Source organism: Selaginella moellendorffii, unplaced genomic scaffold (genome assembly GCF_000143415.4).
Source record: "Selaginella moellendorffii unplaced genomic scaffold, v1.0 SELMOscaffold_17, whole genome shotgun sequence".
NCBI lineage: Eukaryota > Viridiplantae > Streptophyta > Lycopodiopsida > Selaginellales > Selaginellaceae > Selaginella > Selaginella moellendorffii.
This window is the reverse complement of record NW_003314278.1, coordinates 1,782,515-1,849,332: the sequence shown is the minus strand read 5'-3', so window position 1 is coordinate 1,849,332 and position 66,818 is coordinate 1,782,515. Positions and strand designations below refer to the sequence as shown.

At 45.3% G+C, this 66,818-nt stretch overlaps 11 protein-coding genes and 1 non-coding gene across 17 annotated transcripts; 6 read left to right on the top strand and 6 right to left on the bottom strand.

Moving 5' to 3' along the window:
• Positions 1–14,711: 14,711 nt before the first annotated feature.
• On the bottom strand, positions 14,712–17,427 carry LOC9640004 (putative methylesterase 14, chloroplastic). Its single transcript, XM_002971500.2, has 4 exons — positions 17,188–17,427; positions 16,998–17,138; positions 16,799–16,924; positions 14,712–16,746 (listed from the first exon to the last, which is right to left on the bottom strand). Exons 1-4 carry the CDS (start codon positions 17,398–17,400, stop codon positions 16,471–16,473), a joined length of 756 nt encoding a protein of 251 aa, XP_002971546.2. The 5' UTR covers positions 17,401–17,427; the 3' UTR covers positions 14,712–16,470.
• Positions 17,402–19,175, bottom strand: LOC9640280 (putative methylesterase 13, chloroplastic). 3 transcript variants are annotated; one of them, XM_024676520.1, is made up of 4 exons: positions 18,948–19,175; positions 18,766–18,906; positions 18,446–18,708; positions 17,402–18,377 (listed from the first exon to the last, which is right to left on the bottom strand). In XM_024676520.1, exons 1-4 carry the CDS (start codon positions 19,158–19,160, stop codon positions 18,350–18,352), a joined length of 645 nt encoding a protein of 214 aa, XP_024532288.1. In that variant the 5' UTR covers positions 19,161–19,175; the 3' UTR covers positions 17,402–18,349. The 3 variants fall into 3 exon arrangements, with proteins under 3 accessions (XP_024532288.1, XP_002971545.2, XP_024532287.1); XM_002971499.2 differs by having other exon boundaries at positions 17,402–18,528; positions 18,583–18,708; XM_024676519.1 differs by having other exon boundaries at positions 17,402–18,708.
• A 234-nt stretch (positions 19,176–19,409) lies between these two features.
• Positions 19,410–20,455, top strand: LOC9640003. The gene is made up of 4 exons (XM_002971707.2): positions 19,410–19,571; positions 19,641–19,768; positions 19,830–20,034; positions 20,099–20,455. Exons 1-4 carry the CDS (start codon positions 19,499–19,501, stop codon positions 20,281–20,283), a joined length of 591 nt encoding a protein of 196 aa, XP_002971753.1. The 5' UTR covers positions 19,410–19,498; the 3' UTR covers positions 20,284–20,455.
• Positions 20,456–20,505: 50 nt separating this feature from the next.
• LOC9640279 lies at positions 20,506–21,517 on the bottom strand. Its single transcript, XM_002971498.2, has 4 exons — positions 21,400–21,517; positions 21,216–21,337; positions 20,958–21,162; positions 20,506–20,904 (listed from the first exon to the last, which is right to left on the bottom strand). The coding sequence occupies exons 1-4, from the start codon at positions 21,458–21,460 to the stop codon at positions 20,690–20,692; spliced, it is 603 nt and encodes a 200-aa protein (XP_002971544.1). The 5' UTR covers positions 21,461–21,517; the 3' UTR covers positions 20,506–20,689.
• An 11,663-nt stretch (positions 21,518–33,180) lies between these two features.
• LOC9640277 (leucine-rich repeat receptor-like serine/threonine-protein kinase BAM2) lies at positions 33,181–37,042 on the top strand. Its single transcript, XM_024676535.1, has 2 exons — positions 33,181–36,090; positions 36,164–37,042. Exons 1-2 carry the CDS (start codon positions 33,411–33,413, stop codon positions 36,568–36,570), a joined length of 3,087 nt encoding a protein of 1,028 aa, XP_024532303.1. The 5' UTR covers positions 33,181–33,410; the 3' UTR covers positions 36,571–37,042.
• Positions 37,043–37,798: 756 nt separating this feature from the next.
• LOC9640002 (UDP-N-acetylglucosamine transferase subunit ALG14 homolog) lies at positions 37,799–38,818 on the top strand. Its single transcript, XM_024676553.1, has 5 exons — positions 37,799–37,940; positions 37,993–38,141; positions 38,196–38,339; positions 38,397–38,456; positions 38,516–38,818. Exons 1-5 carry the CDS (start codon positions 37,802–37,804, stop codon positions 38,690–38,692), a joined length of 669 nt encoding a protein of 222 aa, XP_024532321.1. The 5' UTR covers positions 37,799–37,801; the 3' UTR covers positions 38,693–38,818.
• Positions 38,819–43,638: 4,820 nt separating this feature from the next.
• Positions 43,639–45,510, top strand: LOC9640000. The gene is made up of 5 exons (XM_002971702.2): positions 43,639–43,680; positions 43,771–43,908; positions 43,979–44,737; positions 44,809–45,183; positions 45,251–45,510. Exons 1-5 carry the CDS (start codon positions 43,639–43,641, stop codon positions 45,317–45,319), a joined length of 1,383 nt encoding a protein of 460 aa, XP_002971748.2. The 3' UTR covers positions 45,320–45,510.
• LOC9639999 (cleavage and polyadenylation specificity factor subunit 2) lies at positions 45,202–48,474 on the bottom strand. Of its 4 annotated transcripts, none has more exons than XM_024676536.1 (18): positions 48,295–48,474; positions 48,082–48,250; positions 47,914–48,010; positions 47,729–47,855; positions 47,553–47,668; positions 47,401–47,495; positions 47,201–47,352; positions 47,092–47,149; positions 46,936–47,043; positions 46,649–46,883; positions 46,267–46,592; positions 46,107–46,205; positions 45,924–46,055; positions 45,823–45,867; positions 45,608–45,775; positions 45,503–45,556; positions 45,353–45,452; positions 45,202–45,301 (listed from the first exon to the last, which is right to left on the bottom strand). In XM_024676536.1, exons 1-17 carry the CDS (start codon positions 48,441–48,443, stop codon positions 45,360–45,362), a joined length of 2,223 nt encoding a protein of 740 aa, XP_024532304.1. In that variant the 5' UTR covers positions 48,444–48,474; the 3' UTR covers positions 45,202–45,301; positions 45,353–45,359. The 4 variants fall into 4 exon arrangements, 3 of the variants coding, with proteins under 3 accessions (XP_024532304.1, XP_024532305.1, XP_024532306.1); XM_024676537.1 differs by having other exon boundaries at positions 45,358–45,452; XM_024676538.1 differs by lacking the exons at positions 45,202–45,301; positions 45,353–45,452; positions 45,503–45,556 and having other exon boundaries at positions 45,644–45,867; positions 46,267–46,347; positions 46,405–46,592.
• A 795-nt stretch (positions 48,475–49,269) lies between these two features.
• On the top strand, positions 49,270–49,341 carry TRNAT-CGU. The gene has a single exon. It is a non-coding gene; the product is annotated as a tRNA-Thr (tRNA).
• A 409-nt stretch (positions 49,342–49,750) lies between these two features.
• On the bottom strand, positions 49,751–56,123 carry LOC9639998 (pentatricopeptide repeat-containing protein At4g02750). Its single transcript, XM_002971494.2, has 2 exons — positions 54,528–56,123; positions 49,751–49,921 (listed from the first exon to the last, which is right to left on the bottom strand). The coding sequence occupies exons 1-2, from the start codon at positions 56,121–56,123 to the stop codon at positions 49,751–49,753; spliced, it is 1,767 nt and encodes a 588-aa protein (XP_002971540.2).
• A 17-nt stretch (positions 56,124–56,140) lies between these two features.
• Positions 56,141–62,747, bottom strand: LOC9640273 (peptidyl-prolyl cis-trans isomerase FKBP20-2, chloroplastic). The gene is made up of 5 exons (XM_024676340.1): positions 62,654–62,747; positions 62,436–62,487; positions 61,816–61,912; positions 60,963–60,981; positions 56,141–56,825 (listed from the first exon to the last, which is right to left on the bottom strand). Exons 1-5 carry the CDS (start codon positions 62,745–62,747, stop codon positions 56,167–56,169), a joined length of 921 nt encoding a protein of 306 aa, XP_024532108.1. The 3' UTR covers positions 56,141–56,166.
• On the top strand, positions 56,949–59,988 carry LOC112346812 (F-box/kelch-repeat protein At1g67480-like). Its single transcript, XM_024676549.1, has one exon. The coding sequence runs from the start codon at positions 57,008–57,010 to the stop codon at positions 58,082–58,084; it is 1,077 nt and encodes a 358-aa protein (XP_024532317.1). The 5' UTR covers positions 56,949–57,007; the 3' UTR covers positions 58,085–59,988.
• Positions 62,748–66,818: the final 4,071 nt, after the last annotated feature.

Here is a 66,818-nt window from a genome sequence, read left to right as displayed (position 1 = left end):
AACCTACTCAGCTTATCCCTTAAATGCAAAGTAGTATTTAGGGGTATATAAGTTGCTCTAATCTTTGCTTTCATCACTTTCATATAGCTATTAGACCTTTATTGGCCTTTGCAGTTCTTACCAAGACTCAATATTATTTGTTAAGTATGGTTTTGCATATAATACCTTTTTTAAGTTTACTACAATGCTCAAATGTAATTTACTATATTATATAACTAATCCTTCACTCCCTTAAAGATTGGTGGAGGCTTTAGTTTATACTTGGGAATTACTTGCGGGATAAACTCCACCTTAATTTGCTCAACCTTTTAAGATTCTACCTTAGTACCTATCTTTGAGTGCATCTCTTAATGTAGCGCACGTGGTTTTGACCTTTTGTCCTATGGTGATTTACCATAGGATAACACCATGAAGTGGAACCTAAACCCTCTTTGTGCCACGTGATGGATGCCACGTGTCACATACCACGTGTCCAAAGGAACATGGTGTGGAACCCGAGGTTCAAGGCCTTGGGCCACTAAACGAAGGAACGGTGCCAAACTCCCAAGCATGGAGCCAAGGAGTGATGGAACCAAACCACGGAGCAACTCTCGAGCATACAGCACAAGGAGCAAAGGGACAGGAGCCTAGAGTGACTTGGAACAGTCCTAGAGTAACCAGCATCCCAATGCTAGGACTAGCACGTAAAACGGAGCCAAACAGAGTTTGGCGCTATTTCAGCATACTGATGGCCTAATGCAAGGATATGGGTACTCCACCAACTAGCATGGTGTAGAGCTTGGGCTTAGACCCAAGCCAGACGCAGAACAAAGACAGGCACGCAAGTGGGAGCTAAACTATGCCTCAGGTTGGTCGGTTATGCCCGACCTACCCACTATCCCTACTATACATTTGGAACCCCCCCCCCTTGAGGAACACACGCTTTGGGCTTTCACCCCAAGCCTCCCTTAGTATCAGGAGTTAGTCTCTGGGACAAGTTCGAAACTTACTAAATATGGAATGGCGCTAGGTTGCGAATTTGGAAACAAGACGAACACCATTGTGTTTAGGACAATCTCTACATTCTGTAGATATGCCAAATGAGAAAATCTAGACACTTTCCATAAATAGCATTTGGGACCGAAATGAGACTAACACAAAAGGCATGATAGCGAGGGTGTTTGGCAAACACGGTAAGCTATCATGTAGCCATATTGAGGGACTAATCTCAATACACAAGAGTTCTTGTCAAGCTAATGCAAGATAGAGAAAAAGAGAACTAACAAGCCGGGCCAAGTATGCTCAGCTAAATAGACACTTAAGAATTCCTTCCTTATGCTCATCTGGCCAAGTACAGATGCAAAGTCCAGTTTACTAACACTTGAACAAGAGGGGCTAATAAAGGGAACTAGCAATACTAACCTCCTGCAAGATCAACGTCCTCGTCGATACACACTCGAGTCTAGAATACCGCCACGGAAACAACTCTAGAAAAAGTTCACGGTATTCACACTATGTGAGAAATGCACCAACTTAAATGAGTTAGGTGTGAGACACAAATCCCTAAGCCCCAAAGTAGAGCCGAAAGGGTGCCACGTGGTAGTGGCCAAAGCAAAAGCCAAACCAGCGTAACACGTTTGGACTAAAAGGCTCCGACTTGAAAGGTCGAGAGCAAGAGTGGAACTCCCAATGGAGTGCTCAAAGAACGAGCATGAAGCGAGGAATAAGCAAAGCTCCAAAAAGGGACCCAAAAGGACCAACACATGACATGTGGAAGTGTCCGAGATGGACCCAAGATGGAGTCTGAGATGGACCCGAGTTGGGGTCCAAGATGGAGTCTGAGAAAGACCCGAGATGGAGTCCAAGATGGACCCGAGATGGAGTCCGAGATGGACCCGAGATGGAGTCCGAGATGGACTCGAGATGGAGTCCGAGATGGACCAAGACGGAGTCCGAGATGGACCAAGACGGAGTCCGAGATTGAGTCCGAGATGGACCTGAGATGGAATCCGAGATGGAGTCCGAGAAGGACCCGAGATGGAGTTTGAGGTCAAGACCGAGACCAAAACTGAGACTGAGACCGGGACCGAGACCGAGACCAAGACCGAGACCGGGATTGAGACCGGGACTAAGGCCGAGGCCGAGACTGAGCCCGAGTTCGAGCCCGAGCTCGAGTCCGAGTCCGAGTTCGAGCCCGAGCCCGAGCCCAAGTCCAAGTCCGAGTTCGAGTCTGAGAGGGTGATGAACGTTCGTCTCCCAAACCCTGGGGGGTTTGGTGAGCTCTAAAAGTATAGTAGAGGGAGGACTACAATGGAGCCAGTTTGGCCAGGAAAGGCTAATTTGGCCCAAGAAGGCCAGACCCAGTGTTGGGTGATGAACTGACCACTGGGAAGTCCAAGACTAGAGTGAATATAGACCGACAAGCGGGGTAGCTTGGTGAAGTGTTCAAGAGCCGGCTCTAGTTCCCCCGGGAGATTGACTGACTGATGCTCCCAGTCCAAGTGTGGGTGGCACTACCTACTTAGATACCTGGTGTAGCTCAACGGAACCTTGCTCTAAGCCCATGGCTAGAGCACCTAAAGGTGGAAGGTAGGGAGAGTACCCATGGGGCTCACGTAGGGCCACAGTGTTCCGAAATGTTGTCTCGAAGTCCCAAGTGGGGGAAAGGAGGAGGAGCAATCCTCTAGTGTAGTGATTACAGATACGGTCACATGGTGAGGAAGTCCCAGAGGACAATGGGACTTAGTGGCCGGGCCTGCGGGCCTTGATCTAGTGGCAGTGTTGGTGAACATGGCTATGGATGAAAAAGAGACTTGGCAGGAACTGACAAAGGGGTTTTGGGGAAGGTTATTCCCCATGTCTGTGGGCACCCTAAGGATGCTAAAGAGTGGATCTGGGATGACCACTCATGGACAGACGGCCTAGTTTTGGAGAGACGGGATTGTGATGCAAGTGGTATTGGGCCACCAGTGCGGCAAAGGTGAACAGGCATGGCCTTAGCGTAACAGGCTGCTATGTCTGTGGTACCTTTGGGTGTCGCTCTTGGGACTGGACACGTGGAGCAGTTGGACCAAGTGCAAGGGTTGAGTGGCATGGATGCCATTCTCGGGACTAGCAAGTCCCAAGTCTTGAATTGGACTTAAGGAGGTTGTGAATGAGACTCCTCCAAGTGGTTAGAGGTGTGGTTAAGTGACTAAAGTAGAATGGAAAATTTAGTCGCTTACATTAGGAGGTAACCTCTTTGTCTAACGCGGATGCGCTACCAACTCAAACACCTTCCGGCCGTCACCGACAAGGAAATGACTAACAGAGTCAGCCACCCTTGCTGCTCTGGGTGTCACCCAGCTACAAAAGTGTGATACGCCCTTGTCCATAGGGACATAGAGAGAGAAGCTAAAGGCCCCAACCCTCCTGAGCAAAGAAACCAAACCTGTCGGTAAGGTTTAGATAAACTACTGTAAACAGGCAGTTAGAGTTGTTTACATGGTCACGCCCTTTCAACGGAATAAGGAACATCGATAGAGAGGCGGGTTATGTGACCAATTGACAGTAACTACCCGACTAGAGATTTCACTATGCACACGAAGTGCCGAAGCCAATCTGCCTATACTGGCCCAAACTCAAAGATTAATATATTGTACAATATCAAAGTCATAGACAATGATATCTTAGAGACGTAAGTATCAGTGAATATATCTTAGATTAGAACACAAAAGTATTCCAAGTAAGTTATCATCCAATAAACCAGTATTTGAGTATAAGAACCACCAAGATCATCATAATTGGTACACATAAGAATCACCATCCAACAAAATTCAATAGCAAATAGATCATCAAGGAAACTCAATAATGAAACTTAACTACCAAAAATGGCAGATGCCAAATAACTCACAAAACACAACTCAAAGAATACAAAGTATCATTGACTAACAAGCACAATGCTTGCGAATGTATCACCCGAAGGAAATAACATCATAATCTATGAGAACTAACTCGAGCAATAATCAATAGAACAAAATGAATGTTGCAAAGCAAACAAACGCTTGTTCATATCAACCATTGCACTAACTAATTTGAATAGATCCCGGTCAACAATACCAAGGAACCAGAGTTGCTTAAAGCAAGTGTCAGCAACATCTCACTGATGTCTCAAACCCATGAGACCAATCCAGAGCAAACCACAAAGAACATGTGATATTGCGAAAAGCCAAAAGCCATCAAAGAGAAAAACTAACTATCATGAAAGATCATCATTCATCCCAATGCAGTGATGCATAATCATCGTTGAAGAAAGAATCCACCATCCCGAAGAATGACAAATCATTCTATATCAACAATAATCAAACAAAACCTTTGACAAGGATAATTAATTATCCCAGATGATAGTCAATCATCACCAATGATTGTTAGATGCAAATACTAACTTCAACATTGAAACTAGGAGCCAAAATGCCTTCCCCAACAACTTCTAACAAATGGAATAATGAGCACAAAACTCAAGGAACCAAAAGCTTGAAAAAGCTTATAGCTAAGTCTTGCCTAACAATGATCACAAGTCTCGCATGAACTAACTTCAATACTAAAGAAGAAATCATGGTGCAACCCACAATGTCTTCCTCAACACATCTATAAGCCAAACTTCATAATGCCAAAGCTAATGAAGAGCATTTTTGCATCGATCCAAAACCTAAGCATAACGGAGCTATGATTGATATATCCCGAACTCAAATCCAATAAAGACTCAAATAGTTTAATATTGAGCACTAATTCTTCCTCTCGTAAAGTTAGCATAGTTCACAATTAAATCACTTTTCAAGGATAAGCTCTACTAAACAATCTCGTCTAGAACACAACTTACTCAACTTGCCACTCAGTTCATTTGAACGTCAATATAATTGCTAACTAACAAATACACAAATGCGAATAATATAAAGTTATAACCAAATCATCAACGCTATTTGCATCGAGACTAATGAAACTTAATATCAATTCAACAGAGAGACATCTCATTTCACTTGAATCCCAATACCAATAATATCAATGATAGAGCATCACTTCAATGCCATCAACATCAGAACAAAGCCAGAAGAAAGCAAGAGTGAATCACCACCCAAAGCGCTCCAGCAACCAAGCTAACCAAAGTCGAAAATACTTTAGTCAATATCCAAGACTAATCCTTCAACAATACTCAGTTTCAGATAACACATCATTAAGGAGTGATTCACCACATCCACAACTCAATGAAATCCACCACTACAAACTAAATGTAACCAAATGATATTGAAAGAGGTAGAGTCGACATGCCAACATGAAAAAAACTCATGTAAGTCTAACAACACAATCCTCCGCAACACCATCCGGTAAAGCAAGCCCATCATTGCTAAATCATCATTGAGCAAAACAAGTGTCAATAGTCCTTGACGAAGTCTATAAGGAATCACTAGTCGCAAAGCAACTAACAATCACTCCTTAACTTGCCTTCACAAGACCCAAACACCAACTCTTGTCATCAAGTTATATATTTGTCCAACATGAACGTGATACCCTAGGTACGAGATAAAAGTTCATAGACAAGCACAAACTCAATGACCACTTGAATCCAACTCAACCGCAATAAGCTCACTAAAACATTTAGCCACTAGCTCTGAACATGTCTTGAAGAGGCTAGCTATACAATCAACACTTAGTCGAAACTAAAGTGAAGACCATAAGATGGACTCATATCGGTACACAACCTCCTCTTAGACAAAGCTATAGTACAGGTACCAACATCTCAACCTTGAACAACTAAGTTGGACATCACCATCCTCAGCCAAGGCACAAAGCCACCAAGACCAAGTCAAGATCAGTGAGAGCTCACTACTTTCATAAAGTCTTCACAAAATGCAAGGTGCAACTTGCCACCGAGCACAATGCTACAAAAGAAAGGTACAAGGGTCACCCTTCTTAGAAAAGTGCAACAGCCACTTTTTTATACCAACTTCATACTTTATCCAACTTAATTGTTTTAACCCCAATAGTTAGCATCCCTTTCGGGTTGCATCATACAAACTACCTACTAAGATCTAAGCCAACCGAGGTCAACTCCAACCCTTTCACTAGTTTGTACTGGCTTATGAAAATGGAATGGTTTTTGGACAAAATGATCAATAGATCAGCCATTGGAAAAGTCTAAGAAAATTTGTGAAAAATTTTCCATCCTAGAGAAAGAATGACTCTCAATTTAGGAATACAAACTTTCAAAACTCAATCAACTTCCTCCTACCTACTACTTCACATAAGTTCACCTCAACACAAATTCTCATGACCCAATAGTATGTTTAAGCATCAAACATCTTTGCCCATATAACCGATATCTAACACCGACATCCGCAAAGTGCAAAATGAACATCCAAGGCTTGATCACGAAGACTACATCTTCAGATATCCATATTGCACTAACACTCTTCTTCAATCACCTTCAAGATCCAATGTAAAGCCAAAACACTAACAAGAAAAATGACATGGAAAATCAAGATCCAAGGAAAATTCCTCATCACTTGAAATAACAATGCCACTTCCACTAACACAAGTGCTAGTAATGTCAATGCCCCAACTACACATCTTTTCCATCCAACAATCTACTCCAAGTGCTAACGAATCAACCGACGAGCTATAGCAAATGAATGTTACAACCCTTTTCAACACCTTATAGGCAAACTCTCAAGGAACAAGGAACCAACTTAAGCTTAGCATAATGGACCACCACTGAGAATCCAGTCAAAGCTACTACAATGCTACTATGTGTAAGTAAACTAACTTCACTATCAACCACTTTGGGGTTGATCATCGTTTAACCAAGCACTTCATAAATACATTGCTCATTATCACATGGATATGATATAAGTATCACAATGACTTGATCATCAATTGAGCAACACCATAAGCAATGCACATTGCACTACTACAAAGGTTTATGTGAGTATCAAGTGTCAACTCGACTCGACAAAATGCAACATAAATGCCACACTCCACCAATAGAGACTTACAACACTTAACACCACTAATTTTTGTTCACAACACGGACAAGCTCATGCCACTCTCTATCTGACCAAACTCAACACTAATCCAACAACAAGCTACTCAAAGAGCAATAGTAAGGTTCCTCGGAAAAGAATTGAGCATTGCAACCCAAGTCTTTAATAGTGAGCCTACACAAAATAGTTTAGCGTTTCACCACTATCCATCCCATAACTCACTATTTGTAAGACCTCACTTCCAACATGCATCAAGGTAGGGACTCTTGATTGCATAATGTGAACATGAGTAAAGAGTTAACACTTCGTTGTAAATCATTTCTTCAAGAAGAGAAAATGATTTACATATTTGATCCTTCGTCCCTGATAACTCTCTTTTTGGTCTCTACTTTGACTAAACCTCAAGCTTGCATTCGCACTACCTTTAATCCAATCCAAGAAAAGTTTATGAGAGAGCACGGTAATGATTACTTGAATCAATAGACTCATCTCTACAGTCTTGATTAATCCACTTGTAATCATGCCTAGGAAGGATCTACTAGTGCCGTGCTAAACAGTTATGGACCAGCCTGTTTGCCACTCATAGCAAACCCAAGGAAAGGTTTACTTTCAACCATGGTACATGAAACAACTCATGGAACCACCGATAGGCTAACATTAATCCTGCCAACTCAAAGTATAACCTCAAGTTGCTAATGTGCCTCATTCATGAGCCCAAGTGCAAACTCGTGCTAACAGAGCATCTCAGTCATCTTATAAGCCCAAGAGCAAGCTCACAGAATATGGTACAAAACGGTAATAAAATCCATACCCAAGTAACCAATGTGAAGTCTTTGCACCCAAACGTGAACCCACTCGGATCATCATTTTCATCTCTGCGTATGCAACAAGACTAGTTGCCCAATCTCATTGGATAGTACTCGCCGAAACTCATTCTCTAATACCAAATGTAACGCATATGGTTTTGACCCTTTATCCTATGGTGATTTACCATAGGATAACACCACGAAGCGGAACCTAAACCCTCTTTGTGCCACATGACGGATGCCACATGTCACATGCCACGTGTCCAAAGGAACGTGGTGCAGAACCTGAGGTTTAGGGCCTTGGGCCACTAAACGAAGGAACGGTGCCAAACTCCCAAGCATGGAGCCAAGGAGTGACGGAACTGAACCACGGAGCAACTCTCGAGCCTACAGCCCAAGGAGCAAAGGGACAGGAGCCCAGAGCAACTTGGAATAGTCCTAGAGTAACCAGCATCCCAATGCCAGGATTAGCACGCAAAATGGAGCTAAATGGAGTTTGGTGCTATTTCAGCATACCAGTGGCCTAACGCGAAGATATAGGTACTCCACCAGCTAGCATAGTGTGGAGCTTGGGCTTAGACCCAAGCCAGACGCAGAACAAGGACAGGCACGCAAGTGGGAGCTAGACTATGCCTCAAGTTGGTTAGCCATGCCCGACCTACCCACTATCCCTACTATACATTTGGAACCCCCCATAGCCCCCCTCTTGAGGAACACACGCTTTGGGCTTTCACCCCAAGCCTCCCTTAGTATCAGGAGTTAGTCTTTGGGACAAACTCGAAACTTACTAAATATGGAATGGCACTAGGTTGCAAATTTGGATACGGGACAAACACCATTGTGTTTAGGACAATCTCTACATTCCGTAGATATGCCAAATGAGCAAATCTAGAAACTTTCCATAAATAGCATTTGGGACCGAAATGAGACTAACACAAAGGGCATGATAGCGAGGGTGTTTGGTAAACACGGTAAGTTATCATGTAGCAATATTGAGGGACTAATCTCAATACACGAGGGTTTTTGTCAAGCCAGTGCAAGACAGAGCAAAAGAGAACTAACAAGCTAGGCTAAATATGCTCAGCTAAATAGACACTTAGGAATTCCTTCTTTATGCTCATCCGGCCAAGTACAAATGCAAAGTCTAATTTACTAACACTTGAACAAGAGAGGCTAATAAAGGGAACCAGTAATACCGACCTCCTGCCATTGTGGCAGTAAGGTAAGAGTGTCCATAAAGATTGACCGACAGGTAACTTTTGATACCCGAAGTCACATTCGCGACACTTACTTTGGGATCCAGGGATAAACACCATAGCATTATAGCCTAATATGGGTACCTTAACTCCCCACCTATTATAATTTAGCACAAAAATAAAGATCTAGTCTCCCTAGACTATGTTATACTTCTTTTTAATGTTCCTCACCATTTAACCACCCCCGAGCTACCTCAAAAGCTCCACCACACTGTCACTCCACTATGAGCCCTAAGGTAGATTAAGTTCCTTACCCTAACATACCTTAATATACCCTCGAACTTCTCTTTGACCCATGTTGACCACGTGGTCAAAACTAACATCTAATAATTCTTTCCCACCAACAAAGTCTTTGTCCCAAGGAATAGTTATATTGGTGATCACCCTTTTTGGGAAACCTTGCTCAAACTCTTGGTCCATCTTCTATAGCTATATACGTCGAGAAAGCATTGGGCCCTTCACTCCAAGATAGTATACTTTTCAACTGATTGATATAAAATACCAAATGAATTTTCACCCCAACTAGTAGTGCAATTAATAAACCGCCTTACCAATATGCTCTAGCACTTCATATAGACCAACATATTGATGAGAGTGTTTGTCACTCTTCCCATTCTGTAAAGGCACCAAGGCTCACTTGACAAAAAGATCACTCGCATAATGATGAGATCATAGATCCACTATCTTTGCCTTTGACCAATGCTACAATATAACATATCTTTTACCACCTAATTCACACATTTTGTTTGCCCATCTATTTGAGGATGATTTCCACTTGAGAGTTTTAAAATCACTTGTATAGCCTTTGCAAAGCTTTCCAAAATCCACTAATGAACTTTGAATCTTGATCACTAATGATATCCTCAGCAAACTAAAATTAGGAAGAAACCTTCTTTAAATAGACTGTAGCCAAGTTTGAGATAGTAACAGTCTTTTGAAGAGTCAACAACTACACATACTTTGTCAAACTATCCACCATAACCTATATTTGCTCCTTTTACATTTATGTTCATAGAAAACAAATGATGAAGTCCATAAAAATACTACACCAATGGCTCTAAGGAATAAGTAAAGGTTGCAAAAGCCCTCTTGGCTTCTTTTATAGCACCTTTACTTGCTAACAAAGCTAGAATGATTTACAAAATTTGAGGCTATTAACTTTCATATTCCTTTAATAAAAATTACACTTAATTAACTCATACATCTTCTTCCCCCCAAAATAACAAACTTTTAAACGATTATGATAGTAAAATAAAACTTGAGTAATTAATGCATCCATCCGTGGTAAATATATATAGCCATTGTAATAAAGAATCCCATCCACCAATGAGAAAGGGCTTCCATCTAAGCCTGCAAAGAGACTTAGCATTTTGAGCCTAAGCACGCTCAACTAACTGCCTAAACTCACTAACGATATTACTTAAATGATGACAAAACCATACTTGTAATGCCGTCACATGACAAACATGAAATAAAGCATCTACCACCACATTCGATTTTCCCAAATGATGCTAAAAAAAAAACTCCCCAAACTCTATGAGTTTAACCACTTAATGAGCTTGCTTAATGTTCAACTCCTTCTATGTGAAAAGACACATAAAAGGTTTATGATTTATTATAGTTCTACCATGTCTATAAAGCATGAATAATGGAAAGTAACTCTTTATTATATATAAAATAGTGTTGCTCTACTGGATTCAAGGTTTGACTCTCATAAGCAATAGATTATCCCTTTTGCATGAGAATTCCTCCCAATATATAACCACTTCTATCACACGTTACCTTGGTTTTGATGGATCAATAATGCAAAGCACTAGAGCCTCGCTCAACAACCATTTCAATGCCACAAAACTATCTTCATGTGGCTTCTTCCATTTGAATAGCAAGTTCTTGTGCAACAACTCTATCAAAAGAATAACCACCTTTGCAAACTTATGCTAAAAACATCATGTCATACCATGTAAATCAGCCACTAAAATCAGTGTAGGCTAGTCTCCACTATAGCCACCTTCCTTGGATCTGTCTTGACACCCTTAGATATTAAAAATATGGCCTAGATATTCCACCTTTGACTTTGCGAACTTATATTTGATCTTCTTTGCATAAAATTTTCTGTCATATACTAATAAAAGAACTTTGTGCAAATGCACCTTATACTCTTCTATATTCTTGTAAAAAACAAAAATATCAAGAAAATCTCCATAAACTCATGAAGATAATGCCCAAATACCTCTGTCATCAACCAAGTAAATATGGTTGAGGCATTCGTCAAACCAAATGGCATAATTGTAAACTCAAAATACCCAAAGCTTGTGTTGAATACTGTCTTGGAAATAGATATATCATCTATTGCAATCTAATGATATCCACAATCTTGGTAAACACTCATGCTTTACCAAACTTATCTAAAATATCATCCACACATGGCATCAACATCTTATCCTTCACTATCTTTTTGTTCAAGGCACAATAGTTAATACATATCCACATTGAACAATCTTTCTTTTTCACGAGCAAGAACAAAGCACTAAATGGAAACTTACTTGGGTAACTCTTTAATTTGTTGTTGAACTTGTTGCTCCTCCACATAACTCAATTAAAATGGACGCTAATAAATTGGCCATGTCCTTTGCTCCAATGTAATCCCATACTCTACACCTCGTAATGGAGGCAATCCATGAGGAAATTCAAATGGAAAAAGATTAAAAAACTCTACAAGTATAACCCATACTGCTATCTCTCCCCCACATATGTCTTGGTCCCCCAAGTCAAATAAATAACAACTCAAAAGTGTTTATCTATTACAACAAGCCCACTTCAAAGATATAGAGAGCATAACAACTGGAGGCTAAACTCCCTCTCTAAACCACACATCTTAAATGCCACTATATTCTAGCGAGATATGTTTAATACTCCATTTAATCTTTAGATCCACTTTCACCAACCATGGCATCCCAAGAATGAGATCCACACGATGGATATCCATGAGATAAAAAGTCTCCACATGTATGATTTTGCTAATTAACACTTCCAACCCCTCTACACAAGCATCAAAATGCTGAGCAAAGGTAATTACACCTTCTATTGTGTATAGAAAAACTCTTTGTATCACCAGACTATGCTCCTCAATAAACTTTGCCGAAATAAAGTTGTTATCGCTCCCACTATCCAATAAAATCCATATTGGACCGCCACAGAACACACCCTCCAGCATTAAAGTTGATGCACGAGTGTCTTTGAGCTCCATTTTATTCCACATACAATTAAGTTGACAAGCAACGATCAAAAGCTTTTTCCTTCAATCGAAATTATTGTCCACATCATCCTCACACTGCAAAATTTACAAATTTTTAGTATCTAACTTACTATCAGTAAAAGATTGGCCATTCGTTTTGCCCTATTGCTTTTTCTTTAACTGTAGACAATCAGCCCTATAGTGTTTAAACTTGCTACAACGATGACAACCTTTTCTATAATTTTTCACAAAGAATTACTTCTTTGACCCCTTTGCATCCGAAGTAGCCACCACAAACTTTAACCTGTGATGCTTGTTCCCATCCTTGTATCCACGGCGATCATCATGATAATTCTCAATAAAAAGACTCCTTGAACACTTGTGAGACTTGCCGCATCAAAAAGCTTCTCCAAACTCTTTGTAGGTTGAGAATGATGCAAGTGTTGCTGCATGCTCTCACTATAAAGACCATCAATAAAGTAAGTCTTGTTTTAATTTGAATTCTTTGTTGGAAGACAACTAATCAAGTGAGTAATCTTCTCAATATAGTTCCTGAGCATTATTTTCCCTTGCTAGAAATGTTAAAGTTTTGTGCAAACAATCTCTATATCATAGTGAGGGCCAAAATGTAAGAAGAAAGCAGCCTCAAACTTATCCATAGTAGATGCTGATGGTTTCTTATCCATAACATGAGACTCCTCAAGCCAATTCCACCACTGAGACCTGCATCATGCAAAACCATTAAAATACCCATTAAAACTTTTACATTTGGAGTTTCTCTAACAGCCAAGAACTTCTTTACATTGGCTAGCTAAGCTAGATATTAGTCTACACCACCATCACTGGAAAAGGTTGGAATCCTGAATCAATCTAATAAGGAAGTCTTACTTAGAGCATTATCACATTTAGTTTCGAATGCCTTAACATTATCATGAATGTGACTGTGGGTATTGAAAGTTACTTGTCGGGTAGTTCTTTTAGATATTTTTTCCTTACTGCCACTATAGCAGGAGGTCAGTATTGCTAGACCCTTTATCAGTCCCTCTTGTTCAAGTGTTAGTAAACTTGATTTAGCATCTATACTTGGCCAAACGAGCATAAGGAAAAAATTCCTAAATGTCTTTGGCTTGTTAGTTCTTATTTGTTCTGTCCTACATTGACTTGACAAAAACCCCCACAATATTAAGATTGGTCCATGAATATTTGCTAAATGATAATTTACTGTGTCTACACCCTTCATACCCTTTATGTTAATCCTATTTAGTCCCAATTACTATTTATGGAATTGCTAATTTAGCATATCTATGGAATGTAGAGATTATACTATACACAATGGTGTTAGTCTCATGTCCAACTTCACAATCTAATGTCATTCCATAATTAGTAAGTTTCAAATTTGTCCGATAGACTAACTCCTAGTACTAAGGATGACTAGGTGAAAGCCCAAAACATGCATTCCTCAAGGGGAAGGCATATTAGGGGTTTTAATGTATAGTTGGGATAGTGGGTAGGTCAGAAATGGCTAACCAATCTAAGGTATAGTCCAACTCTTGCTTGTGTGCCTATCTTGTTTTACATCCAGCTTAAATCTAAGCCCAAGTTCCACACCATATTAATTGGTGGAGTACCCATATCCTTGCGTTAGGCTACCAATATGCTAAAATAGCATTAGACTTTGTTTGGCTCCATTTTTTTATGTTAATCATGGCATTAGGATGTTGGATGCTCTAAGACTTTTCCAAATTACTCCATGCTCTTGGTCCTTCACTCCTTAGGCTGTATGATTGAGAGTTGCACTGTATTCTAATACCTTCGCTCCTTGGCTCTGTAGTTAGGAGTTTGGCTTTATTCTTTTATTCAATGGTCTAAGGCCCTAAACTTGAGTTTTGCTCTGCTATCCTTAGATATGAAGGGTTTAGGTCCCACTTTGTGGTCATCTTATGGTAAATCACCATAAGATAAAGGTGAAAACCACATATGCTACATTTAGTATCAAAGACAACACGTTTATGCATAATATCCATTATGCCATCTTGCACCTTTTGTTAATTTTGATTAAAAGCTTACAACTTATGAATAACATTTTGAATGGTCCAAACCTCCATAACTCCGTTGGCACCATCATTGCCATCACTATTGACAATAGGATTTCAGCATTCACCTTTGTCAACCATCACAACCAACTCCTCTAATACTAATGTTATTATCCAACTTAAAAAGATAGTCTCCCTAAACTATGTTATGCCTCTTTTTGAAGTTTTTCACCACCCAACCACCCCCAATCTACCTCGAAAGCTCCACCACACATGAGCTTTAGGGTAAATTGAATTCCTTACCCTAACATGTCTTAATATTAAGCTTCCCTTTGACCTACATTGACCATGTGGTCAAAAGAAAGGCCTAAGCTCTTAAGAAGGGGTGAGGACTAATGAATTTTATAATACTTAAATAAGACACCACTCCACTTAAGGCAATAAACTCTAAGTGACCAAGCACCTCTCAAACATCTCAAGCAAGAGCTTTCTACAATACCAAAGGTGGCTAGTTTGAGCATAGAGAGACAACATTGCAGTCCATGAGGCTGTGTCCTTCCATAACATGTCGTTGAACACTTCTCTTGCTTCCAGTAGATGTCTATTTTGAGCATAAGTTAAAAACATCACATTCCAACACACATCTCTGTTTTATGGAGAGATTCTTTCAAACAAGCCCTTAGCATCTTCCACTTGCATTTTGGCCAAAGTTGGGAACCATGGCCGTTGAAGAGACTGAATCTTGAAATGACATTGTGTCAAAAAGCTGCTTAGCCTCTTCAAACTTGCCGCTTTTGGAGAAAGTCGAGATCATTACAGTGCTAGACACAACATCCCACTCTGGCATTTCGTACTGGAAGATCTACTTATCATCCCTTTCTGGGCCTCTATTGAGAGTATTGTATTTCAGGAAATCCCTTCTTGTTTCCTCCAAGTGCCCGTTTTATGCATTTGCTGACAAAAGAGCATTCCACGACATTGTACTATGCTGTGGCATCTTTACAAAAAGTTCTCTAAATTCCGACAGGTACTTATTTTGTGCAAGAGCTGGCAGCATTGCATTTGCCGCCTCTATTGTCTTTTGTGGCATCATTTCAAAGATATTCCTTGCTTCATCCAGATGCCAATTTTGGGCACAAGCACACAATACAATTGTCCATGAAATCAAATCGCGTTTCGGCTCAAGCCATTGTTCGTTCGGGCATAGCTTCAAAGATTATCACCGCGTTTTGCAGATCTCCGAGATGGGCACATGCAGAGAGCATTGCATTCCACGTTTCTTTAACAGCTTGTACGTCTTTGACTTGTAAAAATCCGTCCAGCAAGCACGTCCATGACACCAAGTTTCTAAACGGCATCTGATCAAAAGTTTGCTTGGCTTCGGAAAAGTTTCCTCTCTTCACATACGCAGTGAGCACTGCTGTCCACGATACGAGATCCCATTCCGGCATGAGATCAACAAAAATTCTCGCCATTTCAACAGTCCCGTTCTGCACATACGCGTTGAACATGGCCGTCCAAGAGATTAGATCTCGTAGTGGCATCGTGTGAAACATTCTCTTGGCAAGAACAAGGTGCCCTATTTGGGCATATGCACAAGCATAGTGTTCCAAGCAACTAATGTTTGCCTTGGCATTCTATCGAACAAAATGTTAGCCTTTTCAAGAAATCCATGATTAACGTACACGTCAATCATAAAGTTTCAAGCCACCGTAGTTGCATCTGGCATCCTTGCAAAGGTATTTTCGGATTCCTCTAGATGCCCAGAACGGGCATATGTGCTTAACATTGCAACCCAAGAAACAGTAGTTCTCTGAGGCATCGAATCAAAGAATCCCTTTGCATTCTCAAAGCTGCCATACTTCGAGTAAGCATTCATCATGAAATCCCAAGAGTAGACATCCCTATGGTATCAAAAACTCGTTTGGCGTGCAATGAGCTTCCACACCTCGTGTACATTGCGATGAGCTTGTTGCACAGGAAAACATCATCAGTTTTGGCACTGTTACTGGCATGCAGATCCTCAGCCAAAGCCAAGCTCTTGCAAGATTGAATGAGTTCTAGGCACTGGACTCTGTCCATAGTCTTCCAAGGATTTTCATTCCATGGCAATTCCTTGCATTTGCCATTGTCGCTCGAATCCTTTCATTTTAACGATGTTAAGATGCTTGCAAGTGCCTCTACAAGCTCATATGGAGTGGAAAAGAAGGGGCTGTGATCAGATGCAAGCTCTAGAACACCGTCGGGGGGATTGTTTTCCACGAGATAGTCTTGCATTGCCGCGGGTATCACTCTGTCATGCATCCCTTTGATGTAATAACGAGGAACACTTCCATACTTCTCTTTGGTGTACTCCACCGCGATTTCAGAGGGTGGCAACAAAGGATTTGGTTTGAGAAGAAGATTTGCTAGCTCCACGTCCTGTTTGAAGTCCAGTTTTAGTAGCGGGTCTAAACGTTTTGCAGGATTTCACCTCGGAAGAACAAAGATGGTAAAGCACAGGCTGGCGATGCTCCGGTTTGAGTCTTGACGAGGTTGGAACTTCCGAGCCCTTGGTGTAGAACCTATCTACAATTTCTGAGAAACCAGACATCACCGCCTGCCAGATTTACATGATAGAAATCGAACACTTCATGAGATCCAAGCGACGGGAGGAACTGGCAAAGTTTCACCTTGTCTCGGACCTCTATAGCTTTGGGACCCGAAGGGAGCATCGATGCCACCACGAAGATTGCCGCTGCACACTTCGTGGGATACTTCTCCATGACATAAGTGACGACAATCCCTCCAAGGCTGTGACCCACGAGCACGATCTAGAAGAAAAAAATGCCAAAAACAACACGACATCCTCTTATAGTATACCTTGTTTCCTTGAGGAAGGGACTCGATGAGCTCGACGAGAGGCTGCGAGTAACGAGCCAAGGTTCTCACCTCGTTGGGATCAACGGTGCTGATCCCGGCGCTGGAGAGATCCACGGCCAGGGCCGCGTGGCCCGCTTGACGGAGACGAGGCAAGACCTTGTACCAACACCATGCGCCATGCCCTGCGCCGTGCACAAACACGAATTTCGCCATAGCCAAGAATATTCCAGTCGCACGCGTTTTATTGTCTCGACTCTCGAGCTGCAAGGCTTGGATTCGAGTGATATCAAAAGCTTCTGGATGTCAGGAATGGTCAATTCTCAACCTGCTAGCATTATGTGGGAACTTCGAAAAAAGCGTACTTTTCTACCAGGAAGATGCTGTCACGGTGCATCTATAGTAGCTTCCAATCAATCTCTTTGCTTGTAAATCTTGGAGAGGACAGAATAGAAGTGCTTGGAACCCTGGTGCGATTCAATTTGTGCTGATATGAGAACGCATCGAGTCTTTGCTAAACTCTAGCCACTATTTGTCCACTAGCATGGCTTTGAGGATCCTCGGCCATGATTGCTTACAAAGTTAGCTTGGAGCGACAAATGCGGCTTGCAGCCTCATCTAGCATGGTTGCAAAGAGGTGGAAGACCCCATGGATGTCTTCTGGGTCCAGAGCTTGTAATATTCTCAAGGTGACCTCTTTGGGCATATGCAAGGAGCATAGTGTTCCAAGCAGCTAATGCTTGTTTTGGTATTGTATCAAACAGAAATTTAGCCTTTTCAAGAATGCCATGATGCACGTACGCATCAATCATGCAGTTGCAAGCCACCGTATTTGCATCTGGCATCCTTGTAAAGGTATTTTGTGCTTTCTCTTGAAGCCTAGCATGGGGATAAGGTATGCTGTGTACATTGCGATGAGCTTGTTGCACAGGAAAGCATCATCCCTGTTTATTACCATGAAGATCCTCAGCCAAAACCAAGCTCTTGCATGATTGGCATTGCATTATCTTCCAAGATTATTTTCATTGTATGGTGATAGGACGGGTTCCTTGCATTTGCCATAGTCTTTCATTTTAACGATGTTGCAATGCTTGTGAGTGCCTCCACAAGCGCATCTGGAGTGGAAAAGAAGGGGCTGTGATCAGATGGAAGCTCTAGAACACCGTCAGGGGGATTGTTTTCCAGAAGATAATCTTGCATTGCCACGGGCATCAACACGTCATGAATCCCTTTGATGTAATAACGAGGAATACTTCCATACTTCTCTTTCGTGTACTCCACGGCGATTTCAGAGGGTGGCAAGAGAGGATTTGGTTTGACTAGAAGATTCCCTAGCTCCACGTCCTGTTTGAAGTCGAGTTTTAGTAGCGGATCTAAAAGTTTTGGCCGTGATTTCACCTCGGGCGAACAAAGATGGTAAAGCACAGACTGGCGATGCTCCGGTTTGAAGCTTGATGAGGTTGCAACTTCCGAGTCCTTGGTGCAGAAGCTATCTATAATTTCCAGAAAACCAGGCATCGCCGCCTGCCAAAAGAAAACTTCATGAGATTCGAGCGACGGAAGGAACTGGCAAAGTTTCACCTTCTGTCGGATCTCTATAGCTTTGGGACCCGAAGGGAGCATTTGTGCCACCACGAAGATAGCCGCTCCAATCTTCGAGGGATACTTCTCCATGGCATAAGTGACGACAATTCCTCCAAGGCTGTGACCCACGAGCACGATCTAGAACTAGAGTTTCGTAGAAAAAACAATGGATCTTATACCTTGTCTCCTTGAGGAAGGGACTCGATGAGATCGATGAGAGGCTGCGAGTAATGAGCCAAGGTTCTCACCTGGTTGGGATCAACGGTGCTGATCCCGGCGCTGGTGAGATCCACGGCCAGGGCCGCGTGGCCAGCTTGGCGGAGACAAGGCAAGACTTTGTACCAGCACCACGCGCCATGCCCGGCGCCGTGCACAAACACAAACTTCGCCATAGCCGAGAATATTCCAATCGCGAATGGACTAAAATATTCCTCGTTCAAAAATTTAATCTTTAATTAGGGAGGGCTGACTGAGTGATCGAGGAGCGAAGGCTGAAACGGTAAAACCACGAGTTTTTTTCGAGCGCGTTATTAGAGAGGACCCAGCTTCTCTGCTGCTGCTCATCGGCTGACGCTCTTTCTCACGCGCAGCTTCGCGGTATATAAACCCAAGGGACCGTGTTCCTTTAGTCATCCGTCCAACACGATCTCTAGAGCACGCTTCGCTTTGCTACTACGCACAACACAAAGATTTTAAAGTTTCGTTCATCATTTCCGGTCGATTCCGCAGCATGGCGCGCTCTTCCAGATCTCTTGCCTTTGTATCTTCGTTTGTGATTCTTCTCTGCATCAGCGGAGCGATTGGTAGGTTCTTCGGCTATTTGCTGTCGATTTGAAACGGAGGTCTTATTATCTTTTCTGCTTTCGTTTCAGCTGGAAGCAGGCTCGAGTGCGAGGATCTACCTCCTCAGGACTGCGCGTTTGCCGTGTCCACCATGGGAAACCGATGCGTTCTAGAAAAATTCATAGCTCAGGACACCAGCGCCATCTACGAGTGCCAGGTGAGACCACTTCTTTTGTTTTCTGGATTGAAACTTACAATCGATCGATTGCTCTCTTCAGACATCCAATGTCATGGCCGAGAAGCAAGAGGCCTGGATCGAATCCGATGAGTGCGTCAAGGAGTGTGGAGTGGAGAGGATGTGGGTGGGATTCTCCAGCGATGGCCTCGCCAACCGCAACTTCGTCAACAGGCTCTGCTCGCCAGTGTGCCAGAACAATTGCCCCAACATTGTCAATCTTTTTGAAAGCCTCGCTGCCGGAGAAGGTGAGATCATTCATCTAGAGTTCTCGATCAAACAGGTCTTTAACCGAAAATCTTTTGATGATAGGTGTCAATCTTGCCGAGGTTTGCAACTACGTGAGACCCAGTGCTCACAGGATCCTTGCCGATTCTCTCCTCTTCAAGAACACCCAGTTTGTTCTCCAATCTTTGGCTGGCGCGGCTGCTCCGCAAGCTGCTATTTCCGCAGAATCGATCACCTTGGCACCAGCTCCAGCTCCAAGCACCAACTAGAGGAGACATTCTCGATAGATCATGTTTATAGTTCGTCTGCGGTAGAGAGATTGATTTTTTGTTTGGAGAAGGTTCCATACGATCCCGTGCGCTGAGATTGTGGTAGAAACTCTCCAAACCGACATTGATTCTTTTCATAAATTCTAGTCAATAAACACATTCGGTCAAAAGCGAGTGAAGAAAGTGAGTCAATGAGTCAATTCGAAAGCGAGGGAAAGCGAGTGAGTCAATTCGGTGTTGTTGAGCTAGTGATTGAATTTGGGGGCAAAATAACATGCGCTCACGACTACCAACTTTCTTGTGATCATGCCACGAACTACAACTTAACGGTTTCTAGAATTTCGACTAGCTGGTGAATATTATATGAGATTTTTTAGTATCTTTGTGATGGATCTAAAGAAACGAATCACATGAAGTCCGGAGATGGCGCCGTGGCATCGGACGAGTCCAGGAAGGTGAGAGATTCCGGGGCCTCGGCACCGTGAAGAGCCTCGGGGGCCTCGGCATTGTGGAGCGAATCGATGGCCTGCTTCGTGCCCTTTGACATAGCGCTCAAGGATTCACCGATCAGCTTACGAGAGCTGGGTCGGATGAAGTTGCAAATGTGTGGAAGATGGATGTCTGTGAAGGAAAGACATTGGAACGATGATAGAATTGCAAAGCGATCGGATTACCTTCTCCGGAGGCGAGCTTGGTGAAGAGATCGACAACGTTGGGACAGTTGGCCTGGCACTGAGAAGAACACCAGCGGCTGAGGAACTCCTTGCGGATGATTCCATCGGTGGAGATCCCGACCGACATCCTCTCCAGGCCACACGCCGCCAGGCACTCGTCGGTTTCGATCCATGCCTCGGATCTCTCCGCCAAGACAGGGGACGTCTGTTACGCGGAAAAACAGGGGAGTAACGATCCATGATTTTGATCGATCAAACCTGGCACTGGTAAACAACGATCTTGCTCTCCAGGACGCGCTTCTCCAGAACGCACCGAGATCCCAAGCCCGACACCGCGAACGCGCAGTCCTCGACCGCTAGCTCCTCGCATTCCAGCGCGGCTGATACAATTCGAGAGAGAGGATTTTAGAAACCAGACGGCTGGATCGTGAAAAACGTTCACCTTGGATGGAAATCGAGAAGAGAGTGACGCAGATGACAAACAAATTCAATGTGCTAACCATGATTCTTGTGGAAAAACTTCTAGCTCTAGATTCTTGTGGAATCTCTAAGAGCCCCTGGCCAAGCTTGTGGGTTTTATAGTGCCATAGCAGGCAGAAGAGGGTATCTCCTTCCTTCGTGGCCGCTAACGGATTCCTCGTTCAGTGGTGGGCTTGGGTCCCATTCACAAGCAAACGTGCATCCATTTCCTTTATTAAATCAAGGTTTGCACTATATGTTGTAGCAGTGTATAGACTGGGATTTGAAATTTCAATGTTTTGCCGTATAATTAATAACCATGACTTTGAAGGTCAATTCCGGCCAAAGCACGAAGCATATAATTTATATGGGAAAATTTGTTGTTTGATGTTTATTATTTATTAATTATATTGATCAATTGGATTATAAACATATTTATAAATAATAAATACATTATTAATAATAAATAATAACCATTAGATGGTAGAATATTCTAAAATATCTAAGCATATTCTAAATATATTCATTATCCCCAAAATTATATATATATATATATATATATATGTATGTATCTCTCTCTCTCTCTCTCTATATATATATATATGTATTATATTATATTATATTTGAGACTATGAGTGCATGGAATATAGAAAGGGAATACAAAAAATATATATATCAATTAGTCCAAAAAACCTTAGCTTATATATATATAAATCAATCCAACAGCTACCAAAATCCCACTATGCTAATATTAGTATATAGCATTGTAATCATACACTTGGACCTCACATCATCCCCTCCTCTTGGTATAATGGAAAATCATCAAGGTTTTTTTGTAGATAGGCTAAGATCTAGAGGAATGTCAAAAGGAGGCATCAACAGATCTATAGGTGTTATTAATTGTTTCTAATCCCTTTGTACAAAGTTTTTTAACCACTACACATACACAATTTTTGAAGGATTGGCTTGGTGGACGTTATGCCAAACTTCATAAGCTTGTGGTCCAACTTGTCACAAACAATCCTTTCCACTAGCAAGAAGCCCCTTAGATAAACCACATACCGTAAGATGGGGAAAATGGACTAACACTAAATCATCCACTTTATACTCCACATATGGATAATGATGGGAGTTGTAGTGTTATTGTTGTCCTACTTGTATGTGGCCTAAGTGTTCAGCAGACTTTGCTCAAACAAGTGGAAGAATGCTCATCAAATATTGACTTAGCATCGGCAACTCATGGTAATTGCAAAAGTAAACCTAGCTCTATTTGTAATATTGAATCATGACCATATAGGAGTTTATATGGCAAAGCATTAATAGAACTCTACACCCCTGTGACATATGCATACCGAAGAGACGGCAAATAACCATCCCAATCTGAATGCTGAAAGTTTATTTACTTTGCAATCATTTCTTTGAATGTCCAAACGAGCCATTCCACTAAACTGTCTGACTGTGGATGATAAACACTTGTAAAAGTGTAGCGTATCCCCAACTAAAATATCAAAACATGAAATGCCTTAGCCATAAATGCAGGACCATTATCCAAAAGAATTTGCTCCAGACAAAAATGCTGAAACACTATTCGATTGAGGAGAAAGTATCCAACAGTAGTTCCAGAAGTGCTAGCAAAAGAACTAACTTCCACCCAACAAATTAAATAATCAAAAGCAATAATAATATATTCATTACCAATAGTCAATCGTGGAAAAGGCTCTATAAGATAAAATGCCACCAGCTTAAATTGACAGGAAACTGCAATTGACTCCAACTATTCTTCTACGGCACGAGGGGGAGTATTACGAGCTTAGCACTAAACGCAACAACATACATACCAAATAATATCATATCGCATCTCTAGCAAATAGAAAGACTTGTACAACTTTTTGGTCACATGACGATATCCCATATGCCCATCTAGAATCTAAGAATCATGGTAGGCATGGAGAAATCGCGAAATAAAGACGAAAGGCACCACCAGCCATAAAGGATCATCAAGAACTATCCCCACAAAATAAAGAAGGCCGTTTTTAAAGCAATATTAAGAATGTAAATGCCAGAATGGTAAGTCATCAGTAAGTGATACAGGATTCTCAAACCCATCTCAAAGCCTTCGAATCTATGACTCCAACTTTTGAGCCTCACGAACCTCATCAAGAGAAGGTAAATCTTGCTCTACACCTTGTGAACACTGAATGTCAAGTACAGCAACTGCCGACAGCACAGAATCTTTATTTTGAAAATCCATAGATGCCGGAACAATAGGCTCTGTCGTGGAGTAGTTCACTTCCGCTAGTTGTAATGTATAGCTTATATATGTAATGGGATGGCACTGACTAAGCACACTTGAGCTCTTTTACATCAACACACCTCCAAAACTAATATTAGAAGCATCCACATGCAAAATGAAAGGTCGAGTGTAGTCAAGATATGCTAAAACCGGAGGAGTTGTTAATAGCTCTTTGAGATCCATGAACACCTGCTCACAATCCAAAGACCAAATGAAAGATGATGTTGATGACTTCAACAACACTTGTAATAGTGCAGTTCGACCAAAAAGGTGATCCATAAAATGACTAAGATACTGCACCTTGCCCAAGAAGCACTGCACATCATTCACACACTTCGGAGTAGGGAACTTTAGAATAGCCACAAATTTATCAAGATCAACTTCCAAACCCTCACAAAAAATATAGTACCCAAAATAAGTCGTGTCTTTGGACCCAAGCACTTTGACTACTTCAACTTTAAACCAACTTTTCGTAGTCAATCCAACACTTTACAAATATCACGAATATGTTCCTTCTATGTCCCCTCCGAATGGATCAAAATATTATCAATGAAATTAGTAGTCACCTTTGGTATATCGCAAAAAACCCATCCATCATCCACTAAAAAGTTGTTGAATCATTGTTTAAACCAAACGGCATCACCAAAAACTTGTACAAACCAAACAGTGTATGAAAAGCAATCTTAGGAATATCTTCTTTGGCCATCAATACTTGCCAGTACCCAAAAGCAAGATTTAACTTAGTGAACCAATGACTTCTTTCCAGATGATCTAAGTGATCAATAGTGTGAGGAAGAGGGTACACATCTGTGATCATTATTTTTTTTAGTGGATGATAGTCGATGCAAAAACAAATACTCCCATCAAGCTTTGTCACAAGATGAGGTTCACATACCCAAGGACTTTGCAATTTTCAAATAACACCATTTTCCAACATCTCCTTAACATTTGCATATAAAATCTTGATCTCTTTGGGTGACCGATGACGAATAAGAACCTTGATTGGATGAGCATCTTCGGTTGGAATCGGATGACGTGTACCAATCTTGGCCCCAAACAATAGGTGAAATTCAAAGAAATTGGCATACTCCTTCATGAGCTGGTCAACCACTGCAATACAAAGATTGTTGGAAGGATTGAAAAAGGGAAAAGCAAAACAAAATGGAAACATAGGAGGAAATAGTGGGGAAACAAAAATAATCGAACCAAAACTAGAAGCAAAGGGAGGAAATAGTGGGGAGACAAAAATAATCGAACCAAAACTAGAAGCAAAGGGATGAAAAGGTATGGAAGTGAGAGGAATAAATGAAATATAAGGAAGTATGAAATAAAGGGGAGAAACCTCAAAGTCACACTTGGCATGATTGCACTACAACTAATTTATACTAAGGATGAGGTCAAAAGCTTGACTTGGCACCACTTGCAATAGTTGCAACCCAAGTTCGAGATTGCCCACATGCACAACTAGGCCCACCTCATCCCATACACATATGTGTACAGCTATTGCTATAAAGAATGAAAACTAACTCTACTGTATGACGCAAGTGTAGACGGCAACGTGTGGCAACAAGTCGAGCCATAAAAGATAAACTCGAACGTTTATCAACCAACACGAAGTGAATAATAGGAGACCTCTTATTACAAAAATGAGCTTGGAAAGTAAACATTATATGAATTGGTGCCGAGTGAACCCCTTGATGATACTCCCGAAAGAAAGATGAAGGAGTCACTGACTTATTCGTGCAAGGTCCCTCCATTACTTATATGACTCCTCATTTCTCAGATGCATCTCAGTATCCAAACCTTCCATTGCAGCAGCACCAACAAGATGTTATTGATGCCAAGGTCTCCACCCAGGAAATGGAGGTCACCAATCCAGAAAACGCTGACAATGCCAATAAGTGTGACCAACTTTATCACATGCCCAACAGTGAACATCATGGCCACGACCACGTCCTCTCCCTTGTCCTTGGACTCAAGCAGCAGCAGCATCAACCTCCATTGGAATAGGACTATCGCTCATAAAAAGTGGAGCGAAAGAACGTGTAGTGAGAAGTGGAAGAGGCAACATCTCATAATGTTGTGCCAAACAAAGAGCATTATCAAAGGTGTCATAATGTTGTGCCAAACAAAGAGCATTATCAAAGGTGGCTAGAGTAAGTGCATACACAAGTCCAACAAGATCTTGACGAAGTGTTGGCCACAACATTCCTAACTTGATCTGCTCTAACATATTTGGCTCTGCACAAAACAAGAGGCTTCGAAAACAAACACCAAATTGCATCACCGACTCAGATGGCCCTTGATAAAGACAATGCAATTGTTAAAAAGCATCATGATAATCATTAGCATGTCTGAATGCATGTTTGAAAATGTCTAGAAGAACACTCCAATCCCCACAAGTGGTTGCACTCAAACCATTGTACCACTGCAATGCCGTCTCTTGGAGACACGTGGGAAACTCACGCAAATGTCAAGCATCATCCCAAGAATGATATATGGCAATCACCGTGAAGTGATCGAATTAATGGTACATATCATCCCTAAGATTCCCGCAAAAGAACTCTGGCCAAACGCAAGGATTGGCACCAAAAGCAGAAAGAGCTGTACCACATGCTGTAAATGCCACCATCAACTGAGTTTAGTTGTTCAATAGCAATTGCATAGCATCAAACAATTGCACCAACTGTTACTCCAAAGTCAAAGGAGGAGGAGACTATTGGTCTACCATAGAGATGAATGAAAAGGAAAGATCAAAAGAAGAAAAATGAGAAAAAAAATTAGAAGGAAAGGGAAATCTAAATAATGGAAAAGCTAAATCTAAACTAAAATCCTGAAAGGAAAGAACAAAAAAAAGAAAATGGAAAAAGCTAAAGCTAGATGATACAAAATTTAAATCTAAATTAAATCCTAAATCCAAGCACTCTTTAGGGACAATTAAAAGGGCCTCTCACCTCCACCAATGTGAATGCATGGAATATAAAAAGAAAATATAAAAATGTGTATATCAATTACCCCAAAAACTTTAGCTTATATACATGAGTGAGTGGTCTAAATTGAAACCAATTTGACGGTTACCAAAATCTCATTACACTAATATTAGTATATGGCATTATAACCATATAATTTGACCTCACAAGATTATATATACATATATATATACACATATACATATATACATATATATACATATATACATATATACATATATACATATATACATACATATATATACATATATACATATATACATATATATATATACACATGTACATATATATATATATATATATATATATATATATATATATATATATATATATATATATATATATATATATATATATATATATATATATATATATACACACATACACATATATATATACATATACATATATATGTATATATAATTAAGAACCCAAAACTTTTGAGTGGCACTAGATACTACTGCTGCTATATGATGGAGTTTGTCAAAGGCTAGAGGCCCAACCAGGAGAATCTGAATTTAAAATGCTCCATTTTGAGATTGTGAGTTGCTCCTCTTTCCAACTCAGTCTTTTTAAAAATCTAGCAACATTGGATGGTTGAGACTTATGAAGGAAGATTGGCTTATTTCTGCTAGTATAAATGAACTGGTTGTTTTCTTGATTAGTTGCCCCAGTAAGTTTATCAAGCAAGCTGGAAAGTCTCATAGCGGTGAGACTTCCCTTGAGTTTTAACTGTGAGCTTGTTTGGGTTTTTGGTCGACACAACAATAGTCAAAGAATATGTGTGCATCGACTTGTAAATAGTATAGGTTCATTGCTTGTGTTGCTTAGGACCTCTTCTTCCTTTCATCCATGCTCTGGAAGGTTTGTGTGCTAGAGACTGTCACTAAGCTGTATTGTTTTTTCATGTAAGGCTGCTTCATAAGAAGTTCTAAGCCCACATCTCCACTACTTGTCAGCTCAGGCAACATGCGGCTGGGCATCAAGATCTACCACACAGACTATTGTAGCATGTTATTCCATCAGCAGCAGTAGATTGCAGCTCACACACATGGATTAGGCTATTGTTCTGTGAGGTGAATAAATGTTAGTGCAATTTAGATTCTAATGAATATAATAAATTTTAAATTATAATTATAATATGAAATATGCAAACAAACCAAAAAACATGCAACAAATATTTTTAATGTTTAATCCATGTATCAGAAAACAAGCCACGTGTATGTTGCTCCTTCTTCCTTCTCTCACCTAGCAACTCTTCAATCTTGTCCTCGTTCTCAGCCGCTCCAAAATCTCGTTTTGCAGCATGATTGCTGCCCACCAAGTCACCCTACTTCATGCTCTACACAGCAGCTCTGTTGATTCTTTGGCTCTCCAAGCTCCTTGGCTGCTCTAGAATTGACTACGAAAGCTCCACCTTGCTCCTCTTCTTTCTAGCACCCTTGGTGATGCCTGTCATCCGCAATCTGTGCCAGGATCTGAAGCTTGTCCACAAAGGTGGCGAGGTTTTCCACATGCCAAGTGGCTGCTCCCACTTGCTGGAGATGCTTTTCACCAGCTGCTAGGGAACTCTGTGTCTCCACAGCTGTTTGCAAGACACTCAGAGATTCCCTCCCTACAACTTTACAAGGCCTAGCCAAGCCCTAAGCTCCTCAACAAGCACTCCAGATCTTCTCAGCATACTTAAATAACATAAATTGCAGTTAGTTGCAAGTTACAAAGAGTTTCTCACTAGAAACCTCTCTTCTTTCTCACTGAAGTTCCTAAGCCCAAAAGTCGCAGTTTTCGAAGGGGTGAAGCCTTGCCTCACTCCAAGATTCTTAGCCTGTAATGCCTACATCCTCAACTTGTGATGTTGTTCCTAGCGCTTGCCACCCTTGCTTTTGTTTTCACCATCTTCCCGCCCAGATCCAGAAGATTCCCTAAATCTGCCACCTCATCAAACTCTATCCACGTCAGATTCCACGTGGATTACAAGTTATTAAGCTCAGTCGAACAGTCCAGAATCCTGGAAATATAAAACCTTGTTTTATTACGTACATCCACACTTTTCGACTATTCCCACAGTAGGTGGGCTTGTGTGCAATGCGTGGTGGCATGCGTGGAGAGAAATAAAACGGAGCTAAAGTGTTCTTTCCCTCGAGGAGAAATTAACGATGATTCGTAACTTGATGGCGATGATCATCGTGATTGTGTTTGCGAGCAGCTCGATCCCGACGCCGTGCCACTGCAGCGTGGGCGTGCAGCTAACCTGCGGCCTGATCGAGGTGATCCAGCAGGCGGACATCCTGTGCAACACTTGCCAGGACGTGGACATGTATGGCCTCGAGTTCGTCCCCAGATCAGAGAACGAGACCCTCGTCGTCTATCAGGGCAGGGGCTGTCCTTCGGCTTCCGTCCTCGCCGTGTTCGACCAGACGACGAGCTACAACTGGTGCAGCGAGCTCAACCATCGAAAGAGCCGATTCCAAAGCTTCAAGCTCGTGTGCGACCTTGATTGATCCAACTCTCTCTCTCTATTTAAAAGTTTGTCACCTCTCGTCTCTTTGTTTGATCCAGGCAAAGCTTACAGCAACACAGAGAGAGACAGATTGAGATTCCCTCCCCGTAAAGGCCATGTCTCCTTCTTCTTGTTCATGGAATTTCCTTCAATTCTTAAGAGTATTTTCCATACGTAGTGTACGTTCTTGGGTTTAGAGCTGTTGATCACGAGGCCGCGGGATCGCTTTGAACTGTAATCGAATCAAAACGGGCAGCGTCTGTGCCTAACTTTTCAAGGCATTTGGGCTGATGGATCAGCTTTTACAGGCTGCACTTCCAAATCCTTCCAAAGACTGGGAAAAGGCAGTCTTTTCCGCCATAGCGTTGCTTGGCGTCCTCCATATGCATGCAATGCAACTATTTCCACTTTTCCAGTCAACACTGTCGACTCTTCCTCCAAAAAAATTTGCTGACAAATCGCAGCTGGATTAAACAATTCTCTAGAATCTCTCTTTCTCTCTCAAATTTGACAAACCCCATTGAATGAAGTATCGATCCATCCCCAAAGTCTCATTGATTCCAAAGTTTTTGAGCCCGTGACTCTTTTGGTTATTTAAATCGAGGAGAAGCGACACCAGCGCGCGCCGATGCCAATTGGTAGACAAAACAAATGAATACGAGCAGAGTATACTATACCGTACCGGATTCGTCGCCTTCTAACTCATGCAAGCGGAATATGCGAGCGATCGGTATTCAAAAGTTTTGGTGGTGCCAACAAGAAACATTCCAGCAACAGTTTGCCTCTTAGGTAGACAATCCAATCGATGTATGAATCCACGAAATTGGCCAAGGGCCCCATTTGGGTTGACGGAATTCCCCGATTGAGCAACACGACCACACGGCACTGCTCCACTATCATCAAAATTCATGGACGAAATGGAAGTTGCGAGTGATTTGGGAGGAGAAAAACTCCATATAATATGCACCCAACTGCGAAAATTATAAATGTGGGTGATGGAGGACAGAGATCTCGGTCATATTACTGAGCTTGAAACGAAACTGGCCACGCGCCGCGAATGATTCCGGTGTTGTTGACAAACAGCAGCATGGTAATCATTTCGGAAAGCCCACTTTCACTGACTGGATGACTGGGGGAAAAGGGAGGCACAAAATGCTCAATGCTGATGAGCAATTGCAGTTTGGATAGTGCGTCTTTAACTATGCTTATGTCGCAGTAAAAGCAGGGAAAGCGAGCAAAGTAAGAGGGTCCATTCCAATTTCTTTGTCACTGGCAGGAGCCAGCAGCGCTGAGCCATCCAGCAGCAGACCAAACCCCAAGAACCCAATTCAATCAATCCGATCCACCGGACCCACTAGAACGAAGAAAAGGGGAAGAAGAAGAAGAAGAACACAGAACCCAGGGGGCATTCATTCCCGGAAAGCTCCACTTCTCACACGCGAAAACGAAAACCTTTCGCTGTAATCGATCTATGACCCCGAAAGTGACCATCCAAAGAAGTCACTCTTGAAGTTGGCGTTCCACCAACCTATGGGTCCTCCCATCCATGGAAAATATGCGAATCTCTAGAGCTATCCTCAAGGAGGAGGGAGAAAGAAAACCATCACCGCTGACCGACCGTCACCGTCACCGCCTCGGCCACGCGGCCGTACAGCCGCCGTCAGCCCAACCGTTACCACGCTTTTCCGTACGGCGTGTGGTTTTAGCGTTATGTTGGTGGCTTGGTTTTTTGTTCTGTTGTGATGGAGAGGGTCTCTAGCCATAATTGAAGCTGGGCACTGGCACTGGAACGCTGTACAGGCCAGAGTTCGCTTGGGTTGCAATCTTTCTCCCCGGGAACTCCGTTTGATTTTTTTTGCTTTTCTTTAATCCGAGAGATCAATCACGACCTTGCTGCTGCTCCTGCTGCTGCTCCTCTGCGACTGCAACTGTCTCTGGATCAGCGTTTTGGTGATATAATCTTGGAGCTGGATTGGATTTGAATATAAAAACCCCAGGCTAGAGACAAAATTTCACCTGGAGCGAAAACAAAGTGATTCTGCGGTTATAATGTGGACCATCTTGATTAAGTCACCTATGTCGCCGGAATTTATGGGAATGGAAGCGTGCACTTATCCCCGGGGCTTGCTTTCGGCCAGGAATCCATGATCCCCAACAAAGATTAGGGCTGAATGGAATCACTGCTTTCGTTCCCGACGTTTGCATGATCACTCGGCCAGCTTTTCACTGTTTGTTTCTCTTTTTTTGCTATGTGCATGCATGGTGGCATTGCCCATGCATGCAATGCATGGCATGGGGCTAGGGCATTAAAGGTGACGGATGTAGACGCATCCATAACATGGCGAGATATCAGGTGGCGCGAAAGGTACTCTTGTTTTTGGTAAAGCTGAGGATCTAGAAAGCAAGAACGCTCTTTTCTGCCAGCAACAAACGAGTGAGCGAGAGGGAGAGAGGGCAAGGGAAAGAATCTTCCAGATGCGAAGAGCATGACCCGTGAGATTCCCCCTTCTCTTTACGTCGCTGGATGGATGGCGACGAACCACGACAGGAGCGTCGAAAGCGATCGACGGTAGGGGTGGCGTTTTTTATTGGAGATGGTCCTCACCTCGCCACCAATCGTGGTTGGACTTGTTTCTCAGCTCCATTCCAAAGAACTCCCGCTATGAATCATTGTACGGGCAATATAATTGAGCAACTTTGTGCCCACACAGGGCACTACCAGCTGAATCTCCATCTCCTTGAGCCACGACTTGGGCGGGGCGCGATGGATGAATGAATGAGCGAAACGAATGAGCGAATGATGCGTGGGCGAATCTTGGCGCAGTCTTTTTGTTTTGCCAGGAATAATGGAGGGCGAGGGGCTTTGACAAAAAAGGGTCATATAGTCAACGGCCGGGTCAAGACTGGTTAGAAAGCGGGTAAAACACCTTTAGGTGGGGGTTTAGTGCGGACGCAATGAAGTATCGATCAGCCCCCCACCAACGAAGTCATAAAGTTGTCTTGTCTTGGGTGGCGAAAAAGAGAGCCGAAAAACCATGGTCAAAACAATCAATCGCGAAGCCCTTGTAAACTATATGCCAATCAATCTCCCACTCTTTCTAAATCAAAGCGGCACAGCGAGCAGCGATTGAGACCCCGATCGCTCAAACAAATCCCCCGTCCATGCTGGTGCTTTGGTTGGAGGGTTCACTCACACATTACATTACACACAGCTCCCCCTTTCTATTTGTATCATTCTCTTGTGAGGGGAATATACAGGCCTTGGTTAGTGCAACAACGCATTTTCAATGACGCCTGTTCCTTGTCCCATGGTTTTGAAATTACGTACAAGACAAGGGTCTCCCCAAGAACGAATATAGAACAAAAGCCACACATAAATAACGGGCGCGAGAGTGAGATTGTTAGGTGTGTGACTGGTGTGTCACCCAAGTTGCCCAAAATGAACAAAGATACCCTTGGAATCATGTGCTTATCCCTAGTGTACACGTACGTACATACTCACTGTCACAGTAGCGCGAGAAACCATGGGAGCTTAACGTATTTCAAAATTGGTACAGTTTATACGGGCGGCCCGCCAGATTTGTATCAAATCAGCCAGCCAGCTCGGACGTGTATAGAAATATTTGTATAGCAGTGCAATGCAATCTACTTTTATACAATAGGGGACGAAAACTATGGCAGCCTTATTCCAATTCGATCTGTCCAGAGCTTCTCCTAGTCTCATCCTTTCGGCGTTGTTTGCATTGCAGAGATTCCCTTGTCTCACATTCTGGAGCGGAATATGCGGCCGGGAATCTCCCGTACGCGTGGCGTGATGTGCGGGCGTGATGGTGCCAGGTGGACTTAGGGCGTACGGGCTAGCGTTCCGATGTGGACAGCTAGCCCACATGATGTATTTACTGAAGTGTGAAATGATGGCCATTGGGATCCATGCATGGCCATGGATGAAAGAGGCTATGTATATAAATGTGGGGCATGGCATGGGTAGATGCCACTCACATTCTTGAGGGCTTGATTGACCCAAGAAGAAAAAGAAGAAGCGCCACTTGCTCACAACACTAAAGGAAAGCGAGGATTTCTCTGGAGATCTTGGCACAGCGCGCGCGCGCTACTACTGCGATCGATCCATGGGTTGCGAAAATGGGTGAGTCGAAATCCCGGGCTGGCTAGCGCGCTGGGGGCATTGGAAGCAAAGGGGGTCGCGAATCGCAATGCGGCTGCTGCTGATCGCGCTCGCGATCATCCTGGCCCATGCAGCGCAAGATCCAGAGGTGGCGGGCAGCGAGGAAGTGGCGGCGCTGCTGGGCGTGAAGGAGTTGCTGGTGGACGAATTCGGGCACACCAACGACTGGTCAGCGTCGGATTCGTCGCCGTGCTCGTGGACGGGGATCCAATGCGATGACGATGGATTCGTCTCGGCGCTCAACCTGGGCGGCAAGAGCTTGAATGGGTCCCTCTCGGGGCTCCCTCTCGCGCGCCTCCGCCACCTCGTCAACATCTCGCTCGAGCAGAACAATCTCGCGGGGCCTCTCCCGCCCGAGCTCTCGCTCCTCCCGCGCCTCCGCTTCCTCAACATCTCCCACAACAACTTCGGCTATGGCTTCCCCGCCAACCTCTCCGCCATCGCCACGCTCGAGGTGCTCGACACGTACAACAACAACTTCTCCGGCCCCCTCCCGCCCGAGCTCGGCGCGCTCCAATCCATCCGCCATCTCCACCTCGGCGGGAGCTACTTCTCGGGCGCGATCCCCCCGGAGCTTGGCAACCTCACCACCTTGCGCTATCTGGCGCTCTCCGGGAATTCCCTCACTGGCCGGATCCCCCCCGAGCTGGGCAACCTGGGCGAGCTCGAGGAGCTCTACCTCGGCTACTACAACGAGTTCGAGGGCGGCATCCCTCGCGAGATTGGAAAGCTAGCGAATTTGGTCCGGATCGATCTGGGCTTCTGCGGACTCACTGGCCGGATCCCTGCCGAGATCGGCAACCTCTCGCGCCTCGACTCCATCTTCTTGCAGATCAACAACCTCTCCGGCCCCATCCCGGCCGAGATCGGCCTCCTCAGCGCGCTCAAGTCGCTCGACCTCTCCAACAATCTCCTCTCCGGCCCCATCCCCGACGAGCTCGCAATGCTGGAGAGCATCGCGCTGGTCAATCTCTTCCGCAACCGGCTGAGCGGGAGCATCCCATCCTTCTTCGGCGATCTGCCCAACCTCGAGGTGCTCCAGCTCTGGGCGAACAATCTCACTGGCAGCATCCCTCCCCAGCTGGGCCAGGCGAGCTTGAGTCTCATGACCGTGGATCTCTCCTCCAATTCCCTCTCGGGATCCATCCCGGACAAGATATGCTGGGGAGGAGCGCTCCAGGTGCTCATCCTCTACGGCAACCAGATCGGCGGCGCCCTCCCGGAATCGCTCGGCCAGTGCAACACCCTCGTGCGCGTCCGTCTCGGCCACAACCAGCTCACCGGCGGCCTGCCCAAGAACACGCTCGGCCTCCCCAATCTCCGGATGCTCGAGCTCCTCGACAACCGGATGGATGGTATCATCGCCGACGCGCCCGTCTCCGCCGTGGAGCTGGAGCTCCTGGATCTCTCCCAGAACCGCCTCCGCGGCAGCATCCCTCGCGCGATCGGCAACCTCACCAATCTCAAGAACTTGCTGCTGGGCGACAACCGGATCTCGGGCAGGATCCCGGCCTCGATTGGAATGCTCCAGCAGCTCAGCGTGCTGGACGCCAGCGGCAACGCCATCTCGGGCGAGATCCCCCGATCGATCGGGTCGTGCGTGAGGCTGTCGAGCGTGGATTTGAGCCGGAACCAGCTGGTGGGCGCCATCCCGGGCGAGCTCGCGCAGCTCAAGGCGCTGGATGCCCTGAATGTGAGCCGGAATGGGCTGTCCGGGGAGATCCCGCGCGAGCTGGAGGAGGCCAAGGCGCTCACCAGCGCGGATTTCTCCTACAACCGGCTGTTTGGGCCGATTCCATCGCAGGGCCAGTTTGGATTCTTCAACGAGAGCTCCTTCGCTGGGAATCTGGGCTTGTGTGGCGCGCCCACCGCGAGGAACTGCTCTGTTCTTGCCAGCCCGAGGAGGAAGCCGAGGAGCGCCCGCGACCGCGCGGTGTTCGGGTGGCTGTTTGGATCGATGTTCCTGGCCGCGCTGCTGGTGGGCGTGTTTGGCACCTTCTTCTTCGTGCGCAAGTACAAGGAGTGCATCACAGTGGTGCTCTTCCCTGGCGGCGGCAAAGGATCGTCGTGTGGGCGATCGAGGCGGCGGCCGTGGAAGCTGACCGCGTTCCAGAAGCTGGATTTCTCGGCGGCGGACATCCTCGACTGTTTGTCCGAGGACAACGTGATCGGGCGGGGCGGGTCGGGCACCGTGTACAAGGCGATGATGCGCAGCGGCGAGCTGGTGGCGGTGAAGCGGCTGGCGTCGTGCCCGGTCAACTCAGGTAAACGGTCCTCGGGCAGCCGGTCGTCGCACGACGACTTTGGCTTCTCGGCCGAGGTCCAGACGCTGGGCAAGATCCGCCACATGAACATCGTCAAGCTGCTGGGGTTTTGCTCCAACCACGAGACCAATCTCCTCGTCTACGAGTACATGCCCAATGGCAGCCTCGGCGAGGTGCTCCATGGAGTTGGGACGAAGGCGTGCCCGGTGCTCGACTGGGAGACGCGCTACAAGGTGGCGGTCCAGGCGGCCAATGGGCTGTGCTACCTCCACCACGACTGCTCGCCGCTCATCGTCCACCGCGATGTCAAATCCAACAACATCTTGCTCGATTCCAATCTCCGCGCCCACGTCGCGGACTTCGGCCTCGCCAAGTTGTTCCAGGGGAGTGACAAGTCCGAGTCCATGTCCTCGGTCGCCGGATCTTACGGCTACATCGCCCCCGGTAAGCAAGCGCTCGGCCAGCTTTGCGTGGCCACCTTTTCTTCCACCTTTCTCACGTTTCCATTCCCATGCAGAGTATGCCTACACGCTCAAGGTGAATGAGAAAAGCGACATCTACAGCTTCGGGGTGGTGCTGCTGGAGCTGGTGACGGGGCGGCGGCCGATCGAGCCGGGGTATGGCGACGAGATCGACATTGTCAAGTGGGTGCGCAAGATGATCCAGACCAAGGACGGAGTGCTGGCCATCCTGGACCCGCGGATGGGTTCCACGGATTTGCTGCCGCTGCACGAGGTGATGCTGGTGCTCCGGGTCGCGCTGCTGTGCTCGAGCGACCAGCCCGCGGAGCGCCCCGCCATGAGGGACGTGGTGCAAATGCTCTACGACGTCAAGCCCAAGGTGGTGGGCGCCAAGGATCACAGCAGCAGCAGGGAGCTCTCTGGATCCACGCGGATGTCCTCCGGGAGGTTGATCGACGTCTGATCTTTCTTCCCCCCCTTGGATCATATCCATGTCGCGGCTCTCCTTTCTCTGCGATCATCGATCTTCACGGGCACAGACACAGAACAACCATGGTGGGACCGATCGATCAATTCATTGATGGCGGTTGACTGATCGAGCTCTCTCGCTCGGCTCCCTCGATTTTTTCTCGCTTTCTCTCTTTTTTCCTTGAAATTCTCCCGCTCTCTTGAAAGGTGTACAGTTGGTGGAGGAGGAATGCTGCTTCAGTGCGGATTTTGCTGCTGATTCTCGGCCTGAAAGTCGATGGTGCGTCTGTTCGTTCGGTCGGAATCAGAAGATACGAGTTCGGTTCTTCCTTTGTGGGGAAAAGCCTGACCGACGATCAGATTATGAAAGGAAAGATACTTCCGTGGTTGTTCTGCGCCATCTTTATAAAACATAAGAGAAAGAAAGGGCAGCTTCGCATTGTCGAGCTATCGTTTTTCGTCGCTAACACAGCAAAGCGAGCGAGCGAGCACAGGACTGGCTGAAAAGCGGACGATGGATGGCTCCATGCTTCTAGAGAAGTTGCCGTCTCAATCCTCCCCTCTTTTCGTTTTGGGCGATTGCTCGCTAGAAAGCAGAGAAGAAAAGATTGAAAAGAGACCCGCGAGAAAGAGTACCAGGCCTGAGAGAGCTTGGCTTGTAGCGCTAGATCTTTCAACAGAGGGCCTGTGAAGTTCCAGCAGTGAAATTGATGATCACAGTGACAAAAAAACGATCACTAAATACTACTTGCAGTAGTTCTTGAAAAGAAGAAAACTACGTGTGGGAATTGCGACAGCTCTGGCTTTGGAGTTATTAGCTCAATCGTTGTTGGTGGCCCCTGGCCAGGCAAAAGAGAAGAAGGAAATGGAATAAAGGCAAGCTCTCCCGCGTGTAGTGTGTCTTGTGTGTGTCACACAGGCTCACAGTGTGTGAGCTAGCTAGCAAAAGTGTACCACACAGCCTCAGTGATAGGACCATTCTAGAGCTATGGCTTTGCTGGATCATCCTGAGTTGAGTTGGTTACTCTGATCAAGCTACAATGGGAGATGGTACTGCTGGTTTGATTGATCTAGATATCAGCTTAGCTGTAGCTATGGAGATTGATGGATCATGGGACCATCAGAAAGCTTGGGCTTATCATCGAGTTTAATGCTATGGTGTAGTTTTGTTCTAATGTAAATGTAAGTTATACTATGCCCTAGAGTCTTTCTAGTTCTAGGTTGGAATGGAGGATTGGTTTCCTCTGTTTTGCGGGGCAGCTGTAGGTCTTGTGCTATGGAGATTGCTCGTCGTCTACGCATTCACCGGGAAGCCGCGTGCGCCGGGCAGCCGGGCCTTCAAGACCCTCGTTGTTCTTGGATCAGGTAATCGACGAAGAATCTCATTGTGAAGAGCTTTCTTACTGTTTTTGCCTAGGCGGGCACACGGCTGAGATGTTGAACGTCGTGGAGATGCTTCGTTCGGAGAGATACAGCCCCAGGATATACTTGGCTGCCGCGAGTGACAACATGAGCTTGCCGAGAGCTCGGGCCGCGGAGGAGAAATCGTCGTCTGCTGCTACTCTGGTGGGTCTATTTGTGGATCACGCAGGATGAGAGAGGATCGATATACTTTGCTAGGATGGATGTTTGCAAGGTGCTCGGCACTACCTCCAGATTTACAGGAGCCGCGAGGTCGGGCAGTCGTATCTAACGTCGGTGGTGACGACTTTGATGGCCATTGCCCACGCTCTGTGGGTTGTTTTCCGGATCAGACCCGATGTGGTGAGTGACAAGTCGTAGTTCTTTTGCTGTCTCCTTGTCGCTGAGAAAAGTCCACAGGTTTTGTGCAATGGACCGGGGACTTGTCTGCCAGTTTGCGTCGCAGCTTTCTTGTTGAAGGTTGAAAAATGAAAAAGAAGTAAAAATCACATTTTGATGGACGGACTGCGTGCTTGCAGGTTTTGGGACTGAAATGGGCGACTCTGGTGTATATTGAAAGCATTGCCAGGGTGCAGAAGCTCTCGCTCACTGGCCTCATCCTATACAGGCTTCACGCCATGGATCTGTTCTACGTCCAGTGGCCTCAACTCAAGGAGCGCTTCCCAAGGAGTCTGTATGTGGGGCGACTAATGTAGATGATATTCCGGGAAAGCAGATTGACAGGGAGTCCGAATATTTTTTTCTCCAGCGAGAAACTTAGAGTTCTGAAGCTAAAACCAAAGGTTTTAATTCTTTAACTTGCTCCACACATTTCGACTTTTTCTCGCCAAAAGTTTTTTTTCCCAGACTCTAGAGGTTTCTTACGAGTATTTCTTGATGTTTTATATCACTCTCCACTTGGACAGTCTTAAAAGTCAGCAGCATTGCATTTTCTTATACCTTGTGCTTCTGTTTCTAATGTCGCCAACCTCACTGTTTGTTTTGGCAGAACCCCTTCCTTCCGTCTCGCCAGTCTTGATCTTTCGTGTTAGTGACATCCCCAACACCCTGTATGCACAGGAAAAAATGGCAAGCAAACTGCACGAATCTGAGTGCACGGAGTTCTACCTGCATGTTTCGAGATCACAAGGCAGAGGGAGAACGACTGGCTGAAAGTCCGGATATGTCGACGTCTCTCCGAAATCCCAGACGACGAGACTTCTGCGTTCTTCAGTCATGACAATGCTGCTGGGGTTCACGAGAAAACGAAACATTTGATAGAAACGAATCATGCGTTTTGCGATATTGGATATTTAAGACCAGCTGCGAGCGATGGAAGATTTTCTACAGCTAGTCAAAGAATTTACGAGGTAAAGTATAGCCAGTTCGCTTGCTGGTTAGACTAAACATTTCATGTTGCAGTTCCGGTTGCATTCTTCAAGCTGCACTGGACAGTAAAAGCCTGCAAGACGAAGAGGAAGCAGATTGAATCAAGCAGCAACGAAAAGAGGAGTACGGACCGTTAAACTGTTCGCAATGTTCACCGCGGATTATGCAAGTGAAGTCGCGGCAGCAGTCCACGCATAGCTGACAGTCGAAAACTCTACCACCTGCGGAACCAAATGCCAAACACATACAGACACATTGATCGTCGGCTCATTAGCCTTACCGATAGGCTCCAACCAGAAAACTGCGGTGGTCATCATCGGATCAGAAACGCTGAAGCTCAGAAAGAATCTTCCACTGGACTTACCAAGGGATCTGCAGCAACAACTGGCAGTTTGACTGGAACACTTCGACTTGATTCACTATCTAGAGCAACTTACCAGGAAGCAGAGGAAGGTGGTGTCCTCCATTCCGTGGGAGTGGCAAGCCCAAGAGCGAGAAAGAGGAACAAGCATGCGATGAGCTGGATTTTGTGAGCGGTCATTGCTGGAGCACTACAGTCGGGAAAGTTCTCTATATGTATACCCAGAGCATTCTGTTAGAACCTTCTATGAACTACTGTACGTCCAACACGCTGTTCCTCACTGCATATGAGATATTACTAGAAAATTGGTTTCACACTGTCTTTGTTTTGAGTTCGAGAACATATTCAAGGCCACATGCAGGGGTTGCATTGTATTACGGTATATTCTGTCGGCACATTTGCTCTCGCCACAGGCTTTTTTTAGGATTTCCTGACGTTCAACTACTTGGATAGTCTTAAAGGTAAGCAGCATTGCATTTTCTTATGCCTTCTATATATCACAAACCTCATTGTTTGTTTGAACGAGGCCCCCTTTCTTTCGATAGAGGGCCTTGTCGCCAGTCTTGATCTCTCGGAGTTCACCTGTTTCGAGATCGCAAGGAGAGGAGGGAGACCGACTTTCAGTCGCTGGCTCGAGTGACGAGAATTGTGCGTTCTCCAGCCATGAGAATGTTGATGAGATTCGCGAGGAAACAAATTCATAAGAATGAATCATGCGTTTTGCGATATTGGATACATGCTCAAAGAAATTACGAGAAAATCAAGGTTAAGTTCATGGCCAGTATTCTTGCTGGTTAGAGTAAACATTCCATGCGGCAGTTCCGGTTGCATGCTTCAAGCACTGGACAGTGGAAGCCTGCAAGACGAAGAGGAAGCAGATTAAATCAAGCAGCAACGAAAAGAGGATTACGGACCGTTAAACTGTTCGCAATGTTCACCGCGGATTATGCAAGTGAACGCGAGGCAGCAGTCGACGCATTGCTGACAGTCAAAGTCTCTATCACCTGCGAAACCAAATGCCAAACACACACACAGACACATTGATCGTCGGCTCATTCAGCCTTACCACCTGGCGGCGACCAGAAAACTGCGGAGGTGGCAAAACTCACGATCATCGGATAGAAAGCGCTGAAGTTCAGAAAGAATCTTACACTGTAGACTTACCAGGGAAACCGACGAAATCTGCAACAACAACCGCCAGTTTGACAGGAGCTCTGACATCTTGGAATCTAGAGCAACTTACCAGGAAGAAGAGGAGGAGCTTGACGGTCTGAAGGATGGCGACGGAGGTGGTGTTCTCCATTCTCTGTAGGATCTGGAGCGGCAAGCCCAAGAGCGAGAAAAAGGAACAAGCAGGCGAAGAGATCAAGCTTCCAAGCGGCCATTGCCGGATCACTACAGTCGCACTGTTCTCTATATGTATACCCAGAGCCTAGCAGACACACTTCTATGACTTTGTACTGTTAGAACATTCCATGAACTAATGTATGTCTGCTGCAACACGCTGTTCCACACCTCATATTACTTATATGGGATCTATGCAGAGAAAAGTGGTTTAAACTCCCTCACAGGCTGTCTTTTGAGTTATAGAGCGCAGGGATGGGTCGCATTGCATTACAGTAGAACTACGTAACTTCATGCCGTGGCCAAACTGGAAATGGATTGGCAGTACATGGAGAATACGTGGCCTGGACAATACACAAACAACCAGCCAATCGACTTAAACACGGTTTTATACAGTTTCTTAAACGAGTTTTTAATCGGACATGTAAGTAACGTTGCAGCGTCACAAACCTCGATGTTTGTTTTGGTAGAACTGGACGAGGCCCGCTTTCTTCCGATGTGCACGGTCTTCTTGCCGATCTTTCGAGTTAGCGGTATGTTTTAATTCTATTTTGAAGTAGCTTTTTTTTGACAGATGATGGGAAGAACTTGGATCTAGACGGCCAAGTTGACAGTAACGGCTGTAACAGGAGCATCTCCATAAATTGCAACACGTTAAGCAAGAAAAACTGCACGAATCTGCCTAATATTTCAATCGCGAGGAGTGCACGGAGTTATGCATGTTTCGAGATCGCAAGGTGAGGGAGACAGACTTTCACGCGCTGACTGGAATTCTCGTCGTCTCTTGGAAATCCCAGAGACGAGACTTGAGCGTTCTCGAGCCATGACAATGTTGCTGGGATTTACGAGAGTGCAATGTAAGGGAGGATCTTTGGATATTTTTAAGACCATGCTGGCTGCGATGGAAGATTTTCTACAGAGTCTTTACGAGAATGTTAGATTACACATTCGAAGGGGCAGTTCTGGTGGCATTCTTCAAGCACTGGACAGAGGAAGCAGATTTTATCAACCATGCAAGCAATGAAAAGAGCATTACAGACCGTTAACATGCTCACAAACTTCACCGTGGATTATGCAATAGAAGGCGAAACAGCAATCGACGCATTGCGAGCAATCGAAGCCTCTTTGACCTGTGAAACCAAATGCCAAACACACGCAGACACATTGATTGTTGGTTCATTCAGCCTTACCACCTGGCGGCGACCTGAAAACTGCGGTCACGGTCACGGTGAACTCACGATCATCAGACCAGAAACGCTAAAGAGAAAGAATCTTACACTGCAGATGTACCAGGGGGTTCCGGATTGATGTAGACAACTGCACAGCAATAACAGTTTCACAGAACTCTTCGACATATTGAATCAATCATCAACTTATGCGGAGGAAGAGGCGGTTGACGGCCGGGAGGATGGCAGCGGAGGTAGTGTCCTTCTTGATTCCTGGAGTGGCAAGCCCAAGAGCGAGAAAGAGGGACAAGCAGGCGACGGGATCGAGCTTGCGATGGACCATCGCAGGATCACTAGTCGGGGATCTTTATGGATATGTATACCCAGAGCATTGCGAACACGTTCTATGACTTTTGTAATGTTAGAACATTCCATGAACTAATGTGTCTATTGCACCACGCTATTCCACATCATATAGGATCATATGCAAATATAACTAGAAAATTGACTTGAACTCCCTCACACTGTCTTTGTTTCGAGCTAGAGATAATATGAAAGGCCACGTGCAAGGGGTCGCATTTTATTACGGTTACTACGTAACTTTATGCCGTAGCAAACTGGAATTGGACTAGCAGTACGTGTAGAATACGTCTGGACTGGATCAGGCACAACATAAACACCGAACAAGCCTTGAACGCGGTTTCATACAATTCTATGCTTTTCTAATCCACGCTAGATCACGGCCAGGGGTTTGATTTAGTATTCCAGAAACATTAAGTTTGTTACAGACCATATGTTCGCTGCGACTTATTACACAATGTCCTTTGCATAAACCACAACCACAGACAGAGACAGAGAGACACAGAGAGAGAGAGAGAGAGAGAGAGAGAGAATAGGAACAAGACACTTGTTAGCACTGGAGGAAAATGGCCTAATTTGTATCCCCAATGGTTCCTGAAAATCAAGAGCCACCACCATATATTACGTGAGAGTTACGTAATCCAAAGGATCTGTGATTCCAAAAGCAAGCCGAGCCAAGTGTTCAACAGGAAAATGACCCAACTGTAGGAGCTAGGGTGGCCCCCCTTCCAATCAATTGACAAATGGTGGCTGATTGTTCCTTGTAGGTGTGGCCCAGAACCAGATGCTGACCTGATCACACACAACTCACACAGAACACAGGATTGCGTGTATTTGGGATTAGTGAAGAAAGTGGTTTTGACAGGCCGCGCAGCAGGCAATGTCGCAAAAGCTTCGACGTTCCACGCCGCGGCTTCGCGTGGGCTTCGACTAAAGGCGGAAAGGAGGGGTCTTTGCAAGCTTCCAAAACGTGCGGCACTTGGGAAGCTGCCTCACCACCTTCCTCGCCATAAGCTAGATTAGATTACGCTCCGAAACCGCGATGTCAAAGGGCGGTTTAACAGCTCAGTGTCGAGCAGAGAAGGTGCACATTTAACCCACGTGTTGTATTCGGGGAATATGCGGGGGAGCCGCTGAATAAATCGGGGCCAAAGATTGATATCCTCTGCAACAGCCGAACAAAGTGGAGGAGCAAGAGTATCTCGCCTTAGTTCGCAGATTTTCTGCCATCTCTTCCCTTAAGAACTCTGATGAGACCGACCTGGAACAAGTAACCAGCAGCGAGGGAGCGGCAAAGGCCATGGAGATGGAGGTATGTTCTCTCCTTGGAGCAAGAGTTTGTTCTCCTTTGCTTCCTCACAAATCTGTGCTTCCCATCCCAGGCCTTGTACGATCCCGAGGCGTGGAGCTTTCCAGGGGCAGCGACGGGCCATGAGTCTGCTTTCAGCCTGAGCTCCGCGGGGGCCAGCAGCGGCGGCGGCTTCCTGGAGCCCAACGACGATCACGAGCTCCAAGCCCACATTCAGCAACTTAGCCGGAGCTTCGACGGGACCGAGGCGTTTCAGTTGTTTGATCACGACAGCATCGTGGTTCAGGGGCTGTCTCGTGTGGATTTTCCCCTGGAAACGGGCCGTGGTGCGGGTTTCCAGCAGCAGCACTTCGAACAGCCGCTGCCCGTGATGGCGGTCAAGGAGGAAGCGGTACCGGTGGAACAAGTAGAAATCCATCCGGGCAAGGCCTTCCAATACTGGAGTCCTGGGATCGAAAGCACCGCTCATACTCATGGCCATGGTTGCAGGAAGAAGTCGATGGCGTGCTCCATTCTGGATCTCTATCGGCAAGTTCACGAAAGGGAGCAGCTCCAATCTCGCGCTTCCTCCTCCTCGGCTGCCCCCGAAGATGTAACTCTCCAGCAGCAGCACCAACAGCAGCAACTAGAAATACAGGCGCCATCTTCTCAAGTAGCTCAAGCTCAAGATCTCCAACACCAACCCCTAATCCAATTCCAATCAAATCCGCGAGCTCCAGCGCAAACTCCCGCCTCGTACAACCACATGCTGGCCGAGCGGTCCCGGCGGTCCAAGGAATCCGAGCACCTGGCCACGCTCAAGAAATTCATCCCACAAGGGACCTTGAAGAAGGTATGAGCATTTTAAAACAAGAAAACTTGCTTCAACTTTCATTTCCACTCCCTGAACGTGGCACTGGACAGGCCAACAAGCTCGCGGTCCTCCAGGCCACCATCGACTACATCAAGCAACTCCGGTGCCAGATCGCGGAGCTCCAAGAGCAGAGCAGCCCGAGCTTCACCTCCAACTTGAACGGCGGCACCGGCGACCAAGAGGTGGAGTCCTTGTCCCCAGCCGCAACGAATCCCACCAGCATGCTCACGGAGGAGCTCGACAATAATGACGACTCCCGCGCCGCGCGATCGGCAATTCACCTCAGCTTCGACGTCAAGAGACCGGATCACGACCTGGTCAGGATGCTGAGTTGCCTCCAGGAGCTCGGTCTGGAGCTGGATTCCATCGACTGGAAGCCCGAAGTGAGCTCGGTCCTCAGCTTGACCGTTCACCACAACACCAAGGTGAGTGAGTCAACGCCCCCGGATATGATATCTTAAGTTCCTGTGCTGATTGGTTCCTTGTTTGCAGATGGAAAACCTCTTGTCCCGACAAGCCCTCCACGAAACTCTGGCCAAGAAGCTGTTCACAGCAAACTAATGTGATCACCCCAGTGTCTCGAAAGGTACTTACTTTACATTCACACTATGTGGTATTGTGAGTAGAGCAGCTCCCGGACTTTGTAGTAGTCGTCAGACAAAGATCCCTCGATTACGAGTTGCTGTCCTCCACTCTGGGCAGAGCAACTTAGTTTCCGGATTTACAAAGTTCGGAACTACCTACCTTGCGAACGGCTATGTTGTCAGCGCAACGGAGAACACCACCGGCAAATTCTGCCTGCGCATGTGAAGCAGAGGTCAAACATCTAACCAGGGCAGCAGAACAAACCTGGATGCCTTTGGTGGCTAATAGCTGCTTGAAATCAGCAAGGCGCAAATCCCCAACAAAGACGGTCTTGTGTGGAGGTGGCGTTCCGTCCAGAGGCAAAAGTGGGAGTAAGTCCTCCTCATTCTGTCCGATTTCTCCATCAACCCACGCTAGCTCGTAATCTCCAAGCTGAAACGTGCACAATGCTGAAACTCCAAATCTATGCCACGTTTTACCTTTCTGAAGAGGACGCTGCTCATTATACGCTCCGTCAGCCTCAGCTAAACAGGAACAAGGACGGAGTCATTCACACACGGGTCTCAAACTCTCATCGCACCTTATACGCATTGAGATCGGAAGTGACGTTCATATTTTCACCAACCCGTGGAGTGTAGACGAACGGACAGACATTTTTGAGGCAGTGCTGCTTCAAGTGTTCGGTAGATTCCGCGGATCCATGGATCAAAACCTGATCTCCTCCAAATCAGCAAATGAAGATAAAGGAGAAGGCTACACTTGCCAGCTTCAAGGGAGCTACATGGGCCAATATCGACTTGATCGATCGTCCATCGGCTCGGCCCTCAAAATCCATGAATGTCAGCGCACACAGTGGGACCACCTAAACATCACAAGAGAGATATTTTAGAAAATACTCAGTAATTTCTGAGTACTAGAAATACCGCTGTATCAGTCGTGACGACTTTCGACGGCTTTTCTGCAGAGGTGTCTCCTTCTGTCTCTAGCTTTATATTATTTGCATTCTGTAAAAAAAACAAATCGTTAAAACCAGTTTTAGATGCACTAAGAACATCACTTACAGCCTGAGTTTGGGAGTAGTCCATAAACTCTTCTTTAATCACAAAGTCATCAGGGTTAATAATTTCCCCATACTCGTCACGTTCGTTGCTATCGTCATAAACCGGGAACATGGGTGCTACGGTGTCAGCCGGAACCGTGAAACCATCTATGAAAATATCATGATGAACAGTGACCGCTTGCTGTTTCCCTGGAATGAACAAGGACTATCGTCTTAAGCCAAGAGAAAACTGACAAACTCATCACCTTCTGATGGTGTACTTGACTCGTCCGGAGCCGATGGCATCAGGTCGTCGCTTGAAGAAGCTGGCTGGACTGGTTCCTGTTGAGAAGCTGCGTTCCTTGCTTCCTCTCTGAGCCGCGACTGCTCACGCTCGTAAGCCTCCAGCTCCTCACCGACAAGAAGGACTTTCTTGCTGATGGTGATTTTCACAATCTTTGGCGGAGGCTCCACTTGTAGCTGACGCGCTAGTGTTCCAACCTACCAAAATTTAACGATGAACTTTTCGCAAATAGGAGAGAATAACGACTACCTGAGCCCGTTCCGTAAAAAGTACAAGATTTTTAGGATCTACAGCCCACTCCAAAAACAATTCTTTCGCAAATCCTGTTTCCAAGCTCGCCATGGATGCAAGAACAACCTGAACCAATAATTGAGTATTCACGATTTAGTTTCGAGAAAACGTTACCCTGGGTCCTGGAGGAAGCTCGTCAAGCTGTTTTCGTGAGGTGCACAATTTCACGGATCTGAAAGTAAATATGAAAAATAAGAATATGCAGTTAAAACGGATCACTCACCTTAGTGCGAATGGATTCTCACGATTCTGTTCGAATGCTTTTCCTATAGCATCATTCATCCATTCAAGCGAGCTCTTAACAAAGTCAGTTACGCTGCCGACCACATACGTAAGAAAAACGAGGGGTACGTTTATTCGGTGCTGGCTCCAATGCTGCATGCAAAGGACGCTTACAAAGTAAACTTAGTTTTGAGAGCATACCTGGTCCAGGTACAAAATAATCTCTAATACCCGACCAGACGGTTCGACAGGCAAAAGAACATTTCCAGAGGAGCGTAGAGTCCTCAAGATAATATCTGCATCACAAAACAGGAGAGAACTCTATGGCTCACAAAAAGCCAAGAAAGACGTACCCAGAAATTCTTGATCTCGTTGCCGGCGCACAGGCTGAGAATTGAGAGCATTGTAAGCATCCGTAATAAGCACTGCAGGCCTAGTGAAGGACTCTAAAACCGTTGCATTTAAATGCCTGCGTTAGCATGCCCTCAGATTCTAGGCCTCAGGAAATGAACAAATCTAAAACTGAAACCTTTCTTTGCGATGGTTGAAATCGACAGCATATATGATGTCTTCCGTGTCCTTAGTGATTTTCCAGATAGTTCCGCCTAAAAGTCTGGCTGCTGGAAACGGTGTGATGGTAATGCCTTGCCCCTTGCCTGCACTAGAGAAAAACTAAAACCTTAAATTTCTTCTAGTTTTCTTCTCGGGGATTACCTTGAAGAGGAAAATGTTGAGAGTACTTGAGAGGACAGGTGTTCGAGAAGGCAGTGTCTACATCATCCAGGCTGAAGAGATCAAAATGCGACACAGCCTGTAAGAAAAGAAGAAATCCATACATTATTTCAGTCCATCCACGAGCTGAGCGGAAAGAACAAAACTCACAGTTCGCGAGAGGCAATGATCATACATTTGCATATGGCCCATGGACCGGATGGGATGCGTGCAATAGACGGTCGCATTGAGTCCCAGCTTCGCGATCGCGTAGGGTAGCGCTCCGAGATGCAGCGTGTCAGAATGGGAGAGAAGAACAGCATCGATCGTGGGAGCGACACTGAAATATCAATGGTCAATCAAGAAAAGCCGAGAATCCAATACCTGACGAGGGGCTGGAGGAGAGAGACATCGAAGACATCGTTCCAGCCGCAATCCAGCAAGAATCTGAAATCGTCGACCTGGAGGAGGTAGCAGAGCGGCCCCTCGGAGTGAGCGCCGGCGAGCGGGGTCAGCTGGACGCTCGTCCCCATTCCTGCAAGAAGAGAGAGAGAGAGAGAGAGAGAGAGCCCTACCCAAGAACCCTAAAAATTTGAAATGAAGAGGTCTTTTATAAGAGTCTTTAGAAGAACATTGTAAGCGCGAGTTTCTTGCTGAGGCTATGGCGTTGGTTAGCTTCAGTGGCTCCTCAATCGCAGCATCGAAGTGTCAGGCATGGGAGAGCGGGGTGGCGGCATTGCTTTGCTTCACCACAGGCGGCAATAGCCGCAATAGCGAGGGCAGCCGTGGTGGCAGTACGGGCACCAGCGGCAGATCGGGCACCAGCGGCAGTAGCGCTGCCACGAGGGGCAAAAGGGGCAAGATCGCGGCGTGATGCTCAGCGTCACCCTCTCGGGCGAGCAGCTCCGGGCGCGCACGGAGATCCGGGGCGTGCACGGCGGCGAATCGTCGATGTGGAGCGTGAGGGAGTCGTGGTGGTGGTGGTGGTAGAAGGAGGGGCGGTGGCAGTGGCTGCCACCCGAGTAGAGCACCGTGGTATCGTCGCCCACGCGGACGCGCACCGGGGAGCAGGAGCGCGGTGAGCAGTGGGCCGAGGAGATGTGGACGCGGGGGCTGTGGCTGTGGTGGTGGTGGTGGTGCCCGTGGTGGTGCCCGTGGTGCCCGTGGTGGTGTGGCACTATGTCGCAGCAGTCATCGTCGCTGTCGCAACAGTCCATCGTCTGCCGTCCCCCGAATGGGGGGTGAATCAGCCCTGGGCGGGGATGCAGCACGACCATTGGCGGAGAGGTGTGATGACGTGGCTAGGATTGACACGTGAGCGGATATATGGGTTTTACTCTGACGTTTGTCACCGACTTGGCTTCCATAGCATAGTGGTAGTGCGTTCGCTTCGTAAGCGAAAGGTCGCGAGTTCGAACCTCGCTGGGAGCTAGTTTGATATTTCCTAGCTCTGTTTTTGTTTTTTCATGGCCGGTTCAGTCTTTCCACCGGTTGATCCACTTTATATACATATATATGTCCGTAGTTCCACTCTTTCTACTTGAGGCCATCACAGAAGCACTGAAAATGGGTGACATTCTTCCAAGGCTCCGCCAGCTAGCACTCAGCATTTCGCTCCAGAGCCGCTAAAAACTCTTGTCTCAAACTTGGGAAAAGGGAAAAGCTTCAAAATCCCTGCCTATTGTGTGTATATATATATACATATAAAAATATCAAAAGAAAAAAATTGTATAAAATTATTGATTTTTGTACTAGCATTTGCTGGGCAATATGCACTAAAGGTGATTCCACATTGCAGGGAATTGGCTCTAGTCTACTAGTATGGACATCATATATTAACCTAATATCTACTAGGACAAATAAGATTGGGTTCATTCACAGGCTTGAGATCTTTGATGTCCTCGGTGGATAGCAGCCCAATCACGTCGTCCTCCTTGAGGAGGATGTGGTCAGCACCATTGAACTGGATCTCAGTGCCGGCGTACTTTGAGTAAACGATCGTGTTTCCGACCTGCGAGGCAAACAAAAACTATACACACGACATTTCTCAAGCAAATGGATTTTTTCTCTAGAGTGATTTCCTGTGTTCGTACTGATCTGTTTGTAAGCTAGCAAATCCAGCTTAGTCCAAAGAAAACTTTCAAGAGCAAATTTCTTTCTCTAGATTAACAGTGGCGATTTTGATTGCGTTCCTCAAAGAGAACGCTGTTGTATTAAAATTAGCATTTTGAGTTCTTCCACAAAATTTTGGTAGTTTTTAGATACTTTAAATCAATCCCTTTGATTAACGCTGGCGAAACCATGAAGATGCTAGATTACATGCCTTAATAGCAGTATAAATCATCTTAATTAACTTCCAACCAGTAATCGATTGATTATGTTGAAGATTCTAAAGGTGATATTGCAGCACTGCTGTGGTTTCTTGCAAGATGGTCCTTTGGGGCACTTTAAGCTTTAATGTTAATCTATAACTTTATAAATTTCATGAACATTATTATTTTTCTATAGAATTACAGCAATAATTAACTAACCCCTGTTCCAAAACCATGATGTTAAGAGTCAATATAAAAATTATGTTGACTGTCATTGATTTTGATCACATTGTATTAAATTCCTCACTAGATGGACATCCCTTGTTGTGACATCCAATTAGCAAAACCATTACCATGTGGCACCCTTTCTGTGTCTCACACTGATCTGGCCAGCTGTCCATGAGCGCTTAGCTTCTAATTGGAACAAACTCCTTAGCAAGCAGAATTTTCGTGACAAATCCAATAGATCATAAAGGCACTTATTTTTTATGGATCCTTGAGATCTAGATGAGATCGTTCTGAGTTGATCTTTCCAAAATAGGTTCCTTATTTTGGATTTTATAAAATAGTAAACTTATTATATATTCCTAATACTTTTACATTATTAGTTTGAAACTAAAAGTTTAGTGTAAGAATATCAAATTATAAGTACACCCTCCACCTTATGTGGCTCCCAATTTAGGCTTTTAAACACAAGTTGTGTTTCTTTTCTAGTAAAAATAACATTTTTGTGCAAGAACCCCTATCCTTGGGGTAGGAGCCACGATAAATGGAACTATAAGTTTGATCATAATGGTTTGAGGGCTTTAGCATGCAATATTAATAATTTTCTATGCATTGCATGTAACAACACTTGGTTTGTTTAATAATGATTAATCTAAAACCTTTAGATGGTAGAATATCCTAGAATATCCAAGGATATTCTAGGTATATTCCTACAGGTTTGTTTAAGCAAACCAAAAATAATTTAATTTGGCATTTATGTTTTGCATAGTTTAATTCTAGGGCATAAAAGTAAAAAACAACCCAAATGTTGTCACTTTTTTATTTACTTGTAAAAATGGTGATCTCAAATATTGTTAGTTTTTACATTTCCTTGGCATTATGGTGGTGTCTTACGTTCTTATCTGCTTGAATTATCTTTTTACAGATATAGAAAGCAGTCAAAAGATGACATACTCACCACAATAATTAATAAATATTTTTGACTTGGGTAAGGAAAACACTTATTACCCAATCTCTTACAAATGTAAATTTTTTGAGTAATTTTCATATAATTAAAAATAGAAATATATAGGGCTCACGATATAAGCTCCTGATTGATTTATACATTACAGTATTTAAAAGATTTTGGGTGCCAAATAGTGGTAATTGAATCTTTGTAGGGTACTATTTCTTATGTTCTAAGGATGATTCATAAAAATCTAATTAGGAAGTAATAGTTAAAACATAAACACAGACTTTAAAGTTAATTTGTATTAGTTTAACTAAGAAAATTATTATTAAATACCGATTATAAATAAATTAGAAAAAGCTGTTAGATTGAAAAATATCCTAAAATATATTTAGATATTCTAGTTAAATTGTTCAAAGTTTGGCAAGTTCAAAGTTTTACCAAGAAAAAAATTAAGTAAAAATATATGACAAAAGTAATTTAACAATAAAGCTTGAATCTAAAATGTTTCCCATAGTGAAAATACCAAATTACAACTCCATTGCTACTGATAAGAGATCTTCTGACAAACTTAATTTGAAAAATGTTTGACATCTAGTCAGACGAAGCTCAACAATTCCAATTTGAAAAGCTCAATAAAATTATCCGATAATGCTCGAAAATAATTCTGTCAAAGTTTGACAATTCCAATTCGAAAAGCTCAAAAAGTAATTCGACAAAGCTAGACAGTTCCAAGTGAAAGAGCTCAACAAAGCTTGACAATTCTAATTCGAAAAGCTTGACAAATCCAACAAGGAGCACGGATACAAGAATGCGGTAAGAATGGAAGAAGATATTTGCGACTTCCTTCCTTGCGATATTTGAAAGGTTTGAAACCAAACATGACAATTCCAATTATAAGTAATCCATATCTAGAAGGATATGAGAACACTATAATTCATCAAAAACATCTCGAATAAATAAAAAGACAAGAAGGGACACATATGCCTCTTGATACCATGTTAAATTATATTCAAGACTCTCTTTAACAAGCTGCACAGCTCAGATTCTACGGAAGAAAAGACAAAACACTCTACAATAAACTACACATATTCATTGTGTTCAAAGTAAACTCACTATTCGTGTTGCAGATCCCAATCTTTGTATCAGCCTGTCTAACTCGCCTCCAGAGTAGTGATGAATGTGATTTTATCCATGTGCGGAACTTGTCCAGTGTGGCACCGCGATTATGGCTCCCAGCGTTGCGCCATGGCCGAGAAAACAGTCTTGGCCTCTTCCATCGTGATCAATGAAAGCTGGATTCAGCATACACAATGTTTCATTGGAAGTTTAAATGTCGTCCCTGATAGAAGCAAACACGGTTACCTTGAGAAGGCTATTATTATATTCGGGTGGTAACTCGTCTCTTTTAATCCAAGTTGTGTTGTAAATCTGTTTTTTCTAACAGAAATCATAATTTGCTAAATCTAAGTAATTGGTTTCTGCAAATTAAACCCAAAATCACAACAGTGATCATCTAGACTTCCTCATTGGGAACCTGCATTAGTAAGATCATTGCAATCTTTTAGCGCCAAATTGACATTTAGCAAATGGAATTAGCCACTACTTCTTGGCTGGGCAACACAAGACGATTGTCTAGCAAAGGTGGTGTGGTTTTAAACCAGCACAATATGGATTCCACATAGCAGCAAAGAATTCTGAGTAGTTGGCGGCAGCTCGGGATCAATCTTGGAGTTCTCTCGCGCCATGAGTTTTAAAGGAGAGCTATGAAAGATGATGACATTTGTCATCCTGCACTCCACATTTGTGTGTTGGGATCACAACCTATAGCTATGGGCAGAATTTCGCAAAGTATTTGGTAATTGTGCTCAGCTCAAGAAAGAGGACACTCTTGGTGCTGACGAGTTTCCTGGCATCCATTAGCTGTCATACTTAAGTCTCAAGATTGGACGAAATGTAAGTCGTTCAAAGGGACTCAATCATAGCAGAAATTTGATCCGGAGAATGTGAGCGTGTGAGGCTTGGGACACTTCAGGCTATCCCGCCAGAGGCCTTGGCAAAAGAATTCTTGCGACAATGAGAAGGCACACCGGGGAGAGTTCTGGAGTGCCGAGATAGTTCTTTTTACGAGATCTAAGCCAAAACGCCTCATCATGAAGGTGGCCACTAGCTATGACAACTACGATCTCATGTTTTCATTGCTTTACTTGAAGCAGGCTGTCTAATATCCATTATAACCAACATCTGGAACTTTTCTTTCTTGTCTTATTTCTCCTTGTGATCAACCGATATCGATGGTTGATCATTCTTCCTATCTTGACCATGATCGTCTTTGTTAGAGAACGGATGCTGGCTCTACTGCTGAGAGTGGCCACAACATTTTAAGGCTTGAGATGACTAGAATAATTGTGAGCTACAAGAGCTTCCATTCTCATGCGAAGATTTTTACAGCTGAAACTGAGCTTTAGATATTTAGAGCTGTTTTGAAGCCGACTAGTTTGCTTGTGGTTGGATGATGGGGATAATAATATCAGTATTGAGTGATTCATGATGTGCTTGCACGGACGATAAGAGCATAGCAAGCCATTCACTCAATATTATGTGTATCTTCTATAACAATTTGATCTGCAAACACTCTGAATCAGTGTAAATGAAAACAACAATGAAAACAGTTTTGTCAGACATGATGTATTCTAAAGAAAACTCGGAGGACAGTTCTGGCAAGACATCTTCTCGCAGCCAAACCTTTGATCACAGCAGCTTCTCATTTGTCCTTGCCTTGCTTCCTTTATTTTCAGGGCCCTAGCTAGTTTTGCACTCACCTTCTTTTTCTACTATGGCATTTTTACCACCCACGGATGTTTTCTCAATTTGCATAGAGATAGCTTCTAATTTTTGGGGTTCTACTTTGAGCAAATGAAAGATGAGAACCTTTGCTTAGTTATGATGTATATCTTGTCTCGTTCAGCAAATCCACAGGTTAAACTCAGGATATGCTTAGTTAGAATGCAAGCTTTCCAACCATGAATTTCCTGCCTTCTTTGATCGTGAGCAGAAGAAGTTCGTTCCACAGCCTCTCGGCCTGGCACGCGTGCGATAGATGGTATCCTCTGTAAAATGTAGAACTATACCAGGCTGTGTGCAATGACATGCACATTCGATAGCAACGTGAAGGCAACATCGCTGCAAGGATTTAGCCTAAGAGCATTCCTCGCTGCTCGTTCCCCTTGCTCAATTTCACCATGGACGGCACAAGCCCCCAGCAAAGTAGTCCAGGCAACCTCATCGGCTGCAAAGGGCATGCTGTAGAGCAGCTCCTCGGCTTGTTGTAGCCGTCTTGCTCGTCCCAGCACATCTATCAAACAGTGGAAGTGCTTGATCACCGGCAAAATGCCATGAGCTTCAAGCATGATTCCAAAGTGCTCCCTTGCCGAGTTAACCACGCCTTCGTGATTGCAAGCCGTGAGCACGCTCACGTAGGTGATGTAGCTCGGCTTCACTCCTTCAAGGAGCATTGACCCAACGAGCTCCAGTGTGGTTTTCAAGTCGCCATTCTGGGCGAGTGCCTGGATGATCGAATTCCAAGTGTATAGATCCCGCTTGGGCATTCGATTAAAACCCTCCAGAGCCTCCTCAAGCTGGCCATTTTGCGTAAATCCAGAAACCATAGTCGTCCATGAAACTTTGTCGTGAACAGGCATTTTATCAAAAGTTACACAAGCATGACGCAAATGCCCGTACATGGCACTCGCAGAAATGAGGCAATTCCATGAAAAAGCAGTTCGTTTGGGCATAGTGTCAAACGTAGCCTTTGCCATCTCAGGCTTTCCATTCTGAGAGTATGCCTGAATCATGGCCGTCCACGCAACTGAATCCCAACAGGGCATCTTTGCAAAAACATATTCCGTGTGCTCCAGATCCCAGTTCTGGGCGTAAACCGTGATTACGGACGTCAAGGCCACAATGTCCTTGCACGGCATTTTGTCAAAAACACGCTTAGCTAAGTCCACCAAGCCTTGATTCCCATACGCGGATATCATAATTGTCCATGAAAGAGCGCTCAAGTCAGGCATGGACTCCCACGTCTCCACCGCCTTAGAAAAATGCCCATTTTGGGCAAATGTTTGCACAATAGCGTTCCACGCGACCAGATTTCTTTCAGGCATCCTGATAAAAAAGTTCCACGCATCACGAACGCGACCATTGCCAGCGTAGGCTGCCAGCATGGCAGTCCACGACACCAGGTCGTGCTGACGCATGTTGTCAAATATACTTCTTGCCTCGTCCAGATGCCCTGACGCGGTATATGCTGCCAGCATGGCTGTCCACGACACCACATTTTGCCAGGGTGTCCTGTCGTACCAAATTCGCGCTTGATCGACCAGGCCATGGTGGCTGCACGCTTTTGTGATACCATTCCAAGATACCACGTCTCGGCCTGGTGTTCTCTCAAAGAAATCTCTTGCCATGTCAAGATGCCCATTTGTGGCATATGCTGTGACAATCGAGTTCCACGAGCAAACATCTCGTTCTTCCAATCCATCGAAAACCTCTCTAGCCTCGTCGATTCTCCCGCATTTCCCATACACATCGATTAAAACATTCCTGATTCTTACGTTGGATCGCAAGCGCTCATCGCCCAAGACACGCAAATGGAGCTCGCGCGCCCTGGCGAAATCACCGCAGCAAGATTTCAGTAGCCTCACGAGGCCAGGAACATCACACATGAGACGAGTGAGATCGATCCATGAACAAAAAATTCGTTTGTTTTCAGTCACAGCTAAGAGCCGAGAAGAATCCCACTGTCTTTCTCACGCAATCCTTCACCTGGACGAGCTCCACGTCGAAGATCTCGAACTGCTTGGAGCTAAAGAACGTCGAGGGGCCGACTGGAGGACCCAGCTCGGGAGGGACGACAATTCTTCGCTTCCCGCCAGGCCTCATGCTCTTGATCCCTTCCTCAAACCCAGGAACCAATCCACCATCGCCCAATCGCGTCTTGGATGGCTGCCCCTTCTGGTAGCTACTGTCGATCCTCCTCCCGGCCTCGTTGTAGCCAATGTAGTTGAAGATCACTTGCTGGCCATCGCTGGGGCAATCGCCGCTCCCCTGCTCCAGATCGAGGTAGATCAATCCGGTACTCGTGGTCACATACTTGGGGCTCGCCACAACCTTGACCTTGAATCCCTGACGGACGAAGCTCGGGAAATCCGGAGGCACGCCATTCATCTGCTGGATCCGCTGGTTTGATTCCAGCAGCTTCTCTTCCTGGGCCGCGGCCTTGGATTTGATCACCGCTTGGGCGGCATTGCCAGCGCTGCCGATCGCTACCAGCAGCGGGCACCCTAGGGCGAGGAAATTCCTGCGCGGGAGTGGCGATGGAGGGAGGATAGTGGCGCCAGAGGGAAGAAAGGATAAAGCAACCATACCTAAAACAGCCCTAATACACGTGTCACAATGCTGAAAATCCGCGAAAAGAGACCATACGTGTCCAGTTTTGAAACGAGGGATAAAATATCTCCAGCAACGTGTCCCATGTTTAATTGGTATTTCCCACCGAAAGTTCTTCACGGTGTTCTTAAGCGATCGCCCATGATTCCTTGGAAGATCAATGGGAAACAAGAGGTACCTAGGCTTAGAACTCAAGAGATCTCTCATTTCGGGGCTTCCAAACGATGTCGCGCGCCACTGCCTCGCCAAGGTCCCCAGGATCTACCACCGCAGCATGCGATCGGTGTCAAGAACTTGGAGGAAGACGCTCGAGAGTGAGGATTTCTTCGCGGTAAGAAGGAAATCTGGCATCGCCGATGCCTGGCTCGTCGTGATCCTCATGGAAAATGGCCACAACTCCTACTGCATTTACAATCTCGCCTCCAAATCCTTGTTGCTCAAAGCGCCTCTTCCAGATCCTCCACTGCCCACGGGGCTAGAAATCGGCGATGTGGGCGGAGGAGGATTCGCCACATTCAAGACCGCGGCGGTGGGCGCTCTCCTCGTCGCGCTGGAATCCAGGACGAGCTCTCGCCGATCGAGCGTGGAGAACCACACCCGGATCTTCGATTCCACCAAGAACAAGTGGCGGGCGGGATCGCCGCCAACTGTCGCGCGGTCGCAGTTCGCCATGGCGACAGTGAATGGTACGGTCTACGTCGCGGGGGGCTGCGACCACGACGGTGACTTTGTCCCCGCGACCGAGTCCTATGACGTTGCGACCGACACGTGGACGCAGCGGTCAACCATGCCGTACAACCACCTCGACCGGGTTGACTGCGAGGTGGTGTTCCAGGGTAAGCTTTACGTCCGGGTGTTCTCTTCCACGCGTTGCGAGGTGCTGGTCTATGATCCTGGTAGCGATTCCTGGCACCGCGATTCTTCTGGGATGAGCGCCATGGATCATGGAGAACTCGTCGCTACTTCCAGCGGGATTTACAGCTTGACAGCCTCGGATTGCCTCTACAAGTTCGTGGATGGGGAATGGGTTCTTGCCGGGAGCATCCAGCGCAAGCCATCTTCGTCTTCCTCGTCTCCGGCTTTCAATGTCCACTCACAGCGGGCATTTGGGCTCCGGGATGAGATCTTCGTCCTGGGCGCTGGTGATCTCTCTTGCGTGATTGGGGAGGATCTCGTTTGCCACGGATTGTTCCTGGGAAGTTCTTGGTTTAGAGCTGGCTCCGTGGTCATGGGATAGATCGATCCTGCTAGATGAGCTTGCGGCGAATTCGAGTGCTCCGCGAGTGGCTCCACACGGCAGCGGCATCGGTGATTGGTGACAATGCCAAGTTCTTGGAGACCGATGTGGATGGGTGGAAGGGAAAGTATGGAGATCTCCCGCGAGCCGTGGTGCCGTGATCGAGCAAGCAGGGGAGATCAGCATTAACACGGCAGTGTCGAGAGGCTTTGTGTCCCTTCTCAAGTGGTGCGTACAAGAGAATAATCTAGCACAAGTTCGTCGCGTGCACGGCTTTGTTTCCGCGAGGCATCCCGGCTGCGCGGAAGACCAGTTCGTGGGAGACATGATACTACAGGCATATCGGAAGCTTGGCGAGCTTGGTCTAGCATATAAGGTGTTTGCTGGCATCTGGAACAGAGATCTTTTCTCGTGGAATATCATGATCGCAGCGTTTCCATAGAATGGGCATTTTGCCGAGGCGTTGTTGCTGTTTAGACGAATGGAGCTCGATGGTGTGAAGCCATCGCCGGTGACTTGCGTCACTGTTCTTGCTTCCTTCACGGTTCGAAGGCTTCTCCCGCAAGCTAGAAAGTTCCACGCAAGGATCACAGCTCTGGGCCTGGAATCAAACGTTATAGTTGGCACAGAGGTGATCACAATGTATGAGAAGTGTGGGAGCTTGAGAGATTCCAGGCTAGTCTTCGAGAGAATGCCGCAAAAGAACCTCGTCACCTGGACGACGCTGATATCGAGCTATGCCCATGGCCATGGCAGAGAAGCGATGGAGATTTTCGAGAGGTTGCTCGCTCATGGAGGCCTCGAACCCGATGCGGTTGCTTGCGTGAGCGCTCTCGACGCTTGCTCGAGCATGGCATCGCTGGAGCAAGGCAGAAAAGTTCACAGGATCGTCGTCTCGAGGGGATTCGAGAGTAACACAGTCGTAGCAAATGCTCATGTATGGAAAAGGCGGGGCTCTGGAAGAATCAAGAGCAGTGTTTGACACGATCCAACACAAGAATCGCAACTCCTGGAACTGCATGCTCACGGTTTACGTCCAAGGGGGCCACTTACACGAGGCGATGGAGCTCTTCAAAAGGATTGACGTAGAGCCGGACCACGTAACTCTCCTCTGCGTCGTTCTTGCTTGCTCTGGCGAGAAAGATCTTGCCCAAGGAATCGCCACTTACAGACTGATTGAAGCGAGCGAGTTTGCTTCCAACGAAGCCCTGTGCCACTCGCTCATGACCATGTACTCCAAGCTTGGGAGAGTAGAGAGCGTTCGGGAAATCTTCGAAAAGATGGCGAGCAAGAACGTGATTTCCTGGACGTACATCGTCTCGGCTCACGCCCAAGCCGGGGATCTGGAGATGACCCTGTCACTCTTCGCGATAATGCAGCTGGAAGGCGTCGCTCCAGACAGCATCGCTTTTGTGAGCGTCTTGTCTTCGTGCAGTCACGGAGGACTGCTCGAGAGCTTCCCAATGATCTTGCGGTGCACTACGAGATTCTTCCCCGTCCGGAGCACTACGGCTGCGTTGTGGACGCTCTGGGACGGTGCGGGAAGCTTGACGACGTGGAGAAGTTTGTGGAGGAGTTGCCGGTGAGAGTGGCAGTGCTGTGGATCGCGCTGCTAGCAGCGTGCTCCACTCACAAGGACGTTAGGCGCGCGAGGCGAGTTGCAGAGCGGGCATTTGCGCTGGAGCCTCGGAATTGGTCGACGTATGTGATGCTCGCAAACATCCTGGTTGAGGCCGGTGAGCGGGAGGAGAGCGCCGCTATCAAGCACAGAATGGAGAAGTTGAAAGGAAGATCACAAGAGAAAGGAACATATTGACCCTCGTGAGAAAAAGATGACTATCTTTCTCTGTTGGTGCAAGAGCGTTACTTATTTGAAAACAAGATTGCAATAGGTGTCCTTCCAAGTCAGTGACCCGTTTCAGATAGGTCTTTACTTGACCAAGTCAAACCTCAATTCTCTCGGCTTGACCGCCACGTTGATTCTATGTGGCGCTTCAACATTCACAGTACACAACTTACTGTGCCCAACATTCATCATTAATCCAGTGAAATTAACAAGACCAATTGAGATGGCTTGGTTGAACAATACAATTCTTTGGGTGCAACTTTCTGGCCATAGCCCACACAAAAGTCCAATATAGTTTGACATGTCTGGATGAGCTGCAGCATTGGGACTAACATGTCCATCTCCATAATCAGTTGTTCTTATTAAGCCCACCACCAACAAAGGCTCTAGAATTCTAAACTATTAGATCCAAGAGTGCAAGTCATTCTTACCAGTTGTAACCAAGGTAGATTGATAGCGGCAAGACTCCACTTGAGATGATATGCTTTCAGCAATGAAACAATCCCAGAGGCATGAGGGCAAGCCATAGAATTTGCAGAGTTTGGAACCTATGCATTGTGAGCCTTGAAGCTATAATAAATGTTCGCGGTGCAACCACATCAGGCCACAAGTAAGTTTCAAATTGGGCAACTTATATGCTGAAACCTTTTTACGTTCAAGTGTGAAACACAACTTGATTACTTCTATCAAGTATGCACAACATGCACACAGACAATTGTAAATACTTTAACCTTCTTTCAATTGCTCCCTAAAGTAGTTAACTATGATATCCTTTTTTAAACATCATGATATGCATCCAGGTAGACATGACATAATGTTGCCCAGCATTAGAGTGTCAGAAGGGCATACTCTCGTCAACCACCCAAACCACCCTCAAGAACTTCACAACAAGGGAAGCATTAGGTGCATACCTGTCTGAATGTCCCAGACCTTTTCTGATGGCAAATATTGCATTGCATGCCCAAGTTCTAATGGACATAGACTCTAATTAGGTATGGTAGGATGAGAAGCATAAAACCATTCAAGACGTACTACTCTTTGCCCTTTCTTCCTCACATTTTGTTGTTATTACTGGTAGTAGTGGTTCTCATCCATTAATCTTCTTCCAAAGAGTACAATCACCTGAATAAAGTGGAAAAACTAAAAGGGAAAAAACATTCACAATTTATAAAATACTTATTGCGAGATGGTTTGTTGAGCTTGCTATTAGAAATTCACATTTGATTATTGGAATTTGACTACATTACAAAACAATCTGTTATAAGATTTAATCTAGATAGGAAGAGAATATTCAAAGAATATTCTTAAACTCCTAATTTGCCTAATTGGCAAGCAAAAAAAACCATTATTCTCGTTCTTGTAATACATAAAGAATCTAGAAAAACTAGCTCTCTTAAATAAAGAAGCTTAACTATGAAAATAGATAAAATAATTTATTCTTTACATAAATAAATTTCCCAAATTCTTTCTCTTCAAATATGCTTCTAAATTAATTGCCATCCTAATTATTACCAAAACAAATTTAATTCTTCTTTCTGACCATGTATAAGCTTTATGTCAAAAGTTTATTTAATTGCGTACATACACACACACACACACAATATATATATACTTTTCTTCCTGACAAACTTTTCTCCTTGCGGTTTCTCTTCAAAACCTAAGAGAAGAATGAAAGACGCCCAAAACCTGGCGAAAGTTCACAGAATATCCACACGGAAAAGCCATCCTAAACATATCTCAGACCAGCTCCATATGGTAATAGAGCTGGACAATATCCACATTTTCTCTTAGATCGTAACTTCCAATGCGAAGATCAAGCTGGAAGAACGCGAAAAATTCTGTGGCCAGTTCTTTCGTTTTTCCCTTTTTAAATTTGCAGCAATACCTCATTGTTCGTCATTGACAAGAGCTCAAAGGCTATTTCCCTCTGGAGCAGCTGTATCCTTTGGTGGCGGGCACCGTTCACGAGCTCTTTGCTAACTCTGGATCATGCAAACTCGCAAGTGTTGAAACCAGTTTTGGAGACCTTGCAAGCGAGTGTGCGATCCTCGGCACGGTTAAAGAGTTGGCAAGAAGCGCGATGCAGTCTTAGATTGAAGAGAGAAAAGGAGGGAGCTTCCTATCCAGTAAACACCGTGCCAAGATGAAAATATAATCCTCAGGCCCCGACTTCTGCAAGCAACGCGTCGGGCTGGATCAAGGGGAAAAGATTTTCACCTTGATTGAGAGAAACACTCTATGTGGGTGGTCCAATTGCTCTCAATAGTTTTTCTTTAACCGAGAAGTAGAATCAGACCTGAAGCCTGAGGAGTAACGTCTATCCATAACAACGATAAACCGGATCTAGTCCGCCACCCTGGAAGAAATAGAGCACAGCTTCAAAGAGAGAACAAGATTTCGCAAAGCAGTGAGCAGGCTACTCGCTGGGGGCGCTTATTCGAAGACTAAGCCACTGTTCAAGGAGTCAGTGAGAAACTCGCCAAACAAAAGCTTACTTTTGAAGACCTGGGCTCGATTTTCCGTGGAGAAACAGCGGCAGCATCCAGAAACTCTTCCCCTGGACGCAAGAACATAGAGAGACTGACTAGCTTACACTTGGAAAAGATGTACCGTCATCCTCGCTAGTAAGCGACGTTCTGGAGGCCTGATAGCCATTTGATAGACTCACGAAGTTAGCACGAGAAGGAGAGAAAAAAGAAGAAATAGAAAACTTCTAAGATTACCTGAGCTCCAAACACTTGCTCTCCCCACTTTGGAGAAGCCGAAGAAAGAAAAAAAAATTGTGAGAGAAACCTCATCGGCTCTCGGTCGCGCCATCGTCGTTATCATCCGAGCTCTCGCTACTCGCTTCTTCTTTTGCTCCTTCTGCCGCTACTGCCTGCGCAATAAAAAAAAGAAGCCGTCCATATCGACCTTGCAAGGCATCGAGTCGTGGCCGGACAGCGCACGGGCTCGCGGGCATATCGTTCTTGCTCCTCTTACGGTCGCGGCAGCTACACTAACTCCTTTATTTGCATTTCCACTATCGTTTAGATCTCTCACAAATCCTTTGCCCGCAGCGAGAGCTCCTACGAGTATTTCGAGCGGAGAGAGCTCGCTGCTCTTGAGGTGAGCGAATTTTTCTACTAGCTTCGAAAATTTTCTAACACAGGAATGTGCTGTTTTCTATTTGTATCTTGATTTTTATTTCCTATCTCGAGCTCATTCGAACTCTCTGTTCTGGAAGATTCGCACTCTGTCAGAACTCTCGTGGGTATGGCATTTCTATTTTTCGTTCTTCCAGGGATGGTGTTTGACTCTTTTGTGCTTATCGCTCATCGGAAAACACCAGATGGGGACATTGACCCAATCGTGGAAAGGATGAGCTCACATTGCTGCAATTTTGGTCAATTCTTTTACCTTGTGTCGTCTTAGGTGCATGCAGAAGAGAAAGTATGGGCAGGCAATCGGCATGGCATTAGAATCGCAAAGGCTTGCCAAACTCCCAGAAGAGTGAGAATGTGCTGGGAATGCTTGCGTAGTGCTTAGCTTCTATAATTCTTATTATTTTCTGTTCTTTTCTTTTGACTAGGTTATCCGTTTAATCCTGCCGACATAAATGATATCCTGGGAGTCCTCAACGTTGTCTCCTTCTACGGAGTTTGCACTTGTTAAAACGTCCATCATTCCGATTTGTTCTGTAGCTTTCGTATTGTTGCCGCCGCCTGAACTATTTCCAGCCCGAGCCTCTGGCGACGGTCCCTCACATTCAGTAGGAAGAGCTGGCTCTTGTTTTCAAACAAATCGAAGGCGATCTGGTAAGCCAAAAGTGCTTCGATCGAGTAAGAACTTCAGAATCAAAGTTAACGAAAGCATTATTACCTTGTTTCCCTAGCTTGTCAAGGGATATTAGCGACAGTCTGAGGATCATTGAGAGACACAGACTGTGAGATAGAATGATATGAAGCGGGGAAATTGAAGGGCATTCTTTCTGGAGAAACGCTTATTCATCTCACTTTCCAGTTTTTATACAGCCGTGACAAGTAAGAACCATTGTCAGTGTTCTCGATTCTTATGCCTGCTGATTTTTCAGGTCCAACCTCCTTATTCTGAAGACTATCAAGCAATCAGTTGAAACGAGAAACAGTGTTTGTCACAGCTCTACTATAGCTTTGGTGCATGGGGGTGAGCGTTTATTTTTGTTGTTAATGCTGCGGCTGATTGAAGGAGCACATTGCTAGGATTGGCCAAGTCAGGCCACCAACTGAACTGGTGTTGTTCGCAGAGTCATTTACAGCAGGGCCGCTCTTTAATTGCTCCATATCTTCCTCAAGATGGTGGGACTGGTGGGGAAGTCCATACTCGGAAGGTGGCCTTAGGGCTAATACATGCTAACCACGGTGAAGGAATCAAGTCGTTCTTACTAGAAAACTTGAGAAAGACAAACAATGAGGTAAGCTTCATTCTTAGGAAGACGTATGTGAATGTCTTGGTGCTTGTGATTCAGATGATCTTGCCTTGGACTAGGACTAGCCGCACTGGGCACTGCCGACGCTGAAATCTACGAAGACATAAAACATATGCCGTCGCTGGCGAGGCCGCAGGGATTGCTATGGGTCTGCTCATGGATGGTTGGAAGCGCCAGCGATAAAGCTGGAGAAATGCTCACGATACACAACACGAAAAGATTATAAGGGAGTTGGCTCTTGGAATAGCGCTGGTTGTCGTTAAGAAGAAGCAGATACTTTGATCCAGCAGATGACAAGGGATCGGGATCCTATTCTTCGTTATGGTGGCATGTACGCCTTGGCTCTGGAGTATAGAGGCACGTCTAACAACAGTGCTATCCGCCGTCTGCTGCATTTTGCCGTTTCGGACGCGAGTGACGATGTCCGAAGAGCATTGATCCTGCTCAGGTAAGATTCATCCTTTCTCTAGCATACGATGTTGTCTAACTTTTTCTTTTAGACTCCAAAAATCGTTTCCCTTTTGTCGGAGTCATACAACGCTCACGTTCGTTATGGCGCGTGGGAATCTCCTGTGCTGGAACCGCGTCAAGCGAGGTCTGGAACCAGGCGCTGGGGACTTTGTTCGCCAACTTGTGGCTCTCATGCAGGCTACCGGAGCCTCGCCTTGCTGCTTTCAGGTTTGTCAGCTATTTGCCGTATAACGCTGAGAAGTACTACATCAATGTTCCTCACGCAGGCGTCAACTCGAGAAAATTGTTAGTGAGAAACACGAGGACACGATGAGCAAGAAGGGAACTTGATGCCGGAGTAAGGAACGTGACCATATCTCTGCAGTCGCGACCGGGTGATGGCTGTTGTGGGGATGGCGGTTTTCACCCAATGGTAACCGCTCATATACTTCGTCAGCCTCTCTTGCGCACCGACAGCACTTATCGGACTCAACCACGAGGTGAGAATGCCGAAGGTTGACATCGTCTCTGATGCGAAACCCCCGGCTCCAAGTCGACAGCAAAGAAAGACACAGACACGAAGCGAGCTCCCGGCAGTAGCACCGGCACCGCACGTCCGAAGCAGCTTCTACTCCCGAGCCTCCGGAGGCCTCGGGCAAAAAATGGCAGTGTACCTTCTGATCATCACGGTCACGATCTGCATGCTCGCGGTGCTGGCTGGACGAATGGTGGCGGAACGAGTCTTGCATGCGTGACACCTGTTTTGCTATAAGAAAAAACTCAGAGCAAAGTTTAATCGTATTCATGAAATTTGGGCCGAATGGAACCAACACCTGTATTTGGAATGCCATCATCCCACTCCAGAATCTCTGATATGGAGCTATTTTCCAAGCAAGTTCAATCAGCAACAAACGTGGTACTAGAGCAAGTAAGTACCTTCTAACTTCTATAGTACGACGAAGTGGATCTAAGCAAGCAAACTGTCAGTCCATCTCGAAAGATGCAAACAAGCTCTTGTGCACCTCAAGGAAACGGGAAGCTGCCACCGAGACTCATGCCGAAACTGACAAAAATCCTTGTTTATAATGGTCACGGAGAACGGGAAAGTCGCTTTCCGTTCGAGATTTTGTTTCCGTCTCTTGCAGGATGATTAAGCTCTTGCTAGTGGTGGCACTTGCGGCCCTTGTAGCCGCGTCATCGGGATCATCTGGATCGACCAGCGAAGTTGAGTATGAGGAGGACTTGATGCTGGTGAAATCCAAGCTTTGATGGGGTCTCACGAACCTGTCACTTAAGGAGCGTGATGTAGCTCTTGGCTTCATCACCATAGCGCTGCTGCTACCACATAGACGCAAGCCTTTCCAGAAAGGTACTTAAGAATTGTTTTCTCTTAGATTCGTTGATCGTGATGTCACAACTGAACAGGTGATGCTCTGATTGGATCGATTCGTGGGAAGTCGACTGTTAAGAAGGATTATACCATCCCTGCTGGAGCCGTGTTCTATGTGCTCAACGCGAACGAAGATGAAAAGTTGGAGATCTTTGGTCTGTTAGACACCTCCAGTGGTTAAAGGCGTTCCTCTTCGGCGGTGGACTGGATCCCATGCATTGGATGGTTTTCGTTGGAGCCTTCTTGCAGCAGCTTTCAAGGTACTTCGTTTATATGAGTGCCTGGAGTTTGTCAGCTTCACCGCCGCGGCGGATTCTCGCTTGGAGACCCAGTTTCTCGCAGGTCTCAGCGCGATGCAGCAAATTCTATCACTGTTGCTGCTTAAGCAAACCAATTATGATAAATATCAGTTCTAAACTTAATTCTAACTATGCTGCGCAGTATCGATTGCTAGAGTAGGGTTCTTTGTTTGTGCCGCGCTGCCCCAGTTGCTGTTCCCGCGCGGGGCTTTGCGGCTTGCTTCTCCTGCTCGTCGGCTATACTCTCATCGGCTTTCCTGCTCGTCAGTTTGATACGGCTATACTCATCGGCTTCTTGCTGC

What these genes read in the sequence shown, in the direction of transcription:
- LOC9640004 (XM_002971500.2), bottom strand. Translation starts at nt 17,400, where the DNA reads ATGGCGAAATTCGTGTTTGTGCACGGCGCAGGGCATGGCGCATGGTGT. An exon ending in CTATAGAGGTCCGAGACAAG is followed by an intron (nt 16,925 to 16,997) that starts GTGAAACTTTGC and finishes TAAATCTGGCAG; the next exon opens with GCGGTGATGTCTGGTTTCTC. An exon ending in ACCATCTTTGTTCTTCCGAG is followed by an intron (nt 16,747 to 16,798) that starts GTGAAATCCTGC and finishes GACTTCAAACAG; the next exon opens with GACGTGGAGCTAGCAAATCT.
- LOC9640280 (XM_024676519.1), bottom strand. Translation starts at nt 19,160, where the DNA reads ATGGCGAAGTTTGTGTTTGTGCACGGCGCCGGGCATGGCGCGTGGTGC. An exon ending in CCCTTCCTCAAGGAGACAAG is followed by an intron (nt 18,907 to 18,947) that starts GTATAAGATCCA and finishes CTCTAGTTCTAG; the next exon opens with ATCGTGCTCGTGGGTCACAG. An exon ending in CTATAGAGATCCGACAGAAG is followed by an intron (nt 18,709 to 18,765) that starts GTGAAACTTTGC and finishes TTCTTTTGGCAG; the next exon opens with GCGGCGATGCCTGGTTTTCT.
- LOC9640003 (XM_002971707.2), top strand. Translation starts at nt 19,499, where the DNA reads ATGGCGCGCTCTTCCAGATCTCTTGCCTTTGTATCTTCGTTTGTGATT. An exon ending in CTGCATCAGCGGAGCGATTG is followed by an intron (nt 19,572 to 19,640) that starts GTAGGTTCTTCG and finishes CTTTCGTTTCAG; the next exon opens with CTGGAAGCAGGCTCGAGTGC. An exon ending in AAGCCTCGCTGCCGGAGAAG is followed by an intron (nt 20,035 to 20,098) that starts GTGAGATCATTC and finishes TTTTGATGATAG; the next exon opens with GTGTCAATCTTGCCGAGGTT.
- LOC9640279 (XM_002971498.2), bottom strand. Translation starts at nt 21,460, where the DNA reads ATGGTTAGCACATTGAATTTGTTTGTCATCTGCGTCACTCTCTTCTCG. An exon ending in TCGTTGTTTACCAGTGCCAG is followed by an intron (nt 21,163 to 21,215) that starts GTTTGATCGATC and finishes TCCGCGTAACAG; the next exon opens with ACGTCCCCTGTCTTGGCGGA. An exon ending in CAAGCTCGCCTCCGGAGAAG is followed by an intron (nt 20,905 to 20,957) that starts GTAATCCGATCG and finishes TTTCCTTCACAG; the next exon opens with ACATCCATCTTCCACACATT.
- LOC9640277 (XM_024676535.1), top strand. Translation starts at nt 33,411, where the DNA reads ATGCGGCTGCTGCTGATCGCGCTCGCGATCATCCTGGCCCATGCAGCG. An exon ending in TTACGGCTACATCGCCCCCG is followed by an intron (nt 36,091 to 36,163) that starts GTAAGCAAGCGC and finishes ATTCCCATGCAG; the next exon opens with AGTATGCCTACACGCTCAAG.
- LOC9640002 (XM_024676553.1), top strand. Translation starts at nt 37,802, where the DNA reads ATGGAGGATTGGTTTCCTCTGTTTTGCGGGGCAGCTGTAGGTCTTGTG. An exon ending in CGTCGTCTGCTGCTACTCTG is followed by an intron (nt 38,142 to 38,195) that starts GTGGGTCTATTT and finishes ATACTTTGCTAG; the next exon opens with GATGGATGTTTGCAAGGTGC. An exon ending in TCGCAGCTTTCTTGTTGAAG is followed by an intron (nt 38,457 to 38,515) that starts GTTGAAAAATGA and finishes GCGTGCTTGCAG; the next exon opens with GTTTTGGGACTGAAATGGGC.
- LOC9640000 (XM_002971702.2), top strand. Translation starts at nt 43,639, where the DNA reads ATGTCAAAGGGCGGTTTAACAGCTCAGTGTCGAGCAGAGAAG. An exon ending in CTCAGTGTCGAGCAGAGAAG is followed by an intron (nt 43,681 to 43,770) that starts GTGCACATTTAA and finishes CCTCTGCAACAG; the next exon opens with CCGAACAAAGTGGAGGAGCA. An exon ending in CCGTTCACCACAACACCAAG is followed by an intron (nt 45,184 to 45,250) that starts GTGAGTGAGTCA and finishes CCTTGTTTGCAG; the next exon opens with ATGGAAAACCTCTTGTCCCG.
- LOC9639999 (XM_024676536.1), bottom strand. Translation starts at nt 48,443, where the DNA reads ATGGGGACGAGCGTCCAGCTGACCCCGCTCGCCGGCGCTCACTCCGAG. An exon ending in TCAACATTTTCCTCTTCAAG is followed by an intron (nt 47,856 to 47,913) that starts GTAATCCCCGAG and finishes TCTCTAGTGCAG; the next exon opens with GCAAGGGGCAAGGCATTACC. An exon ending in TTATTTTGTACCTGGACCAG is followed by an intron (nt 47,353 to 47,400) that starts GTATGCTCTCAA and finishes CTTTGCATGCAG; the next exon opens with CATTGGAGCCAGCACCGAAT.
- LOC9639998 (XM_002971494.2), bottom strand. Translation starts at nt 56,123, where the DNA reads ATGTGTGATGTTCCTGGCCTCGTGAGGCTACTGAAATCTTGCTGCGGT. An exon ending in ATGTCATTGCACACAGCCTG is followed by an intron (nt 49,922 to 54,527) that starts GTATAGTTCTAC and finishes TTTGCCTCGCAG; the next exon opens with GTCGGAAACACGATCGTTTA.
- LOC112346812 (XM_024676549.1), top strand. Translation starts at nt 57,008, where the DNA reads ATGGGAAACAAGAGGTACCTAGGCTTAGAACTCAAGAGATCTCTCATT.
- LOC9640273 (XM_024676340.1), bottom strand. Translation starts at nt 62,747, where the DNA reads ATGGCGCGACCGAGAGCCGATGAGGTTTCTCTCACAATTTTTTTTTCT. An exon ending in AGCAAGTGTTTGGAGCTCAG is followed by an intron (nt 62,488 to 62,653) that starts GTAATCTTAGAA and finishes TCTTGCGTCCAG; the next exon opens with GGGAAGAGTTTCTGGATGCT. An exon ending in CCACGGAAAATCGAGCCCAG is followed by an intron (nt 61,913 to 62,435) that starts GTCTTCAAAAGT and finishes TGCATGATCCAG; the next exon opens with AGTTAGCAAAGAGCTCGTGA.